Genomic DNA, 60,948 nt, shown 5'->3' on the forward strand with positions numbered 1-60,948 from the left:
TCGGCCATTCAGCCCATCGAGTCTGCTCCACCATTTTATCATGAGCTGATCCATTCTCCCATTTAGTTCCACTCCCCCGCCTTCTCACCATAACCTGTATTGCCCTGGCTACTCAGATACCTATCAATCTCTGCCTTAAATACACCCAATGACTTGGCCTCCACTGCTGCCCGTGGCAACAAATTCCATAGATTCACCACCCCCTGACTAAAAAAATTTCTTTGGGTTTCTGTTCTGAATGGGCACCCTTCAATCCTTAAGTCATGCCCTCTCGTACTAGACTCCCCCATCATGGGAAACAACTTTGCCACATCCACTCTGTCCATGCCTTTCAACATTCGAAATGTTTCTATGAGATCTCCCCTCATTCTTCTAAACTCCAAGGAATACAGTCCAAGAGCGGACAAACGTGCCTCATATGTTAACCCTCTCATTCCTGGAATCATTCTAGTGAATCTTCTCTGTATCCTCTCCAATGTCAGCACATCCTTCCTTAAATAAGGAGACCAAAACTGCCCACGGTACTCCAAGTGAGGTCTCACCAGTGCCTTATAGAGCCTCAACATCACATGTTCCTATACTCTATTCCTCCAGAAATGAATGCCAACATTGCATTCGCCTTCTTCACTACCGACTCAACCTAGAGGTTAACCTTAAGGGTATCCTTTCCGAGGACTCCCAAGTCCCGTTGCCTCTCAGAACTTTGAATTATATCCCCATTTAAATAATAGTCTGCCCGTTTATTTCTTCTGCCAAAGTGCATAACCATACACTTTCCAACATTGTATTTCATTGGCCACTTCTTTGCCCATTCTTCCAATCTATCCAAATCTCTCAGCAGACTCTCTTTTTCCTCAGCACTACCAGCCCCTCCACCTATTTTCATATCGTCAGCAAACTTAGCCACAAAGCCTTCTATTCCATAATCCAAATCGTTGATGTACAATGTAAAAAGAAGCGGCCCCAACACCGAACCCTGTGGAACACCACTGGTAACCGGCAGCCAACCAGAATAGGATCCCTTTATTCCCACTTTCTGTTTCCTGCCAATCAGCCAATGCTCTATCCACGTATGTAACTTTCCCGTAATTCCATGGGCTCTTATCTTGTTAAGTAGCCTCATGTGTGGCACCTTGTCAAAGGCCTTCTGAAAATCCAAATATACAACATCCACTGCATCTCCCTTGTCTAGCCTACTTGTAATTTCCTGAAAAAATTGTAATAGGTTTGTCAGGCAGGATTTTCCTTTAAGGAATCCATGCTGAGTTCTGCCTATCTTGTCATATGCCTCCAGGTACTCTGTAAGCTCATCCTTGACAATCGACTCCAACAACTTCCCAACCACCGATGTCAAGCTAACAGGTCTATAATTTCCTTTTTGCTTCCTTGCCTTGGAAACTTGGAATCAAATATTCAAATTGGTCAACGTTTCATTGTTATGTGCATGCCACTCTCTCCTACAATTTAAAGTGGTCCTTAGGGCCCATATGACTAAGGATAGGTTGTTTCATTTTTATTTAGATATATCTCCGCATTGTGATAAATGCAATAGTAGAGAAGCTTCACTCATTCGTATGTTTTGGACATGTCCGAGTCTTTGAAAATATTGGCGAGACCTGACGCAGACTGGGAGATCGTTTCACTGAACACCTACACTCTGTCCGCCAGAGAAAGTAGGATCTCCGAGTGGCCACACATTTTAATTCCATGTCCCATTCCCATTCTGATATGCCTATCCACAGTCTCCTCTACTGTCAAGATGAAGCCACACTCAGGTTGGAGGAACAGCACCTTATATTCCCTCTGGGTAGCCTCCAACCTGATGGTATGAACTTCTCAAACTTACGCTAATGCCCCACCTCCCCCTTGTACCCCATCCGTTATTTATTTATATACACACATTCTTTTACTCTCTCTTCTTTTTCTCCCTCTGTCCCCCTCACTATACCCCTTGCCCATCCTCTGGGATTTTTCCCACCCCTCCTTGTCTTTTTCCCTAGGCCTCCTGTCCCATGATCCTCTCATATCCCTTTTGTCAATCAACTGTCCAGCTCTTGGCTCCATCCCTCCCCGTCCTGTCTTCTCCTATCATTTTGGATCTCCCCTCCCCCTCCCACTTTCAAATCTCTTACTAGATCTTCTTTCAGTTAGTCCTGACAAAGGGTCTTGGCCCGAAACATTGACTGTACCTCTTCTTAGAGATGCTGCCTGGCCTGCTGCATTCACCAGCAACTTTTATGTGTATTGCTTGAAATTCCAGCATCTGCAGATTTTCTCGTGTTTGAGGAGTCTTTATATGCGATTTAGTTGAATGTACTGACATATATTTTTCCCTGTACTCTGTATTCTTATATATATAAATTAATAAAAATATTGGACAGAAAAACTGTTTAGTCTAAGCAAGGTGTAGCATCCAACAGCCACATACATGTGTGGAACTAAAGCTAGTTAACTTGTTCAACAACAATCTCCTTCCCCAGTTAAGCAGCATGGTGTCCCAAGTAAAGGAAGGGAATCCTGACAGTTCCTCTATGAGGATTTGTTCTTTAAGCATTATCCCAAATAACTGATTGACCTGATTAACCACTGGCCCAAATAACCAGAATCCACAGTATCTGTATTCCAGAAATGATCAGCAAGAAAATCACAGCTTCTTTCCTCCTTCACTTGATTGACAACTGTAAGAAGAAACTTTCAGCAAGAGCTGTAATTTGCTGTGTTCAAAGTTCAAACTTCAAAATAAAGTTATTATCAGAGTTTTGATAGGTTACCATATACAACTATTCTGTCGGTCAGCTCTGAAGCCAATGTGTTTAGTTTCAGGGAAATACTATGCGGCACAGCATCAGTCCCTTCAGCCCACTGTGTCCATTCCAGTCAGCAAGTACTCATCTAGAATAATCCCTTTTCCAGCACATGGTCAGAAATACAATGACAGCAAAGAAGAGCTTTGACCAATGATCAATTGGCATTTTGGAATGATTAGCAAATTAATGGAAGTCAGGGCCAAATGCAGCAGCCGTCGTCTGAGTGAACATTGTCAGAGTCACGATCTTGAAGATTCGATGAAGAGAGTCTTCAGTCAGAGAAAGCTGAGGAACAAAAGCTCAAGTTATTTTGTTCTCTTCAATATATCTGCTCAGTTAGGACAGTATGGATGATAGGCAGAATAGTGGAATGTATCTCTTAAGGATGTGGGAAGGAAGGGCGATGTCCAGGTCCCTGACAACTACAACTGCGAGAAATACATTCAGCTACAGATTCTAACAAACCATGTTTATGGAGTTGGAGCTGGAACTGGTTAAACTCCACATCATTTCAGAGACTGACAGGGTGATAGATAGGACATACAGAGAGATAGTTACACCCAAGGTGCAAGACACAGAAAACTGGGAGATAGTCAGCAAGGGGAAAGGAATTAAAGAGCCAGAGGCTATCTCCCTCAACAATATGAATATCACTGCATATTGTTCGGGGAATGACATAGCAGAGGAAAGTCACAGCAGTTGGGTCTCTGGCATGGAGTCTGCCTCTGTGACTCAGAAGGGAAGTGGGGGGAAGATGTATGCTGGGATGATAGGAGATTCACTAGTTAGAAGTACAGGCAGGATGGTCTGTAAGCGAGAACGAGATTCCAGGATGGTATGTTGCCTCCTGGGTGCCAGAGTCCGGGATATCTCGGATCGAGTCCTCAGCATTCTTACATGGGAGGGTGAACAACCAGATGTTATGGTCCATATACTGTAGGTACCAATGAACTGGGTAGGGCAAGTGATAAGGTTCTGCACAGGGAGTTCAAAGAGTAAGTGCAAAGTTAAAGGGTGGGATCTCTGGGGTTTTTTGATCTCAGGATTGCTACCAGTGCTACGTACTAGTGATGCTAGAACTAGGAAGATTATACAGCTGAAAACATGGCAAAGGAGTTGGTGTAGGAGGGAGGGCATAAGATTTTTGGATCATTAGGCTCTCTTACGGGGAAGGTGGGATTTGTACAGAAGGGACAGCATGCACATGAACTGGAGGGGGACTAATATCCTAGAGGTAATGTTTGGTAGTGCTGCACGGTGGGGTTTAAACTGGAGAAGCAGTGGGATGAGAACCAGAGTGCTGGAACAGTTAGTGGCGAGGTTGTGGAGACAGATGTTGGTAAGACCTCAGACAAATTTAGGAAGCAAAAGGTTACGCATGGTGTGATTAGTGTCCTGAACTGCATATATTTCAATATGAGATGCATTGTAGGAAAGGTGGATAATGGTGCTGAAGATGAGTGAGCTGGTTTACAAACAGAGGGAATGTGTAGTGAGGAGAGGCTGTTGAATCAGACAAAATTGCAGGCAACAAGATGAGTTGCAATGTAAAAGGTGGACAAAATAGAAAAAAGGGTGAATACAGGACTGAAGGTGTTGTATTTGAATGTGCGCAGTATATGAAATTGCAGTGCAGTTACAGATTGGCAGGTATAATGCTGCAGGCATCAATGAATCGTGGCTGAAAGAAGATTACAGCTGGAAACTTAATGTCCAAGGATACACATTGTTTTGAAAGGACAGTCAGGAAGGTGGGGGAGGGTGTCAGGGTGGGTGGCATGCTGTTGGTAAAAAATGAAAACAAATCATTAGAAAGAGGTGACATAGCGCCAGAAGGTGTTGAATCATTGTGGATAGAGCTAAGGAGCTGCAAGGGTAGAAAGACCCTGATGGGCATTATAGACAGACCCCAAAACAGTAGTAAGGATGTGGCCTACAACTTAAAACAGGAGGCAGAAAATGCATGCCAAAAGGGCAATATTATAATAGTCATGGGGTATTTCAATATGCAGGTAAATTGGGAAAATCAGGTTGATGCTGGACTCCAAGAGGGTGGATTTCTTGAGTGCCTACAAGATGGCTTTTAAGAGCAGCTCATGGTTGAGCCCACTAGAGGATCAGCTATTTTGGCCAGGGTGTTCTGCAATGAACCAGAATTGATTTGAGATCTTAAGGTAAAAGAACCTTTAGAAGAAAGTGATTATATAATATGATCGAATTCACCCTGAAATTTGAGAAGGAGAGCTAAAGTCAGATTATCAGTATTACAGTGGCCGAAAGAGAATTACAGAGACATGAGAGAGAAGTTGGTTAGAATTGACTGGAAAAGAACACTGGCAGGGATAAACAGCAGAGTAGCAATGTCTGCAATTTCTGGAAGCAATTTGCAAAGCACATACCAAAGAGGAAGAAGTACGCTAAAGGAAATATGACACATCATGGCTAACAAGAGACGTCAATGCAAGCATAAAAGTGAAAGGACGGCATGTAGTAGAGCAAATATTAGTTGGAAGTGTTACGAGAATACACATAAAATTAAGATGTTTGCTGGCCTGGGCTAGCATCAGTGGCATCAGCAGTTGGTCTGCCACCTGCCCTCAGGGGAAGGAGAGATAAGGAACAATGGAGCAGCGTCTGGAGATGTGTAATGAAGGGATGTGGGAGGAAGAGCTGTCTGGAGCGGCTCCCCCCTTTGAACCCTGAACTGTTTGAAGTGATGGACAGGCGATACCCCAGCAGGGGGATAAAAAGGGACAGGTTCGCTAAGACACACACACACGCCACCCGAGGTAACGAGACCCTGGAAGCGGTGCGCTTCTCACGAGTGGGTGAGAAGTCCCAGACAACGACAAGGGTGGAAAGGTACGATCAGCGGGAACCCGGTGTGTGTCCGCCCTTGCCTGGGTGCCGGGTTCACTGCAGAGGATCGACCGCATCTGGAGGAGGGGTCACAGTCGGTGACCTCAGGTGACATCACCAAGGACCTGCCCAAAAGCTGTTTGTGAGCCATCCCGCTGGTCTGTGAGTGAAGCCGTTCTGAATGATCAGTTGTTCCTATTCTATGTCTCTCTTCCCCCACGTTGTCCACCGCCATGGCAACGATTACTGCGAACTGAACTACTAAACTGGACTGAACTTTGAGTCATTTTGAAATTGGTCATTTACCCCTAGACAACGATAGAGCTTGATTGATGCTGTTATCTTAATTCTGTGCACATGTGTGGTTATCATTGTTGAATTGTTGCATTTATTATCCTTTCGATTACTGTGTTGCTTGTTTCTTTAATAAAACTTTCTTAGTTCTAGTACTCCAGACTCCAACTGAGTGATCCATTTCTGCTGGTTTGGCAACCCAGTTACGGGGTACGTAACATAAGTGGGGTTCTCGTCCGCGATTTTGAACGCTAAATTTGGGACGGAGTAAATTGATTGGGTTAAAATTCCCGAAAGAAAGAAAAGACAAACAGCAGAAATGGAGGTTGAGGAATTTATAAAGGCGCCGACCTTGGAGGCATTAGAGGATGCCAGGAAATCGGAATTGATAGCTGTGGCAAAACGGGTGAATCTTGCTAAGGTGAAGTCGACAATGAGGAGAGAGGAGATACACAGAGCTATTGTAGAGCACTATGTATCTAAAGGTGTGTTTCCCCAAGGTGAGCTGGGGGAGGTGTCTATTGAAAAACCTGCTGGAGACGCAGTACAGGTACAGCTTGAAAAACTGAGACTCGAGCACGAGTTCCGGGTACGGCAGTTAGAACACGAAGAGAAGCAGTTAGAAAGGCAGGAGAGAGAGGTAGAAAGGCAAGAGAGAGAGAGGGACAGACAGTTGGAGAGAGAGGAGAAACAGAGGGAAAGGGAATTTGAGCTGGAGAAGTTAAAGATAAGGGCCGAGCAGGGGCTCGTGCCGAACCAAGGTGGAGGGTTCCGGGCGACCCAGGAGGTTAGGCTGGTTCCCCCATTTGACGATACCGATGTGGATCGGTACTTTCTCCACTTCGAAAAGGTAGCTATAAGTCAGGAATGGCCGAGGGATAAGTGGGTTGTCTTACTTCAGAGTGTACTGAAAGGGAAGGCCCAACAAGCTTACTCAGCTTTATCCGCGGAAGATGCCCAGAGGTATGAGGTGGTGAAAGAGGCCATCCTCAGGATTTATGAGTTGGTCCCGGAGGCATACCGGCAGAGGTTCCGGAATGCGAGGAAGCAGTGGGACCGCACGTATTTGGAGTTTGCTCGTGAGATGCAAACATATTGTGAGCGTTGGTGCGCCTCGAAAGGGGTAGAGGGGGATTACGACAGACTGCTGCAACTGATTCTGATTGAGCAGTTTAAAGGTTGTGTCCCTGAGGGTATGAGACCCTACCTCGATGAGAAAGAGGCAGCCACGTTAGCCGCAACTGCTAAGTTAGCGGATGAGTATGCGTTGACGCATAAAATGAAGGTTGCCCCGAGTAAAGGCTACCAGAAGGGTAGTCAGGACGGCGGGGAGAGTCCGCCGGAAAAGTCAGAAAGTAAGCCGGGGACTAGTGAAAAGGATAAGGTAGACCGGGAGCAGCCTGGTAGGAAGTCTCCTGGGGTCGTCTGTTATAATTGTGGGAAAGTCGGACACTTTGCGTCCAGGTGCTTTGCCCCAAGGAAGGAGACGGGGAAAGGAAAAGCGGAAATTTGGAATGGCTGTATTGAGCTGTTAAGCGAACCGCTAGGGAAGGACAGGTCTGAAAAAGTCCAGGAAGGGCGCGAGAGGTTTATCTCGGCCGGACTGGTGTCAGTGAAAAAGAGGTTAAAACCAGTTCCAGTGCGGATCTGGAGAGACACGGGAGCGTGTCAGTCACTAATACTGAAGAGTGTATTAGAGTTTAGCTCAGAGACCCAGACTGGGGAGGTAGAGGTCAAAGGTGTTGGGGAAGGGACAGAGTCAGTCCCTTTGCACCAGATACATTTACAGAGCAACCTGGTCTCTGGACTAGTCACGATCGGGGTGAGGTCCGAATTACCGATGAAAGACGTGGAAGTCTTGCTCGGTAATGACATCGCCGGAGGAATCGTGTTCCCAGTCGTGAGATTGACGGGTCAGCCTGCCAGCATGGAGGCCCCGCCCGCGATGGTGAATTTGGCTGAAACATTTCTGCCAACCTTGTATGAGACAGGGTGTAGTGAGATAAGAGGTAGTGAGGGAGCTGGGACGGACGTAGCAGTAGCCAGGAAAGAATTTGTGCAGACGCAGGAGCGAGACGAGGGGCTGATGGTTTTGGCCGAGACAGCTCTCTCTGACACAGCCTTGACAAGGGAACTAGTAGGCTATTGTGCGGATGAGGAAGTGCTAAGGAAGAAAGGGAAATCAAGTACAGCATCCGCAGATGAGGAGTGGGGGGTGGTGCAAAAGAGTTATGGGGATGAGGTTTTTAACATGGCCCACGAGGTACCCCCCGGTGGACATTTTGCGGTGCTGGAGGAAACAGTTGGTGGAATCATGAAAGAGAGTTACCGGCTGCCCAGGGGGAAAAATGTTATTGATCATGACCGACGCGAACTGAGACGGTCACCGGCTTTTGATATGCTAACAAACCTAGTCGGTGTTAGCGCGGAAATCAATGAAGCTAGGGGCCCCTTGATAAGAGGAAAAAACCATTTTGAAAAGATTAGGATGGGATCGGTCAGATGGGAGAAGGCTATTGTTTTGGCCAGGTCTACTGATAAGGTCTCTCCCTTAATCCCCGAAGGAGTAATTAAACGACTCGCACCCATGTGTTTGATTGTCCCGAGGAAATGCAAAGAACTGGGACGTTGGGTTATGTCGGTTACAATAGGGCGGCCAAGTAAACAACACCCATATTTTTTGAGTAATTCAGTGACTAAAGGGCTGATGAACACAGAGGTGTGTATTGGCAATTTAACACGGCTGTCTGAAGCCAGCTTGATAGTGAACCTTGGAAAAAATGAATTCGGCCACACGAATGTCACTTACCTGGGAATTGTGGTGACACAGGGGCAGCTGGCAGTGATGCAAGCTACAGTGCAGGCTATCGCTGACCTCCCAACCCCGACAGACAAGAGGGCCCTCAGAAGGCTTTTGGAGATGGTGGGGTACTGCAGGAAGTTTTGCAATAACTCTGCGGTCAATACCCGTCCCCCTCCTACTAAGCCCTTGCGAGAGAAAATTGGGTCGGAATGGGACGACCCTTGTTATTGTGGTCCGGGACAAAACCAAATGAGAGGTTACATTGGTCGCAATTCATCAGTGTTTTTGGCCACTATGAAGTTTGCTGAGTTGGAGCCTGGTCTAAGGGATTATTAATAACACGTGTAAAAGGAACAGAAAATGTGATGACTGTCTGTCAAGGTATTGACAGCTTCAAATTCTCTGTATTAGCTAAATAACTGTTAAAGATGTATATTGTGTATGTATCAGATAATGTAGTCATGTTTGTAATTTTTACCTCCCGGTAAAAATCCTTAAAGGGGGGAAGTGTTACGAGAATACACATAAAATTAAGATGTTTGCTGGCCTGGGCTAGCATCAGTGGCATCAGCAGTTGGTCTGCCACCTGCCCTCAGGGGAAGGAGAGATAAGGAACAATGGAGCAGCGTCTGGAGATGTGTAATGAAGGGATGTGGGAGGAAGAGCTGTCTGGAGCGGCTCCCCCCTTTGAACCCTGAACTGTTTGAAGTGATGGACAGGCGATACCCCAGCAGGGGGATAAAAAGGGACAGGTTCGCTAAGACACACACACGCCACCCGAGGTAACGAGACCCTGGAAGCGGTGCGCTTCTCACGAGTGGGTGAGAAGTCCCAGACAACGACAAGGGTGGAAAGGTACGATCAGCGGGAACCCGGTGTGTGTCCGCCCTTGCCTGGGTGCCGGGTTCACTGCAGAGGATCGACCGCATCTGGAGGAGGGGTCACAGTCGGTGACCTCAGGTGACATCACCAAGGACCTGCCCAAAAGCTGTTTGTGAGCCATCCCGCTGGACTGTGAGTGAAGCAGTGTTCTGAATGATCAGTTGTTCCTATTCTATGTCTCTCTTCCCCCACGTTGTCCACCGCCATGGCAACGATTACTGCGAACTGAACTACTAAACTGGACTGAACTTTGAGTCATTTTGAAATTGGTCATTTACCCCTAGACAACGATAGAGCTTGATTGATGCTGTTATCTTAATTCTGTGCACGTGTGTGGTTATCATTGTTGAATTGTTGCATTTATTATCCTTTCGATTACTGTGTTGCTTGTTTCTTTAATAAAACTTTCTTAGTTCTAGTACTCCAGACTCCAACTGAGTGATCCATTTCTGCTGGTTTGGCAACCCAGTTACGGGGTACGTAACATAAGTTAGAGGATTGGGAAGCTTTTAAAAACCAAGAGCAGGCAACTAAAAAGGCCATTAGAAGGTAAAGATGGTTACAAAAGTAAGTTAGACAATAATATTAAAGAGGATAAGAAAAGTTTCTCCAGATATATAAGGTGTAAAAGAGGCGAGAGTGGATCTCAGACTGCTGGAAATCAATGCTGGAGAGATAGTAATGCGGAACAATGAAATGGTGAATAAGTATTTTGCAGCAGTCTTCGTGATGGAAGACACCAGTAGTATGGTGGAAGTTCCATATGTCAGGCATCACGAAGTGTGTGGAGTTACTGTAACTGGAGAGAAGGTTCTCAGGAAAATGAATGGTCTGAAGGTAAATAAGTCACCTGGACCAGATGGTATACACCCCAGAGTTCTGAAAGAAGTGTCTGAAGAGATCATGGTGGCCATAGTAATGATCTTTCAAGAATCATTAGATCCTGGAATGGCTCCAGAATACTGGAAATTTGCTAATGTCACAAAACTGTTCAAGAAGCGAGAGAGGTAGAAAAAAGGAAACTATAGGTCAGTTAGTCTGACCTCACAGGTTGGGTAGATGTTGGAGTTAATTATTAAGGATGAGATCCCAGGATACTTGGAGAAACATGCTAAAATAGGTTGTAGTTAGCATGGTTCCCTCAAGGGAATATCTTGCCCAACAGATCTGCTGGAATTCTTTGAAAAAATAACAAGCAGGAGAGACAAAGGAGAGTTGGCTGATGTTGTATACTTGGATTTTCAGAAGGCCTTTGACAAGGTGCCACACATGAAGCTGTTTAAATAGATATGAGCCCATGGTATTTCAGGAAAGATTCCAGCATCAGAAAAGCAAGCAGTGGCTGATTGGCAGGAAGCAAAGAGAGGGAATAAAGGGAGCCTTTTCTGGTTTGTTGCTGCTGGATAGTGGTGCTCCACAGGAGTCTGTTGGGACCGCTTCTTTTTACGTTCCATGTCAATGATTTGGATGATGGATTTGATGGTTTTGTTGCAAAGTCCTGCAGATGATATGAAGGTAGATGGAAGGGCAAGTAGTTTTGAGGAAGTGGAAAGACTACAGAACAACTTGGAAGCTTACTAGAATGGACAAATAAGTGGCAGATGGAATACACTGTCAGGAAGTGTATGGTCATGCACTTTAGTGGAAGAAACAAAAGGGTAACTATTTTCTAAATGGAGAGAAAATACAAAAAGTTGAGGAGCAAAGTGACTAGAGAGTCCTTGTGCGTGATTCCCTAAAGATTAATTTGCAGGTTGAGTCTGTGGTGAGGAAGGCAAATGAAATGTTAGAATTCATTTCAAGAGGACTCGAACATAAAAGCAAGGAGGTAAATTTGAGATTGATAAAGCACTGGTGAGGCCTCACTTGGATGATTGTGAACAGTTTTGGGCCCCTTATCTTAGAAAGGATGTGCTGAAAGTGGAGAGGGTTCAAAGGGAGTTCATGAAAATGATTTCAGGATGGAATGGTTTGTCATATGAAGAGTGTTTGATGGCTCTGGGCCTGGATTCACAGGAAATCAGAAAAATGAGGGGTGACCTCATTGAAACATATCGAATGGATAAAGCACTTGATAGAGTAGATGAGGAGAGGATGATTCTTCTTGTTGGAGTGTTTAAGATACAGCCACAATACATAGGGGTGTCCTTTTAGAATGGAGATAATGAGATACAGCCACAGTACATAGGGGTGTCATTTCAGAACGGAGATGAGGAGGAATTTCTTTAGCCAGAGAGTGGTGAACTGGTGCAATTCTTTGCCACAGGCAGCTGTGGAAGGCAACTCTTTATGTATATTTAAGGCAGAGGTTGATAGATTCTTGATTGGCCGGGGCATGAAGTGATACGGAGAGAAGGCAGCAGATTGAGGATGAGAATTCTATCTTATGGTCTTATCAGCTCTTTGCAGGTCCTCCTTCAGATAGTTATTTTGATTGTTTTGCGAATCTCTGCCTCCAATACCCTTCAGAGAGTGCGTCCTTCATTTCAGCTACTCTTGACTAGAGCAGGGATTCTCAACCGGGGTTCCGCGAGAGTACGAGATTAAAGAAATAAATATCGGCTTTTGAACTTCCTGCGACGCCAGAGCTCGCAGTGGAGCGCAAAGACCGAGCACCCCAGTGCGCAATTTGGTCAGAGGTCTCTGAACCCAATAGGCAGTGCGCAGTAGGACCGTGTTTATTTGGTTCGGTCCATTCTCGGTTTGTGACGCGAGATAGGAGAGGCCATTGATAATTGGTGAGTGCAGTATTGCACGCAGGGGATGACGGTGGGCTGATGAGGAGCATGAAGTGCGTTTTTCGAGTATTGAGTGGATTGCCCGATATTAGGCTGTGACGTCAGCCTTTCCCTCTCAAATTATCTACCACAATTTCCCCTTACGTACCGCCGACTGATTTATGGCAGCGAACAAACTCGAACGGTGCCATAGACAATTGGATTGAATTTTTTTGTTCTAAACACGGTCGAATGTGGCGACTTTTGAAGAGGGGGGGGTGAGATGGCAGAGAACAACTATCATTAGGTTAATGCTGAAGAATTACAATCTGCTGAGTCACTTTACTGCCGGAGTGCAACAATGGGCACAATAAAATCCGTCCTTACAATGAAAGCTAATTATCAATGAGGTTTACATAAATTGGTGATCCGAGTTGTCCAATTCAATTGTGCCAGGTCTACGGCAAACTGTAAGCACAGGTGTTTTTTTTTCCAAAACTGTAAACATTTATTTACAACAGATACGCAAGGTACAGGCATTCAATATTTACAAGACAGTGAGTACACTCAGAATAAAATATGGTAACTACCGTCTGTAAATCAGTCAATACCCCGGGGGAGGGGAGTACACCGCTCCCGGAAGTCCCCCGCTGTACCCATTGCAACCGCCCCAAGGACAGCTGGGCACGAACCTATCCTCGGCAAAGGGGCAGGCAGTCAGCCTGGGCAACGCCCTCCACTTTCCGCAGTGTAGGCCCGTGAATGGCATCGGTTTCACATGCTAGGTCAATATGTGAGCCCGATCATGCTGCTTAGCAAGAAAATGTTTTCTCAAAATCTTGCAAAAATTGTGTCTTTCGTTACATTTTTATTCATATTTCTTTGTCTTTTTAGTCACTTTACTATTCAACGTTGTCAATAAATTTTCATGTTGTAAATACCATTAAGTAAAATCAGTTTACAATCGATATTTAAATTAAACCAACCGAGACTACGTTTAGAAAAATTGTCACATTTTGACTTAAACAGTTATTTAACAGAAATTTATTATGTTTGCCTTCTGAGTTTTTAAAATTTATGAAAGGGAAAGAAGGGAAAGAAAGGTAAGCTAAGCGAAACTACCTGTTGCCCCCCCCCCCCCCGGAGAATTGGCTAAAGATATAATTCTCTCCTAAAAAAAAGTATTGACAATTATTTTAGATTATTATATCTAAAACTTACTGATCACGCTAACGTACTGTGAGCTGTAGATTATTTCATCCAGGGCAAAATGTTGAACAGGACTGATGCAGAGGATTTGTTTTCCTCCGAGTCCCTCTAAACATCTCACCCTTCAATCCGTGGCCTTTTACTTCACAGGTTTCCGTTATGGGGCAACGTCTGCCCGCATCTAATATCGTTCAAATATCCCCTCACCTTTAAAAGAAATAAATATTTAAAATTCTAGCGCCCATACAATGTCGTCCTCTCGCTCACGGATGCGCATCACCTCCGAAAACTAGGGCGCACTTACAAAAGCGGGAGGCTTCTTGGCTCGGCCGTCAACACGCTCCCCGCAAACCCGCAGGTTTGAGTTAATCTACTTTTACCCAGTGTTCAGCAGGCTTGTGCCTGATCCAGCATTGAAAATAATCAGACGGACTGAGAAAGCGAATGGAAGCACGAACGGTAACATGTTTATCTTATTCGCTTCGACCTGTTTCGCACAAGTTCCCGTATTGAGTGCAAAACTTCTGGCTTCTCTGAATGTTGCTTTATACAATGCGCGCAAACAATCCACCTTGATTTTATTTTCATTAATTTCGGGCAACTTCATTCCTGATGTGCAAGTTTAGTTTCACATTTACTCCACCCCACACACACCCCTCTGTAAACTCTGTAAACAGCGATAGAGATGTCAAGCGTGCCGACAGACTATGGGTGGACACTCTGCTCCAGAGAGAGAAATGCTGGGAACTACACAACAGAGAGGCCCGGGCTCGGGTGGTCAGTATCAACGTGAGAACTGAGCGGCGACAGTTTCACAGCCCTGTGAACTATCCCACTGTTCCAGAAGGCACAACGAAGTCAAAGTAAAACTTGCCATCAAAGTATGTCTTTGTTACCATATACTGCACAACCTTGTGATACGTTTTTGCAGTAATTTACAGGAAAACAAAGACATCCAGTTGAATTTATGGAAACATACTCTACATATACAAAGATGGATAGACAAGCTTTGTGCTAAAGAAGACAAATTGTGCTAACAAAAAATAATGATGGAGGAAGGTTGGTCTAACTCTAGAGGATTTGATTTCCTCCCAACATCTTACCCTTAAACCTGTGCGCTTTGAATTCACAGGTCTCCGTTATATAAACATAGAAACATAGAAAATAGGTGCAGGAGTAGGCCATTCGGCCCTACGAGCCTGCACCACCATTTATTATGATCATGGCTGATCATCCAACTCAGAAACCCGCCCCAGCCTTCCCTCCATACCCCCTGACCCCCGTAGCCACAAGGGCCATATCTAACTCCCTCTTAAATATAGCCAATGAACTGGCCTCAACCGTTTCCTGTGGCAGAGAATTCCACAGATTCACCACTCTCTGTGCGAAGAAGTTTTTCCTAATCTCGGTCCTATAAGGCTTCCCCTCTATCCTCAGACTGTGGCCCCTCGTTCTGGACTTCCCCAACATCAGGAACAATCTTCCTACATCTAGCCTGTCCAATCCCTTTAGGATCTTATACCTTTCAATCAGATCCCCCCTCAATCTTCTAAATTCCAACGAGTACAAGCCCAGTTCATCCAGTCTTTCTTCATATGAAAGTCTTGCCATCCCAGGAATCAATCTGGTGAACCTTCTTTGTACTCCCTCTATGGCAAGGATGTCTTTCCTCAGATTAGGGGACCAAAACTGCACACAATACTCCAGGTGTGGTCTTACCAAGGCCTTGTACAACTGCAGTAGTACCTCCCTCCTCCTGTACTCAAATCCTCTCGCTATAAATGCCAGCATACCATTCGCCTTTTTCACCGCCTGCTGTACCTGCATGCCCACTTTCAATGACTGGTGTATAATGACACCCAGGTCTCATTGCACCTCCCCTTTTCCTAATCGGCCACCATTCAGATAATAATCTGTTTTCCTATTTTTGCCACCAAAGTGGATAACTTCACATTTATCCACATTAAATAGCATCTGCCATGAATTTGCCCACTCACCCAACCTATCCAAGTCACCCTGCAACCTCTTAGCATTCTCCTCACAGCTAACACTGCCACCCAGCTTCATGTCATCCGCAAACTTGGAGATGATGCATTTAATTCCCTCATCCAAGTCATTACTATATATTGTAAACAACTGGGGTCCCAGCACTGAGCCTTGCAGTACCCCACGAGTCACCGCCTGCCATTCTGAAAAGGTCCCGTTTATTCCCACTCTTTGCTTCCTGTCTGCTAACCAATTCTCCACCCACACCAATACCTTACCCCCAATACCGTGTGCTTTAAGTTTGCACACTAATCTCCTGTGTGGGACCTTGTCAAAAGCCTTTCGAAAATCCAAATATACCACATCCACTGGTTCTCCCCTATCCACTCTACTAGTTACATCCTCAAAAAATTCTATGCGATTCGTCAGACATGATTTTCCTTTCACAAATCCATGCTGACTTTGTCCGATCATTTCACCACTTTCCAAATATGCTGTTATCACATCCTTGATAACTGACTCCAGCAGTTTTCCCACCACCGACGTTAGGCTAACTGGTCTATAATTCCCCAGTTTCTCTCTCCCTCCTTTTTTAAAAAGTGGAGTTACATTAGCCACCCTCCAATCCTCAGGAACTAGTCCAGAATCTAACGAGTTTTGAAAAATTATCACTAATGCATCCACTATTTCTTGGGCTACTTCCTTAAGCACTCTAGGATGCAGACCATCTGGCCCTGGGGATTTATCTGCCTTCAATCCCTTCAATTTACCTAACACTACTTCCCTACTAACATGTATTTCGCTCAGTTCCTCCATCTCACTGGACCCTCTGTCCCCTACTATTTCCGGAAGATTATTTATGTCCTCCTTAGTGAAGACAGAACCAAAGTAATTATTCAATTGGTCTGCCATGTCCTTGTTCCCCATAATCAATTCACCTGTTTCTGTCTGCAGGGGACCTACATTTGTCTTTACCAGTCTTTTCCTTTTTACATATCTATAAAAGCTTTTACAGTCCGTTTTTATGTTCCCCGCCAGTTTTCTCTCATAATCTTTTTTCCCCTTCCTAATTAAGCCCTTTGTCCTCCTCTGCTGAACTCTGAATTTCTCCCAGTCCTCAGGTGAGCCACTTTCTCTGGCTAATTTGTATGCTTCTTCTTTGGAATTGATACTATCCCTAATTTCCCTTGTCAGCCACGGGTGCACTACCTGCCTTGATTTATTCTTTTGCCAAACTGGGATGAACAATTGTTGTAGTTCATCCATGCAACCTTTAAATGCTTGCCATTGCATATCCACCGTCAATCCTTTAAGTGTCATTTGCCAGTCTATCTTAGCTAATTCACGTCTCATACCTTCAAAGTTACCCCTCTTTAAGTTCAGAACCTTTGTTTCTGAATTAACTATGTCACTCTCCATCTTAATGAAGAAATCCACCATATTATGGTCACTCTTACCCAAGGGGCCTCTCATGACAAGATCGCTAATTAACCCTTCCTCATTGCTCAAAACCCAGTCCAGAATAGCCTGCTCTCTAGTTGGTTCGTCGACATGTTGGTTCAAAAAACCATCCTGCATACATTCCAGGAAATCCTCTTCCTCAGCACCTTTACCAATTTGGTTCACCCAATCTACATGTAGATTGAAGTCACCCATTATAACTGCTGTTCCTTTATTGCACACATTTCTAATTTCCTGTTTAATACCATCTCCGACCTCACTACTACTGTTAGGTGGCCTGCACACAACTCCCACCAGCGTCTTCTGCCCCTTAGTGTTACACAGCTCTACCCATATTGATTCCACATCTTCCCGGCTTATGTCCTTCCTTTCTATTGCGTTAATCTCTTCTTTAACCAGCAACGCCACCCCACCTCCTCTTTCTTCATGTCTATCCCTCCTGAATATTGAACGTTATGGGACAACGTTTCCCCGTATCTAATGCCGTTTAAACTTACCTATGAAATAATTGTTTAAAATGCTAGCACCCACAAAATGTCGTCCTCTCTCTCTCTCTCTCTCATGGATGCGCACCACCTTCAATACCAGGGCGACCTTGGAAGAGCGGAATGCTTCTTGGCTCGGTCGCAACACACTTCTCGCGATCCCTGAGGTTTGATTTTATTTACTATTACCCAGTATTCGACGGTCTTGTGGTGACAAGATCGTGTTGTCTCATTCAGCGCTTAGAATAATCAGATGGACTGAGCGAATGTAGGTGGATTAGTAACTTGTTTATCTTACTCGTTTTGATCTGTATCGCCCAAGCTCCCGTGCTGCGTGCAAAACTTCCAGCTTCTCTGAACTTTGCACCAACTCCAATACTCGGAAACTCTCTATCTTGATTTTATTTTGATTAGTTTCGGGGAATCACTTTGCTGATGTGAAAGTTTAGTTTCGCATTCACTCGACCCCGCACAGATCCCTCTGTAAACTCTGTAAACAGCGAAAAAGAGGCGAAGTGCGCTGACAGACTATGGCAGGACACTCTGCTGCAGAGAGAGAAATGCTGGGAACTACATAAGAGTGAAGCCCAGGCTTGAAATGGCAGGAATCGACTCCTTATCCGTATCAACGTGACAAAATAGCTGCGACAGTTTTACAGTCCTGTGAACTATCCCACTGTTCCAGAAGGAATAACAAAGTCAAAGTAAAACTTATGATCAAATACAGTATTACCATATACTGCACTACCTTGAGGTAAGTTTTTGCAGTGATTTACAGGAAAATAAACCCATACAATTGAATATATGGAAACATGTACTGTACATACACAGAGATGGACAAACAAGTTATGTGCAAAGGAAGACAAATTGTGTATATACAAAATAATACCGTGAGCCTAAGTTCTGGGGTCCTTGAAAGTGAAACTATACAATCAGTTCAGAGCTGGTGTGTCATTGTCCCGTCCGTGAGGTCCACATTCCGGTTCACGGTCCAGTCCATTGTTCCTTATTCCAGGTTTTCCGGTTTTCTCTTATTCTGTTGGGTGCTCTACTTGAGGCACCTGATTCTCATTTTGGGTTGGCTACATAAATAGCTCCTGGTTTCAGCTTCATTTGCTGAACTGTTCCCTTCACCTTCCTCCTGTAGCCTTGCCTGCAACCTATGCCAGAAGCCTTTGCCTGCAACCTCGCCTGCGTCCTTGTCTGTATCGCTGTCAGGTTCTAGTGTCAGAGCAAGACTGGAGCCTTGCTGTGTCTAGATAAGGAACTGTCTATCGTTTTTGGAACTGTCTTTGTGTCCATGCCTTCACTAGGTAGGTCTGGCCATTTGCCGCTACCTTGAGTTAGGAACTATCTCTGTGCCCACGCCTTCACTAGGTAGGTCCGGCTGTTTGCCACTACCTTGTGTTGGAAACCATCTCTTTGTGCCCTCGCCTCCACTCGGTAGGTCCTGTCAGAGTGGGGGGGTGCTGGTAGTGGACCCAAATGCAAGACACATCTTGTGAGGTTAACTTAAATTAAGTTTATTGCTCGTTACAAGGAGAGCAAAGCGGAAGCAGGAATAGAATACTGGACAAGGACTCAGGCCTTGGACTAGGCTGGGACTAAGGGTCTGGGCTAGGACTCAGAATCACGGACCTCCAGGGCCAGGACTTGATACTTGAAGCCTCCAGAGCCAGGAACTCTTCTTATTCATGGGACAGACTCAGACAGAGTACATGAAACATAGAGCCGGGAATCCTCCTTAGACACAGGACGGAGTCGGGACTCTTCTTGACACGGGGTCAGAACCCTGCCAGGGTACAGGGCCGGGAACCCTTTTAGTTGCAAGACATGGATACGGAGACCACACAATGATTGACAGACAGGTCCGGCCATTTGCCGCTACCTTGAGTGGAGATCTGTCTCTCAGTGTTCTGTGTATGAGTCCTGGCCCTGCGTCCTACTCCCTAGCAGGGGTCCTGACTCTGTGTAGAGCCCTGGCCCCAAGTCCTGTTCCCAGGGAGGGGTTCCGCCTCTGTGTTCCATGTTCCTGTCCTCCCAAGACCAAGTCCCTGTGTCCCTGTCCTCCCAAGACAAAGTCCCTGTGTTCCTGTCCTCCCAAGACCAAGTCCCTGTGTTCCTGTCCTCCCAAGACCAATTCCCTGTGTTCGTGTCCTCCCAAGACCAAGTCCCTGTGTTCCTGTCCTCCCAAGACCAATTCCCTGTGTTCGTGTCCTCCCAAGACCAAGTCCCTGTGTTCCTGTTCTCCCAAGAGCAAGTCAAGGCTTCGGGTTCTCATCCTGTCCATGTGTCTCATCCTGCACAGGAGTCTCTCATACAGTCCTATAGCCACGCCATGTCCTGTAGCCACGTCTTGTCCTTGCCTAGATCTGGAGTCCAAGCCAGAGTCAAGACCCACGTTCCGGGTCCCTGTCCAGTCTCTGGCTCGGAGTCCTTGTCCAGATTCCAAGTTCCTAGCTCCTCGTCCAGGTCCCGCTTTCCTAGTCTAGTCCTAGCCCAGGCTCTGTATCCTAGTCTCATTCAGGGCCTGTGTCTGGTCCAGTGTCGTTTCTTCCCACTTCCCTTGCTTTCTTAACTCACCTAGTCCTGTTCCTAGTACTTCAGTGTCTGAATCCTGCATTTGGGTCCGCCACCAGCGTTCCCCTTATGATATTGTGGTGAGCGAAGTTATCCATGTCATTATAGGAACCTCATGCCTTTAGGGTAATAACTGTTTCCGAATCTGATTCTGTGGGACCTATGACTCCTGCTCCCTCTACCTGATGGTAGTCGTGAGAGGAGAGAATAGCCTTCATTGTGGGGTCCTTGGTGATCGATGCTGCTTCCTGCGGCTGCGCTCCATGTCAGTATTCTCAATGGTGGCGTGCAGTTGACATGTGATTGACTGGGTTGTTTCCACCTCTTTCTGTGGAACAGTGTTTCCCACCGGGGGCAGTTTCGTGTTCTCAATGTGCTGTTATGAAATTGAAATCGTTGGGCATCGTTCAAGGAAATTATGGTAGGGTACAGGATCTGTGGTGTGCAAAGGCTGTAGTAAATCTAGTCAAGAAGAAAATAAAAGCTTACAAAAGGTTCAGAGTGCTAGGTAATGTTAGAGATCCAGAAGATTATATGGCTAACAATATATAAGTTTGCTGATGACACAACAATTGTAGGCTGTATCTCGGGTAATGATGAGTTTGGGTACAGAGAAGAAATTAAGAACCTGGTGGCATGGTGCGAAGACAATAACGCATTGTCTCAGCAAGACGAAGGACTTGGTTGTTGACTTCAGAAGGAGTAGCGAACCGCACGACCCAATTTACATCGGTGGTGCGCAAGTGGAACAGGTCAAAAACTTTAAGTTCCTCAGGGTCAATATCACAAATGACCTGACTTGGTCCAACCAAGCAGAGTCCACTGCCAAGAAGGCCCACCAGTGCCTTTACTTCCCGAGAAAACTAAAGAAATTCGTCCTGTCCCCTAAAACCTTCACTAATTTTTATAGATGCACCATAGAAAGCATTCTTCCAGGATGCATCACAACCTGGTATGGAAGTTGTCCAGTCCAAGACCGAAAGAAGTTGCAGAAGATCATGAACACGGTGCAGCATGTCACACAAACCAATCTTCTGTCCTTGAAATCACTTTACACCGCATGCTGTCGGACCAGTACTGCCAGGATAATCAAGGACAGGACCCACCCAGCCAACACACTCTTCGTCCCACTTCCCTCTGGGAGAAGGCTCAGAAGCTTGAAGACTCATATGGCCAGATTTGGGAACAGCTTCTTTCCATCTGTGATAAAACTGCTGAATGGATCCTGACCCGCATCTGGGCCATACCCTCCAAATATCCGGATCTGCCTCTCGTTTTTTTTTTGCACTACTTTACTTTCCATTTTCTATTTTCTATTTATGTTTTATAATTTAAATTTTTAATATTATCTATTTGTAATTCAGGGAGCGGGAAGGGCAGAATCAAATATCGTTGTGATGATTGTATGTTCTAGTATCAATTGTTTGGCAACAAAAAAGTATAAAGTATAACAGGAAGGAGCTTAATAAGGAAATTAGGAGAGCCAGAAGGGGCCATAACAAGGGCTTGGTGGGCAGGATTAAGGAAAACCCCAAGGCATTCTACAAGTATGTGAAGAGCAAGAGGATAAGACGTGAACAAATAGAATCTATCAAGTGTGACAGTGGGAACGTATGTATGAAACCGGAGGAAATAGCAGATGTACTTAATGAATACTTTACTTCAGTATTCACTAGAGAAAAGGACCTTGGTGATTGTAGTGATGATTTGCAGCAGACTGAAAAGCTTAAGCATGTAAATATTAAGAAAGAGGATGTGCTGGAGCTTTTGGAAAGCATCAAGTTGGAAAAGTCGCCGGTACCAGATGAGATGTACCCCAAGTGACTGTGAGAGGCGAGGGAGGAGAATGCTGAGCCTCTGGTGATGATTTTTGCATCATCAATGGGGACGGGATAGGTTCCAGAGGATTGCAGATACTGTTCCCTTATTCAAGAAAGGGAGTAGAGATAGCCCAGGAAATTATAAACCAGTGAGTCTTACCCCAGTGGTTGGTAAGTTGATGGAGAAGATCCTGAGAGGCAGGATTTATGAACATTTGGAGAGGTATAATATGATTAGGAATAGTCAGCATGGCTTTGTCAAGGGCAGGTCGTGCCTTATGAGCCTGATTGAATTTTTTGAGGATGTGACTGAACACATTGATGAAGGAAGAGCAGTAGATGTAGTGTATATGGATTTCAGCAAGGCATTTGATAAGGTACCCCATGCAAGGATTATTGAGAAAGTAAGGAGGCATGGGATCCAAGGGGACATTGCTTTGTGGAAACAGAACTGGCTTGCTCACAGAAGGCAAGGTGTGGTTGTAGACGGGTCATATTCTGCATGGTGTTCGGTGACCAGTGGTGTGCCTTAGGGATCTGTTCTGGGACCCTTACTCTTCGTGATTTTTTTAAATTACCTGGATGAGGAAGTGGAGGGATGGGTTAGTAATTTTGCTGATGACACAAAGGTTGGGGGTGTTGTAGATAGTGTAGATGGCTGTCAGAGGTTGCAGCGGGATATTGTTAGGATGTAAAACTGGGCTGAGAAGTGGCAAATGAAGTTCAACCCGAATAAATGTGAAGTGGTTCATTTTGGTAGGTCAAATATAATGGCAGAATGTAGTATTAATGGTAAGACTCTTGCAGTGTGGTGGATCAGAGGGATCTTGGGGTCTGAGTCCAAAGGACGCTCAAAGCAGTTGCGCAGGTTGACGCTGTGGTTAAGAAAGCATACGGTGTATTAGCCTTCAGCAATCGTGGAATTGAATTTGGGAGCCAAGAGGTAATGTTGCAGCTGTATAGGACCCTGGTCAGACCCCACTTGGAGTACTGTGCTCATTTCTGGTCGCCTCACTACAGGAAGGATGTGGAAACCATGGAAATGGTGTAGAGGAGACTGATAATGATGTTGCTTGGATTGGGGAGCATGCCTTATGAAAGTAGGTTGAGTGAAATGGCCTTTTCCCCTTGGAGCGACGAAGGATGAGAGGTGACCTGATAGAGGTGTATAAGGTGATGAGAGGCATTGATCTTATGGATAGTCAGATGCTTTTTCCCAGGGCTGAAATGGCTGCCACAAGAGGGCATAGGTTTAAGGTGCTTGGGAGTAGGTACAGAGGAGATGTCGGGTAGGTTTTTTACGCAGAGAGTGGTGAGTGCGTGGAATGGGCTGCCAGCAACAGTGATGGAGGCGGATACGATAGGGTCTTTTAAGAGACTTTTAGATAGGTACATGGAGTTTAGAAAAATAGAGGGCTCTGGATAATCCTACTAATTTCTAAGGTAGGGACATGTTCGGCTCAACTTTGTGGGTCAAAAGGCCTGTATTGTGCTGTATGTTTTCTATGTTTCTAAGATGTTGGGGGGGGGGGTGGTGGTTGGGATTAGCGGCACCGCCACTTGAAGCACGAAACCCAACCGACCTTTAGTAGAGCTGGCACTTTCAGACAAAAACATGAGACACTGGAACAGAGGAAGATATCTGCCTCTGTAGGACGTGAGCACTCGTCATCACAATGAGTCTGAAAGTCGGCAACCTCATCCGACTTTACAAAACAAACACATATTATTAGGGTTGCATTAATTAGCAAGCAGGTTGCCAAACAGTTCTCCTTGACTCGGGGCACAGAACGAGTTTATGCATTTTAACAGTTGGTATGTCAAATACACCCTCTCAAATTTCTCCACAGATCTACGGAAAATAGTTGGTGCAACCATACAGAACTGGCCGGAAACAAACGATGAAATAGAGCCAATCAGTGAATGTGCCGACCCCGAGGATTACTCTTGAGTTGTTCAAAGCGACCTCGGCTTCGTATGTGCTGTCAAGAACGATCTTTGTGGATTATGAGACCGCCTTACGAGATTGGTCAATCGTGCTCACTGTAATAGTATAAAGGGTGTTGGCCGAGCACTAGCTCTATCCCAACTAGCATGCAGATTCCAATCTGAATCCTCGTTAGCATAATTTTCGCTGTTGTGATAATCTTTCTCTTCACCGTGCCCTTCCTTTGCGTGCCGCTACCATCATTCCACCTGTGTCAACTCATTACCGTCATCAAGTTCAGATAAGCATGCAAACACGAGGAATTCTGCAGATGCTGGAAATTCAAGCAACACAAATCGAAGTTGCTGGTGAATGCAGCAGGCCAGGCAGCATCTTTAGGAAGAGGTACAGTCGACTTTTCAGGCCGAGACCCTTCCTGACTGTACCTCTTCCTAGAGATGCTGCCTGGCCTGCTGCGTTCACCAGCAACTTTGTGTGTTGGTTGATCAGATAAGCATTCCCAGTTTGTGTTTTGTTACTTTAATGTAGCCCTGTTAATGATGGGCATCAGTGTGAAGGCGTGAAGCCTTGAATTCTAATCCTACCAAGACACAGAAATGACAGAAAGTGCGTGAATAAATGTTACACACCTGGCGTGTGGTTTTATTCCGTTCCCAGTAGATCAGCGACACCCCATGCTTCTTATTTGTAATACAGTACTGTCTAATGACACCATGAAACCTTCAAGATTGCAAGAACACTTCCTTAAGATATACCCAGAAAGGCTACTCATGGTATTACTCATTTCCATTTGAAAAGTGTTGCACACTCGAGTAGTTTGTCAATAATACTAAAATAACCTTGATAGTCGTCTCATTTCTTGTAATAACATTTCCAAAATGATAACAAAGTGTGGAAAATCTCATTCAATTGGTGAAAAATAAGTAACTCCTGCTGTATCAGAAGTAATCACCCCGTTCTGAAAATAAAGATATGTATTTTAAAATCAATTCCTCCGAGTAATAACTCCGCAGCTCATCGTACTGATGAAATGAGTGAAGACTATGCACAGAGTTACAAAAAACCTCAACAGAATTTGGGATACAACTGAATGAATCAACTGTACGTGACAATAAGGCATTGTTGATAGCATATGTACGGTTTACTAAAAATGGAAGAGTGTATGAAAAGATTTTCTTTTGTAAAAAGTAAAAAGCAAATATCAATGGAGAATCAATCTAGGACAAGGAGAAATGTATATTGTGGATAAAAGTATGCCAATTAGGAACATGGTTTCTTGTGAAGCAGATGGAGCATCAAGTATGACAGGTCCCCATGCTGGTTTAGTGGCATTTGTGAAGAAAGGAATTCCAAGTCTGTTTGCAATCCATTGTGTAATTCATCGACAACATCTTACAGCCAAAAACCTCAGCCAGCAACATTTTTCGAATATGACTCTAGTAATATCTGCTATAAACAAAATTAAAGCTCATCCATTAAACAGAAGAATATTTCACCAGTTTTGCCTGTATAACGATGAAGAGGTTGAACGGTTGCTTCTTCACAATAAAGTGCATTGTTGTCAATACGCTGTTGCTTAAACAGTCTCTTTGAACTTTTTGACACTGGTTGAATTTTGCTCAAAGTCGACAAGAACTTGGGAAACAAGATTGAACTTCTACGGGGAGATGTGGCATACCTAGCCGATCTGTATGCCAAAATGAACCTGCAAGGTGACAATTTCAATTCAATCCTGCCAGAAAGTGCAGTGTCCACTCTTATCAGAAAATTGGAAATACATAAGCAAATCATTGGGAGAAGAATATTCTCACAGTTCCCGTGTGGAAAATATGGCACTCCCTTTCACAGATGGTGATTTGCAAGAGTACTGCTTACACCTACAGTCACCAAAATAAGGATTTTCTGAATTGATTCAAGGATTTGATTTATCTGGAAATTCCAGACCGGGTAACCAATCCATTTCTTTGCAGGGTCGAAGAACAGAAAGAGAGCTTGCAAGAAGAAAATATCAAAATCCTGAATGATGAAGAATCAAACATGCTTTTTCAAAAATTTCTGCTTCTGTGGTATTTGGCTACACTGTCAAACAAGGTTTCTAGGTACTTGAAGAAGAGCCAAACTGCTCTTCGTTGCATTTCCATATTCTTCCCTTGTTCAAAGAGGCTTCCGTGCAGTGAACTACATACTCACAAAAAACAGAATTTGCTTGGACAGTGTTACATGTGGGGATTTCAGGCTTTTGCTGTCACAAATTGAACCAGTTTTTTCAAATCTTGTTAAAGCCATCAAGCTCAAGGATACATTGATGTCGAAGCTGCTGTACAGTGCACAGGTACTGGATAAGCTAGTTTTCAAGACAAATAAAAATTTAAAGCACAATCATTTTTCTCATGTTAGTATATGGTAGACAAGTTTTTATACTGAAAATTATACTGTATTGTGCCTAAGAGTGGCGTTGGCAAGTCTGAAGGTGGTTTATGGAGGCATTGGGCCAAAAAAGATTGGGAAACACAGTTGCAGACTTTTCCATACCCAGCAATGATTCAACCAGTTAGGATTCTCTCCATTGGGCATCTATTGAAGTTTGAAAAGTTTTTGGTAGCATGCCAAATCTATGCAAACTCCGAGGAAAGTTTAACAAGTAGCTAAGGTGATATGAAAATGGACATCCTGTGAAATGGCCAGACAGATAAATTGAAAAAGCATAAACAAGCACACCGGATAATTAAGTTACAGATGGTTGAAGTAACTGTGAAATAGCCCTTGCTGGAATGTTGTATGGATAAAGACTGGACTGGGTCAATATGCTGGAAATCCCTTCCTCACAGCATGTGGATATACCCACACTTCAAGGACTGCAGTATTTCAAGAAGGTAGCTGATAAGCAATTTATTCACATCCTGTCAGCTGAGACTTCACTTGTGGTGCAGAAAAGACTTAAAGATCTGTCAGAACACAATAAGCTTGTGTGTCCAGCAGAGCCTGGACAGCATTGCATCAGGCTTACAAGCTTACAGAGGCAAGTTAATACTTCATTCCAGTTAACATAACCTTTCCAACTGCAATGTTACTTTTCTCTCAATAGCTTTGACTGTCACTATTTGCATGTTTGCAGAGCTACCTGCAGTCAGCTGATTCCAGTTTAGTTTGGTAGGTCTTTTCCTGTGATATTGAAATTGACCACCCTGTCAAAAAATAAAATTGATCCTCATGGTGACAAGGTTGTAAAGGATCGTGTAAAGCAAATTTAATAATAAGAAGGGAAATCGGTTTCCAATATCCTCTCTCTCCATCTTCTGCTTGTAGGTGAGGGTAATGATGATCTGGCTTGCAGATTCTGATATATTATTTGATAAAGGCATAGCGTTGTAGACTTTTAGCAAGTCTAGCACAATCTTGTTTCTGTGGAAGGATTTTGGAGACCATTAGTCACAAACGCAACACTCCATCATCACGTGTATGATTGCTATCACCAAGCCAATATAGAATCTAATGTAAACACAAGCAAATCTACAGATACTGGAAATCTAAAGCAACATGCACAAAATGCTTCAGGAACTCAGGTGGCCAGGCAGCATAGAAACATAGAAAACCTACAGCACAATACAGGCCCTTCACCCCACAAAGCTATGCCGAACATGTCCCTACCTTAGAACTACCTAAGGTTTACCCATAGCCTCTATTTTTCTAAGCATCTATGGATCTAATGTACCAACTTCTCCAGAATCCTTTAAGATCAAAAATTTTTGACCAGTACCCCATATGGGAACTTGTTAAAAGTCTTTCACTGACTTACAAGCCTGTAATTACTACTTTATTCGAGAAGGGGTAGTATACTTGCTGCTTTCCAATTATAATAGGCAGAACTCTCTGCCAGAAACCTTGTAATTTTGTTCCTATCATGGCCTGGAGTACTTCACATCTGAGAACTAGAAGCTCACAGTGAACATAGAACTTAGCACAGGAACAGGCCATTTGGCCCACAATGTCATGCAAACCCAGCTAAAAAGGAAACCAAAAAGAGCCAAACACAAATCACTCTCACCAACACAATGTCTATTACCCTCCATCTTCCTCACACTCATCTGGTATCTACATGCGTCTTAAGTGCCTCTTGTGTATTTGCCTCTACCGCTATACCAGGCAGCACATTCCAGGCATCCACCACTCTCTGAGTAATGAGCTTACCCCTCACATCCAATTGAACCGATCCCTCTTACCTTCAATGCATGTCTTCTGGTAATACATATTTTAACCCTGGGAAACAGATACTCCCTGTATCTCTGCCTCCAATAGTTGTATAAACCTCAATCAGATTCCTGCCTTAGCTTCCACCATACCATAGAAAACAACCCAAGTTTATCCAGCCTCTCATGATAGCATAGTGTATGCTCTCTAAAGCAGACATCATTCTGGAAAGCCCGTCCTGCATCCTCTCCAAAGCCTCAACATCCTTCCTATAGTGGGGTGACCAGAATTGTATGCAACACCCCAGATGTGTCCTAACTTGAGTTTCATAAAGTTGAGACATAACCTCTTGACTTTTGATCTCAATGCCTCGACTAATAAAAACAAGCATTCCATAAGTGTTCTTAACCACCTATTGACCTGTGTAACCACTTCCAAGGAGATGTGAACATCAATCCAAAGGTTATTCTGTTCAGGATCTTCCCCTTAACAGTGTACTGTCTCCTTGCATTTGCCCCACCAAGGTGCAATATCTCACGTTTTTCCGGGTTAAACTCCATCTGCCATTTCTCTGCCCATATCTGCAGCTGATCTATAAATTTTCCTGTGTTCTTTGCCAGTCTTCTGCACTATCCACAACTCCACGAATCTTGGTATCATCTGTAAACTTACTAACCCACTTATCTAGGTTTTCATCTAGGTTATTTCTATATAAATCACAAACAGCAGAGTTCCCAGCTCAGATTCCTGTAGAACACCACCAGTTACAGACTTCCACCTCGAATAAGTCCCTTTAATCACTACCCTCTGTCTTCTATGCACAAACTAATTCTGAATCCATTCATTGTAGGTCCCATGCAGTTTAATCTTCTGGATTAGCATCCCATGAGGGACATTGTCAAACGACTTACTAAAACCTACGCTTATCAATCTCTCTCGTCACCTTGTCAAAAAACTCAATCAATTTGGTAAGGCATGACCTGCCTCGCACAAAGCCATGCTGGCTCTCCCTGATTAGGCCATGGCTTTCCATATGCTCATAAATTCTATCCCTAAGAATTCTTTCCAGCAATTTCCCTAGAACTGATGTGAGACTCACCAGTCAGTAGTTTCCAGCATTTTCCCTTTTCCCTTCTCAAACAGAGGTACAATATGAGCCGTTTGCCAGTCCTTCGGGACATCACCTGTGGCTAGAGAGGACACAATGAACCTGGTCAAGACCCCAGCAATCTTTTCTCCTGCTTCCTTCAATAACTGGGCTAAATCACTTTAGTGCTGGAGACTTATCCACCCTAATACTCATTTGGAGGCCCAACACTTCCTCCTCCTTGACCTCTAAATACCCTAGCCTAGCTATACATTCACTTCTGGTTCTCCATATCCCTTTCTTCATTAATCACAGAAGCAGATTTCTCATTAAGTACCTCACTCACATTCCCTGCATTCAAGAAAATGTTATCCTCTTTATCCTTGAGAGGATCCACAGTCTCCCTAGCTTTCCTCTTGCTCTGTGTGTATATGCAGCATGCTTTGGGCTGCACATTAATTCCACTTGCCAAGGACTTTTTATGTCCCCTCCTGGCTTTCCTAATTCCATTCTTTAGTTTTGTTCCAGCTTCTTTGTTATCATCATGTGCTCCGCTTTATCCTAACTTCCAGAGCTTCATATACATTTCTTTTTTCCTCTTGACTAAATTCATCACCTCTCTGGACATCCAAGGTTTTGTTATTTTCCATCCCCATTCTTCCTTCTAATAGAAACATATCTTTCTGTACTCTGTGCAATTGATCTTTAAATATCCTTCACATTTCTGATGTGAATTTCCCAGATAAAAAGGTGTTCCCAATTGATACTTCTTAATGCCCTCGTAATTGCCTAATGCCCTCGTAATTTGCCCTAATCCAGTTGAGGACTTCCACAAGGAGCATACCTTGTGTATCTTAACAATCCTAAAAGTATAAGAGTTGTGCTTACTGTTCCCTAATTGCTCACCCAAGGTCAGTCACCTGGCCAGGCTCATCACACAACACCAGGTCTTGTAGAGCCTCTTCTCTCATTGAACAGTCCACATATTCAGTTAAAAAACCTTCCTGGATACACATAACAAATTCTGCCCCATCTAAACTCCTTGCAATAACAAAGTCCCAGTTTATACTTGGGAAATTAAAATCCCCCATGACAACAACCCTTATATTTTACTCATTTCCTTAATCTGATTACAGATCTGTTCCTCGGTGTCCCGATGGCTATTAGGGGTCTGTCCTACAATCCCATCAGTGAGATTGCTCCCATCCTGTACCTGAGTTCCACCCAAATGGTCTCAGTGCCTGGCCACCATTATGTCTCCCCTGAGCGCAGCTGTGATATTGTCATTGATTAGTAGTGCAACTCACCCCGCCCCCAATATCCTTTAATTCCTTCTCTATCTTTCCTAAAACTTCGAAAACCTGGGATATTATTTGAACTTTCCTGCCCCTCTCTCAACCAAGTTTCAGTAGTTTCACTTTCAATCGAGCATTTTCACTGAAGATTATAGCAGTTCTTCATTGAATCGCTCTGATCACAAGGATCCACATTCCAACCCATCCAGATCCACAGAAGCAAGTGAGATGCGATCGCCCCACACAATAACGTGAGCGTCTCGCTCTCCCTGCCCGCTTCACTGGTCCCGTAAGGATCTGTCGGCTCACAGCCTGAGTCCTGTTGAATTCTGATTGTTCAGTGATAATGTGATGTGCTGACAGCAGCTCAGTGTGTGTGTGGTTCACAGCCCGTGGACAGCAGGGACCCGAAGGGAGAATCAGCAGCTTGGGACGAGTGATGGCCCGAAAGGAGCTGTCTGGGTTTTCAGATGTTGGCGGTATTCGTGACTAGTTGAGACGGGGAATGAAGGTTTGGAATGTGCACTCTCGCCCCAGGAAGGAGTGTAAGCGGAACAGCAGCAAGAGCACAGCAACAAATTACAGTCAGCAATTACACGAAATGTCAGCTCAGAGAACACAGAAAGTACAAAGCAGTAACCCCGCTTTTTAAAAAAGGAGGGAGAGAGAAACTGGGGAATTATAGACCGGTAAGCCTGACATCGGTGGTGGGGAAACTGCTAGAGTCAGTTATCAAAGATGTGATAACAGCACATTTGCAAAGTGGTGAAATCATCGGACAATGTCAGCATGGATTTGTGAACGGAAAATCATGTCTGACGAATCTCATAGAATTTTTTGAGGATGTAACTAGTAGAGTGGATAGGGGAGAACCAGTGGATGTGGTATATTTGGATTTTCAAAAGGCTTTTGACAAGATCCCACACAGGAGATTAGTGTGCAAACTTAAAGCACACGGTATTGATGTGGATAGCGAATTGGTTGGCAGACAGGAGGCATAGTGTGGGAATAAACAGGACCTTTTCAGAATGGCAGGCAGTGACTAGTGGGGTACCGCAAGGCTCAGTGCTGGGACCCCAGTTGTTTACAATATATATTAATGACTTAGACGAGGGAATTAAATGCAGCATCTCCAAGTTTGCGGATGACACGAAGCTGGGTGGCAGTGTTAGCTGTGAGGAGGATGCTAAGAGGATGCAGGGTGACTTGGATAGTTTAGGTGAGTGGGCAAATTCATGGCAGATGCAATTTAATGTGGATAAATGTGAGGTTATCCATTTTGTTGGCAAGAACGGGAAAACAGATTATTATCTGAATGGTGGCCAATTAGAAAAAGAGGAGGTGCAACGAGACCTGGGTGCCATTGTACACCAGTCATTGAAAGTGGGCATGCAGGTACAGCAGGCAGTGAAAAAGGCGAATGGTATGCTGGCATCCATAGCAAGAGGATTTGAGTACAGGAGCAGGGAGGTACTACTGCAGGTGTACAAGGCTTTGTTGAGACCTGGAGTATTGTGTGCAGTTTTGGTCCCCTAATCTTAGGAAAGACATTCTTGCCATAGAGGGAGTACTAAGAAGGTTCACCAGATTGATTCCTGGGATGGCAGGATGTTCATATGATGAAAGACTGGATCGACTAGGCTTAAACTCTCTGGAATTTAGAAGATTGAGGGGGGATCTGATTGAAATGTATGAAATCCTAAAGGGATTGGACAGGCTAGATGCAGGAAGATTGTTCCCGATGTTGGGGTAGTCCAGAATGAGGGGTCAGAGTTTGAGGATAAGGGGGAAGCCTTTTAGGACCGAGATGAGGAAAAACTTCTTCACACAGAGAGTGGTGAATCTGTGGAATTCTCTGCTACAGAAAACAGTTGAGGCCAGTTCATTGGCTATATTTAAGAGGGAGTTAGATAAGGCCCTTGTGGCTACAGGGATCGGGGGTATGGAGAGAAAGCAGGTACAGGGTTCTGAGTTGGCTGATCAGCCATGATCGTACTGAATGGCAGTGCAGGCTCGATGGGCCAAATGGCCTACTCCTGCACCTATTTTCTATGTTTCTATGTTTCTGGAACACGCGTGGCAGACATAAAGTTATTGACTGCTGTCCGGAGATCTGAGCGGTGAATCTGGGAAATGCCAATTTTCAAATCCAACGCCACCTATGGGAAATTTTAAGCTATCAAAGTAAATAAATCAAGCAGCTTTAGCAGCGTGGTCTGTGGAACTGTTGGATGCTGTAAAACCCCTCGAGCTCACTGAGGCCACTGCCGTGCTCTCTCCAAATGCGCCTCCCTCCAGTCCCGGAGCAATGTGGGTAACTTTTGGCTGTCCTTCGTTCTGACCCAGCAAGACGCACAGACCAGTCGGCAAATAGAGAAAGATAGCGGGAATGGTTAGGGTTCTGCATTCGCGAAGAATGGATTCACACTGCAATGGAGCGAGTGACTAATTTCAGACCCGGGGCGGACCCTTTCTGAATGGGGAAAATGGGAAAGACCCGTTTCAGGGCTCCGTGAGAATGAAATTCACAATTCGTGACCAAAGGAGCCAAAAAGTGATGGGGGGGTGGGGTTGTGTAATAACCAGGAAATGAGGGGTTGAGTAAACAAGCTGGTTAAACCTTCGGAAGAGCGGACCAAGTAATTAAGTACTGTAATTATAAATCTGTATTCCCAGATGCCTCTGCTCTACCGCAGTCCTCAGTTGTCCAACCACTCACTGAGTTAGCCATAACCTGGTCTGTCCTCCCATTCTTCTGAATTCTAGGGAATAGAAACAGAAATCTACAGCACATTACAGGCCCTTCAGCCCACAATGTTGTGCTAACCATGCAACCTTCTCTGGAAACTGCCTAGAATTTCCCCACTGCATAGCCTTCTAGTTTTCTAAGCTCAAAGTACTTATCTAAGTCTCTCTTAAAAGATTCGATTGTATCCACCTATACCACCATCACTGGTAGTGCATTCCACGCATCCACCACTGTGTGTGAAAAACTTTCCTCTGACATCCCCCTTGTGGCTACTTCCAAGCACGTTAAAACTATGCCCGCGATGTTAGCCATTTCAGCCCTGGGAAAAAGCCTCTGGCTATCCACATGATCAATGCCTCTCATCATCTTATACACCTCTGTCAGGTCACCTCCCATCCTCCATCGCTCCAAGGAGAAAAGGACAGGTTCACTCAACCTATTCTTATAAGGCATGCTTTCCAATCCAGGCAACATCCTTGTAAATCATCTCTGCACTCTCTCTCTATAGTATCCACATCCTTCCTGTAATGAGGTGACCAGAACTAAACACAATACTCCAAATGGGATCCAACTGAAGCATTACACAGTTGTAACATTACCTCACAATTCTTGAACTCCATCCACACGGTTGATGAAGGCCCACACACCATGCGCCTTCTTAACAACATTGTCAACCTGCGCAGCAGTTTTGAATGTCCTGTGGAGAATTCTGTGCTGGAGACGAAGGCTGAGTAAGGTGGTAGGTGAGGACAAGAGGAACCCCATCCATGGTAGGGTGGTGGGAGGATGGGGCAAGAGCAGACGTGTGTGAAATGGAAGAGACGCAGTTGAGGGCAGTGTTGATGGTGGAGGAAGGGAAGCCCCTTTCTTTGCAAAAACAGGACATCTTCTTCGTTCTAGAATGAAAAACCTCATCCTGAGAATAAATGCAGTGGAGACAGAGGAATTGAGAGAAGGGGACAGCGTTTTTACAAGTAGCAGGGTGGGATGAGATATAGTCCAGTTAGCTGTGAGAGTCTGGGTTTGTAATAGACATTGGTGGATAAACTGTCTCTGGAGATAGAGACAGTTAAATTTGAAATAGGAAAGGGAAGTGTCAGAAATGGTGAATGTGAGGGCAGTATGAAATTTGAAGGCAAAGTGGATGAAGTCAACAAGTTCAGCACAGGTGCAGGAAGAAGCAATCGTCAATGTAACTTAGGAAAGGTGCAGGATAGACACCACTGTAGGCTTGGAATTAAAATTATGCCTGATTATATTAGCCATTTCCACCACGGAAATAAGTCCATCTAGCCAGTCTATTTCGGCCTCCTATCATCTTGTGCACCTGTGTCAAGTTACATCTCATCCTCCTTCACTCCGAAGAGAAAAGCCTTCTCTTGCTCAACATATCTTTTCTAAGACACACCTGCTAGTCCAGACAGCATCCTGACAAATCTTCTCTGTACCTTAGACCACAAGACCATAAGACCTAAGAGCAGAATTAGGCCATTGTCAGCCACGGTAGTGTCCTTCTTCGATTTGAAAATTTCTTCTTATTTGGAATATATCTGTCTTGCACTTTCCTCATTTTTCACAGAAACTCCAGCCATTGCTGCTCTGCTGTCCTTCCTGCTAGTGTCCCTTTCCATTCAACTTTGGCCAGTTGCCCTCTCATGCCATTGTAATTTCCTTTAATGCACTGAAATACTGACACATTGGAATTTAGTTTCTCTTTCTCAAATTTCAAAGTCAACGCGGTCATATTGTTATCACTGTTCCGATCATTGCACAACACACAATTCAGCACAGCCGATCCCCTCGAGGGCTCAAGAACAAGCTGTTCTAAGAAACCATCCTGTAGACTTTCTACAAATTCTATCTCTTGATGTCCAGTACGGGCCTGGTTTTCCCAATCCACTTTAGTGTTAAAATCCCGAACGATTATCATGACATTGCCCTTCTGACTCGTCCTTTCTATCTCCAGCTGTAATTTGTAATCCACATCCGGGCTGCTGTTTGGAGGGCTGTATACAACTGCCATTAGGGTCCTTTTATCCTTGCCATTCCTTAACTCAACCCATAGATACTATACACCTTCCGATCCTATGTCACCCCTTTCTAATGATTTAATATTATTTCTTATACACAGGGCTACAACACCCCCTCTGCCTATTAACCTATCTTTCTGATACACTGTACATCCTTGGATGTTCAGCTCCCAATGACAGCCATCCTTTAGCCAATTTTCAGAGATGGCCACAATGTCATACTTGCCAAACTGTAGCTGAATTTCAAGATCGTCCATTTTGTTTCTTATGCTGCCTGCATTCAAATATGGTACTTTCAGTCCAGTATTTTTTGCTTTCTGTTTTAGCTGCACTACACATCCTTCTCATCCCACTGGCTTTGATTAAGCCTCATCTCCTGCCTGTCTTTTCTATCATCTTTGTTGCACGTTATCTTTAATTTATTTCTGTTTTCCCCTTCCTCAGACCTATCACTCCGGTTCCCATCCCCTTGCCAAATTAGTTTAAACCCTCCCTAACAGCTCTATTAATACTGCCTGCTTGGATATTGGACCCCTTTGGGTTCAGGTGTAACCCATCCTTTTTGTACAGGTCATACCTCCCCCAGAAGAGGCCACAATGATCCAGGAACCTGAAACCCTGCCTCCTACACCAGTCTGTCAGCCACGAGTTAATATGCCTGATCATGCTATTCTTTCACTGGTTAGCACATGGCACAGGCAGCAACCCTGAGATTTCTGCCCTGGAGGTCCTGCTTTTCAGCTTCTTACCCAACTCCCTGAATTCTCTCTTGAGGATCTCCACCCTTTTTAGAAACATAGAAAGCTTACAGCACAATACAGGCCCTTCGGCCCACAATGCTATGCCGAACATGTACGCACTTTAGAAATTACCTGGGGATATCCATAGTTCTCTATTTTTCTAAGCTCCATGGAGACGTACAATACGATTAGGAATAGTCAGCATGGCTTTGCCAAAGGCAGGTTGTACCTTATGAACCTGACTGAATTTTTTGAAGATGTGACTAAACACATTGATGAAGGCAGGGCAGTTGATGAAGTGTATAAGGATTTCAGCAAGGCATTTGATAAGGTACCCCATGCAAGGCTTATTGAGAAAGGAAGGAGGCATGGGATCGAGAACTGGCTTGCCCACAGAGGTCAAAGACTGATTGTAGATGGGTCAATTCTAAATGGAGGTTGGTAACTGGTGGTGTGCCTCAGGGATTTGTTCTGGGACCCCTACTCTTCGTAATTTTTATAAATAACCTGGATAAGGAAGTGAAGGGTTAGTAAATTTGCTGACAAAAATGTTGGAGGTGTTGTGGATAGTGTGGAGGGCTGTCAGAGGTTACAGTGGGACATGGATAGGATACAAAACTGGGCTGAAAAATGGCAGATGCAGTTCAACCCAGATAAGTGTGAAGAGGTTCATTTTGCTAGGATGGCAGAATATAGTATTAATGGTAAGACTCTTAGCAGTCTGGAGGATCAGAAGGATCTTGAGTTCGGAGTCCATAGGACACTCAAAGCTGCTGTGCAGGTGGACGCTGTGGTTAATAAGGCATATGGTGCATTGACCTTGATCAATCATGGGATTGAGTTTAACAGCTATATAGGACCCTGGTCAGACCCCACTTGGAGGTTGTGCTCAGTTCAGGTTGCTTCACTACAGGAAGGATGTGGAAATCATAGAAACGGTGCAGAAGGAGATTTACAACAATGTTACCTGGTTTGGAGGGCATGCCTTATGAGAACAGGTTGAGTGAATGGGGCCTTTTCTCCTTGCAGCGACAGAGGATGAAAGGTGACCTGACAGAGTTGTACAAGATAAGGAAAGGCATTGATTGTGTGGATAGTCAGAGGCTTTTTTTCCCAGGGCTGAAATGGCTAGCACGCGAGGGCATAGTTTAAGGCTGCTTGGAAGTAGGCACAGAGGAGATGTCAGGGGTAAGTTTTTTTTTATTGATGTAGAGAGTGGTGAGTGCGTGGAATGGGCTGCCGGCGACGGTGGTGGAGGGAGAAACAATAGGGTTGTTTAAGAGACTCCTGGATAGGTACATGGAGCTTAGAAAAATAGAGGGCTATGTGTAACCCTAGGTAATTTCTAAGGTAAGGACATGTCCGACACGGCTTTGTGGGCCGAAGGGCCTGTATTGTGCTGTAGGATTTCTATCTTTCTATATTTCTATGATTTGAAAAGAAAAAGCTGTAAAACATTTACGTCTGGGATAAACAAAGACTAGTAACATGTTTGTAACAAATGTCCCAGGCTGTGACCATCTCCAAACAATGATAGTCTGACCACCTACTCTTCACACCAATACCACACAGACTTGTCACTGTGTGCCACATACACATCCCCTACACTGTTTCTTCTTGGCTACTCTGACAACAACTCACAACCCCCTGATCTCCACTAATAAAACAGGGCACTACTAATCAGGGACAATATCACAGCTGCTCTCAGAGGGAGTGGATAATGGACAGATTATCCACTGAGCCCATAAGGGTAAAACTCAAGGTGCAGTTACTCTGATCGGATTATGTTATAGAGACCTCAGTTACAACTGAGTGCTTATTGTAAGCATTCAACAATGGGAAAGTCATGGGGAACAGTGTGAGCAGTGTAGAGCATGTTAATATGCTGGGGCATATTAAGATAAAGGAAAAGGTGATGTTGGATCTGTTGAAGAATGTTAAAGTGAAGTGGGTAGTGATGGCAATAGATATGATTGAGGAGCTTAAGAGGTTCTTTGATAAGCACGTGTAATTGCAGAGAAAGAAGAGATCTTGACCATGCGCAGGCAGAGTAATTGGTTCAGTGAGACATCATCAGTTTAAATGGTGCAGCATATTATGATGAGCTGAAGGGCCTGTTCCCATGCTGAGACTTTCTGTGTTCCATGACAAGGAATTTGATGCAAGGGAACACCATCACCTGCAGCTTCCCCTCCATCATACACTGATATCATTGCTCAACATGGTCACGGGGTCTACACTCAGGAATTCCAGATCCAACCCCACAATGGGATCAGATTTATCAGGATGGCAGCTGATCAACAAAGCAGATCCCATGCACCAGTGAGAATGCTGAGCACTCAGTGTGCAGTGCACTGGCAGGAGTTGCTGAGGTAGGGTTCATTGAAGAGACACACAGTGTGGTGTGTTCTGACCTACCTGGAGTTGCTCCTTCTGTTCTTGGCAGCTGTTTCTTGCAGCGTGTCCTGTGTGACAATCCAGTAATCCCAGCACCAAATGTGCAGAGTGGTTTGGGGCTTGGGTCTCCTCTTTGTCTTCGTGTAGGTTATCTCCTTGAAGGAAGTAAAAGGAGTGACTGATGGTTCGCTGACTATCGCGATTATTTAAGAATGCTCAGCAAATCACCTTTAATCACTGGAGAATAATGCAAGAAACCAGTGCATAGAACAGTAACACATAGAAACAGGGATCTTGGCTCATATTGTTCTTGCTGACCATGATGTCAAAATAAACTCATCCCATCGACCTGCACAAGATACATATCTCTGCATTCCCTGCATGTTCACGTGTCTGTCTAAATGTCTCTTAAATGCTCCTGTTGTGTCTGCTTCCACCAGCATCTCTGGCAGAAAGCTCCAGGCACTACCAGTCTCTGAGTAAAAACATCACCTTTAAACATGCCCTCTCACCCCACCTCTGCCCCTGGTATTTCATATTTCGACCTGAGAAAAGAACTCCAACACTCAACACTTCAACACTCCAGGAAAAAAAAACCCTGGTTTGTTCCAACTTTCCTCACAGCATATGGCTTTCCATCCAGGTAACATCCCAGTAAACCTCTTCTACGTTTTCCTCAAAGGCTCCATATGCAGTCAGAGTGTTTAAACACTGGAGACTGGCGTGGTCGGCTGTGCACCGTAACAGTATCAGACACCATTCACAAATCAATTATCATCCCCAGCAAAGGAATATCTGAAAGCCGACTCTCTCTCTCTTTCACTGACAGGCATCATGACCAGTGGCAAGACCCTCACCATCGGTGTGAGCAGGACTAGAAATCAGACTGGTTGTTACAGAAGTTCAGCAGCCGTGTGAGCAGCTCAGATGGTAAATCACACAAAAGGGGAAGGACAACCAGCAGGGACTCATCACCATTTACAAATCTCCCTGTGTGACACCGGTCTTGATTGAGACCAGTCAGCAAAACAGTTCGGAATTGTCTTACTGCATATTTTTCACCAACTATCAGTGACACAAATCACTGCTTTTCAACACAAACAAACATATCTGATGTTATCTTCAAACATGCTCAGTTTAAACAGAGTGTAACGTCCAGCAGTCATATAACTGTGTGTGACTGAAGCTAGTTCAAACCTGTTTGACAAGTCTCCTGTTCACAGTGTCAGTGATAAAGGAAGATAATTCAGGAAATTTTTGTGATTGGTGTCTGTTCTTTAAGTGTTGTCTAAAATAAGTGGCTGACCTGATTATCTGATGGCCCAGTTCACAGGAATCCACTTTATCTGAATGTCAGGTGAACAACAAGACAGTCTCAGCTTCTTTCCTCCTTCATTTGATTGACAACTATATGAGGAACCGCGAAGCAAGAGCTCTGATTTGCTTTGTTCAAAGTTCAAACTTCAAAATAATGTTATTATCAAACTATGCATATGTTACCATATTCAACTATTCTAATGGTCAGATCTCAAGCCAAGGCAGCACAGAAATAAACCCTCCACCCCACCGTGGCCATTCAAATCATCAAGTACTCATCTAGGGGCATTTCACCAGGAAATCCAATGCCTTTTTGAAGATACTCCTTCACGTAGTTATTTTAGATTTTCCACAAATCTCTGCCCCTCTACACCCCTCAGGTATTGTGTTCCCCATTGCAACCACTGTCTTGTCCGGAGAATTTCTTTTTCTCGGATTCTCTTTGAGCATTTTACCCTTAAACCAAAGCCTTTTCAATTCACTGGTCTCCGCTGTGGGGCAATGTTTCCCGATACCTATGTTGTTCAAAGTTCCCCTCAGTTTTTTCATTTCATCAATAGTTAAAGTGCTAACGGCCATAGAATGTCACAATCTCTCCCATGGATGCACACCACCTCCTAGGCTAAGGCACCCTTCAAATACCAGATGGCTTCTCGGCTGGGCTAGCCACACAATCCCCGTAAACCCAGAGGTATGTGTTAATCTTCTTGGACAAAGATACTAGTTATGGTCCCAGCAATTTTGTCTCTTGCCTCCCCCAGTAGCCTGGGGTAAATCACATCAGGCTCTGGGGACTTATCCACATTATTACTCATTAGGAGGCCCAACATTTCCTCCTCCTTGACCCCAGAATACCCATATATATTTATCCACTCAGCACTGATCTCCTGGTCTTCCATATCCATTTCCTTGGTAAATACTGAAGCAAACACTCATTCAGTACCTCACTCACACTTTCTGCATCCAAGCAAATGTTCCCTCCTTTACCCTTCAGTGGTCTCACCATCCCCCTCCTCCTCCTTGACCTTTCAACACCCTAGTGTATTTATAATCAGCACTGATCTCCTGGTCCTCCATATCCTTTCCCTTGGTCAATACCGAAGCAAAGTCCTCATTAAGTACCTCAGTCTGTTGCAAGGTGGGTGTTGATGGCAGACCCAAATGCAAGACACAGACACTTGGAAGTACTCGGAACAGGACTAGGTTTACCAAGAAAGCAAGGGGAGTCAGGAAGAAACGACGCTGGACATTGACACAGGCCATGGACAAGACTAGGATTTAGGGCCTGGGCTAGGACTTGGACTAGAAATACTGGACCCAGACGGGGAACTAGGAACGAGGAGCCTGGACTAGGAACACGGAACTCTGGAACCAGAGCCTGGACAAGGACCCAGAAACTGGGTCTTGGTTGGGACTCGGAACCTGGGTCTTCACTCGGAACCAGAACTCGGGTCTAGGTTAGGACTCGGGACTAGGATCTTGGCAAGGACAGGACGAGGCTACAGGACAGGATGAGGTACGCCAGCACAGGACAAGGCTCTTGGAGTAGATTTGGCTCGGCTCTTTGACTCAGCTTGGTTAGGCTTTTGGGTAAGGAGCCAGGACTCCTGCTTGGAATGCAGGGCTGGGACCCTTTCTAGGACGTAAGGCCGGGGTGACTGCCAAGTTAAGCTGCCGAGGATTCAGACGGGGTCGATACAGCACAGGGCGAGGAATCGCCAGCACTAGGCTGGAAGAGGACACGAAGCTCAGACTTGGACAGGGCTGGAACATGGTGCCTGGACTTGGTCCTGGAAAACAGGAACACAGAGCCTTGGACTTGAGCTCCAGAACACAAAACACAGAGTCAGGAACCTTCCTTGGGAACAGGATCTAGGGCTGGGACTCTTCTTTGACACAGACACTAAACACGGGGACACAGAGATAGTTCCAAACTCAACGATAGATAGTTCCTTATCTTGGCCTGGCAAGGCTCCGGTCTCACTCCGGCGGTTGAACTAGACAGCGATACAGGCGAGGACACAGTCAAGGTAGCAGGTGAAGGTAACAGACAAAGGTTCATGCCAAAGTAACTATTGAGATAAACTGCCCAAGTAACTGCCAGGGATTCAGATGCGGAGGGGAAGGGAACAGTCCAGCAGGGAATCTTCTTCGTCTTCTTTGAGTTTTTACGGCAGTTGGCATCCACACTGTTGCATTACTGCCATCTTCAGGATTTATTGTCCCTCATTGTCCATTCACTTTAAAGCAGCCTTTCCAGTCCCATTGCCCTTAAAAAACTAAACAACCATTTCCTCCCCGATCACTCTCCCCACATTCCAATAAACCTTTAACACTGTTCTCTACCAGTCCTATTTTGCGTAATTGTTGTAACATATGTTGCCTTTCCTGTGCAAATTTCCGGCATGAAATAAGGATATGCTCTACTGTTTCAGTCTCCTGACGTGGATCGCAAAAACCTGTTGGATGCTTATTTATGATGGCCAGAGTGCCATTAAGGTTCTTGTGCCCAATTCTCAGTCTACTTATAATTACTTGCTCATTCTGCTTTACTCCCCTACTTCTTCCCAATATCTACTCTGTTCTGAATTAAATGTAAATGTCTTCCTTTTATTGCTCTATCCCAATGCTGCTGCCACTGTTGATTTATCCTTCTCTACACTATGCTCTTCCCCTCTGATTTTGATAGTTTAATATTGACCTCTATAGATTCTTTTTTGACTGCTGCTTTTGCCAGCCTATCTGCTGCCTCATTTCCCATAATACCCGAATGTGCTGGAACCCACATGAATACAATATTTTTGCCTTGTCTACCCAGTCTTGAATTTGCAAACAGGATCTCATAAAGCAGATCCTGGTGACCTCTAGCTGTACCTGCCTTAATGCTTTCAAGGGCCGATACAGAATCGCTACATATCACAATATTATTGCAATCAACCTGCTCACTCCATTCTAGTGCTAACAATATGGCAAACATTTCAACTGCATATACACTCAAGCAATCAGGTGTTCTCTTGCTAATTTCCACTTGGTAACTTGGCACAATTGCAGACCCTGTTGCACCTATTTCTGGATCCTTTGATCCATCTGTAAAAATCTGTATGCCTTTATATTTACATTCCCTATAACTAAGATATTCACTGAGTATATCAGCTGTCTTATTACTGTGTTTAATCTTAAGCAATTGCAAATCTACAGAGGGATTTTCTAACACCCAGAAAGGTCTGACAGGCCACACCACACTTGGACAAAATTCTTTATTGTATACACCCATATCTTTTGCTGTTTGCTCTCCTGTCCAGCCATAACTTTCTTATTGTATCTTCTCCTTCTCTCAGCAGGTCTGCAACACCCTTTTTGTAGGATGGCTATCACCATGCCCCCTTAAATTAATCCAGTAATTGGCCTCCATCTGTTTACGCCGCAACCCCAATGGCATTTCATTTGCTTCAACTTGGAGTGCACACACTGGGGAAGTTCTAACCGCTCCCAAGCACACCCTTAGAGCCCGAGCTTGCACGATATCCAGTTCTGCTAGCTCAGATTTTGCTGCTGACCCATATACTATACTTCCATAGTCTAATCTTGATCTTATTAATGCCACATAAATATACTTCAGTGATACAAAATCAGCACCCCATTCCAATCCAGCAAGACACCTCATGACATTTATCACATTTTTACAATTAGTAACTACATATCTAACATGTTCTGTCCATGCTAATCTCAAGTCAAAGTGCACTCCCAAAAACCGAAAACTTTCAACTCTCTCCAGGTTACTTCCGTACAGATTCAAACTTTTTTCCTTGTAAAGAACATGGCTCTTGTCTTCTCCACCGAAAATTTAACAGCCCACTTTGTCCCCCACTCTTCCACTTGATTAATTCCACCTTGCATTTTCGTAACTATATGTTCAACATTTCTCCTTCTTTTCCACAAAGCCCTGTCATCTGCAAACAATGGCCTCCCCACTTCCGTTGGAATATTTACGAATATATCATTTATCAAAATGGAGCATAAAGTTGGACTCACTACGCTCCCCTGAGGCATCCCGTTTTCTACAACATACTGGCTTGATAGCTCTGATCCTATCTTCACCTGAATAGTTCTCCCATTTAAAAAGTCCTTAACCCCACTGAACATCGCCCCCACCCCAGTTCCCATTAAATGTAGCTTGATTAGAAGCCCCTCTTTCCTTAAGATATCATAAGCTCTCTCAACATCAAAAAACTGCAAACACTGTCTCTTTATTTACTTGAGCTTTTCTTATTTCATCCTCTAGACACAACTCTGGATCCATAGTATTCCTTCCTTTCCTGAACCCGCTTTGATACGTAGCCACCATACCTCTACTTTCCAAGAAGTACACTAACCTCTCATTTATCATACGATCCATAAGTTTACATACATGTGACGTCAAGGCAATTGGCCTGTAGTTTTCTGCCCTGCGGGCATCTTTCCCAAGTTTCCTTACTGGAATAATTATTGCCTCTTTCCAGCTCCCTGGTATTCTCCCTTCATCCCAGACTTTGTATACAGAAGCAGTAGTTTCTCCAGACTTCCTTCACTCAAGTGTTTTATCATACTATAACATATTTCATTTTTACATGGCACAGTCTTTCCTATTTTATCTAGAGCCTTTCTTAGTTCTCCCATGCTGAAAGGGACATCTTGCACACCGTCAAGGTTAATTTTCCTACATAAAGCCTCCATATTTTCAGCTTTTGTTCTCTCTCTACCTCTTCTTCCCTTCTCAGACAAATTATCGGAACTAAGTACCATAACAAAAGTGTTTGCCAACAACTCTGCCTTTTCCTTATTTGTTACTGCAGTCACATTTCCATCAACCAGAACTGGGTACCACCACTCTCTCCTGTCCCCTCCCATCCTTTTTATCATCCCCCACACTTCTCCTATTTGAGTTGTGTTTCCGATTGAATCACAATACTTTCTCCAGTGCGTCCTTTTAGCATGTCTTATTGTCCTCCTTACTACTGCCTGAGCTTGTTTGTACTGAATCATATGTTGGAAGTTATGAGTTCTTTTAACCAGTTTAAATGCCTTATTTCTATTTCTCACAGCTGCCTTACAATTATCATCCCACCATGGTATTATTCTCTTCTTTATTCTTCCTTTACTTTTAGGAATGGATTCTAACGCAGCTGATATTATACCTTGTTTTAATATGCTGTCAAGTATTTCTATGTCCATTCCATCACTGACCTGACTTAGATATCTATCACATTTTTCCAGAAATTCTTCCCAATTGGCTTTCTCAAGGATCCATTTCCCACCTGCATTCTCTGTGACCAATGAGGCAGAAATATTTATCTTGTACCAGATTGGGTAATGATCACTCCCTACAGTTCCTTCTTGGTGAACTAACCAATCACACACTGATGCAATGGAGTTTGATACTAATGCAAGATCAAGCACAGATTCTTTACCTGTATTAACATCAATTCTAGTACTACTGCCATCATTTAGGCACACTGAATACTTCTCATCTAGCAACTCCTCTATTACCTGACCATTGATGTCTGTTCTGTCACTCCCCCATAATACATTATGTCCGTTAAAATCACCACACCAAACAATGTTACTACTATTCTGCCCTTCTATCTCCTCAAGTTTGTTTAACTCTAGTCTTTTGCACGGATTATAATAATTCACAATCACCAACACTTCCTTTCAGCCCATACTTTTACTACCACATACTCTGGTTCACTTCCTATACCTAGTATTCTATAAGGAATACATTGCTTTAAAAAAGTTGCACATCCTCCTCCTCCCCCTCTCTCCTGTCTCGCCTTTCTGCTACATAACCATATAAAACAAAATCTAAATTAGGTTTTAACCAGGTCTCCTGGATACACACAACATCTGGCTTTTCTCTCCTACTAGCTATAAACTGGTTGAAATCTTGTCCATTGGCAATCAGGCTTCTTGCATTCCATTGAAGAAGTAGCATTATTAGTAATATCAACCCACACATACTGTCTCTTGACTTGACTGTACCCTGAGTTCATCGTTTACTTCTTCCCATTTTAATCCTATCATACCCAAATGGTGCTCTGCAGCTTTCACAATAATCTGAATCCTTTCAGTTTGAGATTTGATCTCATAAGTTGCGTTTACCACTCCTGCTATAAAGGTCACCAATTTCTTCTTCTCTATCCATGCATTCTTCTTATCTTGCCTTTCTTTAGCTGCCACTTGCTCTTTGCTACATCCTCCCTCATTCATTTTCTTCTGTCCTGCCAACTTGACTGCCTCAGCATATGAGTCTTTTTCCTTCACCCTTATCTGCTGCATCTCCATCTCTTTTTTCAACACTTCACATCCCCAATACGCTACACTATGCTTACCTCCACAATTACAGCACGTTAGTCTCACTCCCTCTCCACATTTTCCGTATTCATGTTTCCCACCACACCTTTCACATCTTCTCTTTCCTTTGCACAACTTTGGCCACATGACCAAACTCCTGGCAATTTAAACACTTCATAGGTTTTGATATATATTGTCTTACCTTGTATCTTAGAAATCAAAAATATAACTCCTTTGGAGGCACCTTATCCTCAAACTCTACCAGAACGGTTTCAATCTCCTTTTTCTCTGCTCCCCTTGTCATTCTTTTTACACTCTTCACTGAACTATTCCTCACCCTCAAGTTCCCCACTAGCTCCTTCATATTAACACTGAGGGGGGAACCCTGGAGATCACCCCCTTGCAACCATTGACCCTTTGTGCTCCAACTCTTACAACCCTGGACACTTTGACTTTCCCAACATTAGTTACCTTCATTGCCTTCTCCATCTGCTCTTCAGTTTTACATCCTATCAGCAGGTTTCCATCTCCTAAAATTCTTGCATGGCTCACTTCCCCTATTTGTCCTCTGATGATTTATGTTAGCTTAAGCAGATCAATTTTCTTTACTCCCCCTTCCCCCTCAAATCTTTCCACTACATTTAGCAATTTTGCCCTCGGGCCCTTCTCCACAACCTCTCTTCTCTCACTTTCAAATCCACCAACACTAGACCCACCTCCTTTCTTTCTCTTCCAACCCATCACCTTCCTGTTCTTAGTCCCTCTCCCCAACTCTTCCCAATCAAACTCCGTGCTGTTGCTGTCACCATCAGTCTCCCTCCCTGCCGTCCTGTCAGAATTTGCAAGGAATCATGTAAGAATATCATTCCAGACCTATACAGGCCGTCAGTCAATATTCCCACAGAATGTCCCCCAGAACACCCCAGCGGTCGCTGTCGCGGTCACGGCCCCGGCAGCAGGGAATCCTTGGTTTGAGGGGTATTTATGTGTCAGCCCAAAACTAGAATAAGATGCTCAATTAAGGCACCCAATGGGACAAGGGAAAACAGGAAAATCCAGAATAAGGAATCGGCAGACCGGATCGTGAACTGGAATGTGGACTTCATGGACTGGACCATGACACAGTCACATCCAAGAAAATGTTCCCCCCTTTGTGCCTGAGTGGTGTCATCCTCTTCTGAGTGATACTCCTGCTCTTGATGTACATATAGAATGCCTTGGGATTCACCTTAACCCGACTGGCCAAGGACTTTTCATGGCTCCACCTGCCTTTCCTAATGCCCTTCCTTCATTCTTTTCTGGCTTCTTTATACTCCTCATGTGTTTCATTTCATCTCAAGTTCTGAAGCTTTTTCTTCTTGACTAAATTCATCACCTCTCTGGACATCCTAGGTTCTCTTATCTTTCCATCCCTGACCTCCCTTCTAACAGGAACATACCTTTCCTGTACTCTATACAATTGATCTTTAAACACCTTCCACATGTCTGATGTGGACTTGCTAGACAAAAGGCATTGCCAATTAATGCTTCTTAGTTTCTGCCTAATGCCCTCGTAATTTGCCTTACTCCAATTTTAAAACAACCCAGCAAGGACCATACCTATCCTTATCTATACACTGTAACTATCCTGATGTTAAAGAGTTGTGGTCACAGTTCCCAAAAGGTCAGATATCTGTCCAGGTTCATTACCCCACACCAGGTCCAGTACAGCCACTCCTCGCACTGGACCATCCACATAGTGATTTAAGAAACCTTCCTGGATACACTTAACAAATGTTGCCTTATCTAGACACATTTTTGCTAAGAAGGTCCCAGTTTATATTTGTCCCAGGCTTTGATGCAAAGTTTGCAGATGATATGAAGATCGGTTGAGGGGCAGATCGTTTTGAGGAAGTAGAGAGACTACAAAAGGACTTAGATTAGGCAAATGGGCAAAGAAATGCAAGAAGGAATATAGTGTCAGGAAGCATATTGCTGTGCATTTTGATAGAAGAAATAAAAGATAGATAGATATACTTTATTAATCCCGAGGGAAATTTGGTTTTGTTACAGCCGCACCAACCAAGAATAGAGTGTAAATATAGCAATACAAAAAAAAAACCCAACAATCTAACACCAAAATGCAAAGGATGCCAGATAGAAAATAAATCCAGGGCAGACTATTTTCTAAATGAAGGGAAAATACAAAATTTTGTGCAAAGGGACTTGTGTGTCCTTGTGCAGGATTCCTTAAAGGTTAATTTGCAGATACAAAGGTTTCAAAGGTACATTTAATGTCAGAGGAATGTATACAATATACATCCTGAAATGCTTTTTCTTCGCAACCATCCATGAAAACAGAAGAGTGCCCCCAAGAATGAATGACAATTAAATATTTGAACCCTACAGTGCCCCCAGCTCCCCCCCCACCCGTAAGCAGCAGAAAAGCAACAACACCCCCTCCCCTACAGCAAAAAAATGCGTCAGCATCCACCACTGAGCACTGAAGCGTGCAGCAAAGCAACAACAAAGACATAGACTTGCAGCACTCCAAAGACGACTCGTTCACCCAGTATTCGACATACCACAGGCTCTCTCGCTCCCTAATAAGGGAGAAAGAGGTGTCTCCGTTTGAGTCTGTGGTGAGGAGGGCAACTGCAATGTTAGCATTCATTTCAAGAGGACGCGAATAGAAAAGCAAGGATGTAATGTTGAAACTTTATAAATAACTGGTGATGCCTCACTCTAAGTACTGTGAGCAGGTTTGGGACCCTTATCTTAGAAAAGATGTAGTGAAGCAGGAGAAGGTTCAAAGGAGCTTCATGAAAATGATTCCAGGATTGAATGGCTTGTCATGTAAGAGTGTTCGGTGACTCTGGGCCTGTATTTACTAGAGTTCAGAAGAATGAGGGGTGACCTAATTGAAACCTATTAAATAGTGAAAGTCCTTGATAGAGTGGATGTGGAAAGGATGTTTCCTATGGTGGGAGAGTTTAAGACCAAAGGACACATCCCCAGAACAGACGGGCTTGCTTTTAGAGCAGAAATGAGGAGGAATTTCTTGAGCCAGAGAGTGGTAAATCTGTGGAAATATTTTCCGCAGGCAGCTGTGGAAGCCAAATCTTTATGTATATTTAAGGCAGAGGTTGATAGATTCTTGATTAGTCACGGAATGAAGGGATACAGGGGAAGGCAGGAGATTGGTGCTGAAAGGAAAATTGTACCAGCCATGACAAAATGCTGGAGAGGACATGATGGGCCAAACAGCCTAATTCTGCTCCTATGTCTTATGGTCTATATTAGGCAAGTTCAAACCCCCATGATAACAACACTATCGATTTTACACGTTTCCTTCATCTGATCAGATATTTGTTCCTCAATATCCTGATGGCTATTTGGGAGGGGGGAGGCAGACAATCCCATCAGTGCAATTGCACCCTTCCTATTCCTGAATTTTACCCAAATAGACTCGGTGTCTGACCCCTCCATTTTATCACCCGAGTGCAGCTGTGATATTGTCTCTGAATAGTTATACAACTCATCCCCTCCCAACATGCACGTGTACATTCACACACTTTCTACTTCCTTCTCTATCTTTACAAAAACTTCGAAAACCTGGTACATTAATCACCCATTGAAGTCCCTCTCTCAACCAAGTTTCAGTAGTGGCCTCAACATCGTAGTTCCATGTACCGATCCATGCTTAAGTTCGTCAGCCTTACCCAGAATACTCCTAGCATTAAAATATACACACTTCAAACTATCCGATCCATCATACCTGTTATTTTAATTTTGCCTTTCAATACTTCTGTGCTCAGAGAATTGGGTTATGTGAAATCTGTTGTTCTGTTGTATTGGCTTTGACTTCAGCTCCGGTAATAAAGTGCTACAGTCCTCATCCTCGTCCCACCCCATTCTCGGAAAGGGTGTAGCTTCACTTCCAAGCAGAGTGAGTTGAGAGAAGTTCCACACATTGACGTGTGTCTCAGTCTCCCCGTCCGCTTCACTGGTCGAGCCCGAGTGCTGTGGAATTCTGATTGTTCAGTGATAATGTGATGGTGCTGAGAGTGTGCGCGGTTCACAGTCCGTGAACGGCAGGGTCCCGAAGGGAGACTGAGCAGTTTGGGATTAGTGATAGTCTGAAAGGAGCTGTCTATGTTTTCAGATGTTGGCGGTATTCATGACCAGTTGGGACGGGGAATCAAAGCCATTAGTTCAGGTTTAAAGATGTGCCCCCCCCCCCGCCCCCAGGAAGTAGTGTAAATTGTACAGCAGCAAGGGTACTTCAACAAGGGATGTAAACAGTTACAAGGGTAGCAGTCATGAAGTTATTGACTGCTGTCCGGAGATCTGAGCGGTAAATCTCGGACACAAGGCCATCTGTGGGAAATTTAAAAATATCAAAATAAATAAATCAAGCAGCGTGGTCTGTGGAACCGTTGGATGCTGTAAAAACCCTTCTAGCTCACCGAGGCCACTCAGAATCAGATCCGAATCAGATTTCTTATCACCAGCATGTGTCATGAAATTTGTTAACTCAGCAGCAGCAGTTCAATGCAGTTCAGTTCATAATATAGAAAAATTATGATAAATAAATTAATAATTTACAGTATATGTATATGATGCAAAAATCATGAAAAACAGAAATAATTATCTTTAAAATGTGATGTTGTGTTCACGGGTTCAATGTCCATTTAGGAATCGGATGGCAGCGGGGAAGAAGCTGTTCCTGAATCACTGAGTGTGCGCCTTCAGGCTTCCCAAATGTAACATCTGTGTAGCACCAGTCTTATCACGTGTGACGTGTCACCGCACTCTGAGAAAATCAAATCACACTAGGTGTTAGTTGGCCATCAGAAAAATCCAGGTATCGGAAGGAGGCGGTGAACAGAAGCCACACACTTCTGGAAATAAGGCTTTGAAGCTCAGCAATTTGTTTAATCAGCTGAGAAGTAATTGATATTAGCTGAACTACATCATCTTCTTGACCTGTCGTTTGGCTGAATCCAAAATGCTGTTTCATGCGTGCGGTTTGAGAAGCATGCTTTGTCTTCTTCGGTACATAGAAATGTCAACAGTTCTGTAAATGATGGTGGGTTTTGTTTTTTCAGTTCCAGTTGCAGCTCTAACTTTGGGGAGTGGTCCCAACATCCCCTACAAAACTGCTTTAAGAGATGCTAGTTTCTGCAACTCCGCCTCACTTTTCAGACAGTATCAACGCTACTAGTAGCCGCTGTAGGTAGGCGGATGGTTTTTCTCTGGTGTTCTCCACCGTGTTCATGATTTTGGTGAATAATTCATGGTGGCATGGTGGCAAAAGCTGAATCTAGGAGTTGTAAGTGTTACGTACCCCGTAACTGGATTGCCAAACCAGCAGAAATGGATCACTCAGTTGGAGTCTGGATTACTAGAACTAAGAAAATTTTATTAAAGAAACAAGCAACACAGTACTCTAATCAAAAGGATAATAAATGCAACAGTTCAGCAATGATAAACATACATGTACACAGAATTAGGATAACAGGATCAATCAAACTCTATTGTCGTCTAGGGGTAAATGACCAGTTTCAAAGTGACGCAAAGTTCAGTTCAGTTCACCGTAATCACTGCTGTGGGAGATGGACAGTGGGGGGAGGGAAAGAGAGCACAAAACGAGTGAATATTCAAACGGCTTCCACACAGACCTTCGATATTCTTTGCAGTCAGCTTTCTGGTGAGACCTTTTTGATGTCTTCTGAGGTCACCGACCGTGACCCCTCCGTTTCCAGATACGATCGTTTCTCTGCGGTGAACCTGGCACCCAGGCAAGGGCGGACACACACCAGGTTCCCGCTGATCGTGCCTTTCCACCCTGTGTGTCTATGGCTTGGTCCTGCGTCCAGCCCTCCAAAACTTCCCACCGACTTGTGGGAGACGCACCGCTTCCAGGGTCTCGTTACTTCGGGGTGTCGTGTGTGTCTTGCCTTAGCGAACCTGTCCCTTTTTATGCCCCTGCTGGGGTATCGCCTGTCCATCACTTCAAACAGTTCAGGGTTCAAAGGGGGAGCCGATCTTGACAGCTCTCCTTCTGTTAAACTCTCCCGTCCCTTCATTAACATCTCCGAATGCTGCTCCATTGTTTTCCTTATCTCTCTTTCTCCTGAAGACAGGTGGCAGACCAACTGCTGATCCCACTGGTGCCAGCCCAGGCCAGCTAACATCTTAATCTATGTGCATTCTCGTCACATAAGTAATTAGCGGGTGAAGCTCCAGGACTTATTGACTTGATGATGTCAGAAGCTGGTGGAAGAGCACTTACACATATTTTCTATGTTCTATGATAATCAGACACACTTCCGTCTTGCAAAGGCAGTTCAACACTAGCATGCCAAATCTCATAACCTGCCTCATTTGGTGGACGAGGGGTTCGACCAGCAAAAGTTTGGAACCTTACTAGTAGATTGCCATGAGCCATCAAGTCATTACCGTGCACAATGTGCTACACCACAACACTTTGAACACCTGGAGGGTTTAGATCACTGCGAGTGAGGGATGGCTTCTCTGCAACTCCATTAGTTTGGATTTCAGGATTTGAGTTATTCTGAAAAGCAGGTAGAGCTGTTTCAGTCTGGTTAGCATCACAGGAGACTGCTCTGAATTGAGGAGTTCTGGTCTTATTATTCTGCACCAGGGCCAGTTAGATGAATAACTCTGGCAAATGAACTATAGTCTTTTAGAATGTTCAGTATTTCCTCATCTTGTTCTGTTGCTGTTATGCCATTGATTAAAACAGCATTTGGGATTTCCACCCTTTTCCTCTATGACTTCCATTTGCTTTTCACTGTTGCTCTTAATTAAACAAGTGAGTGTGAACAATAAGATTCTTCTAATGCTTTGTATACTAATCGATATGCTACTGGTTATCTAATACTCCTGGTTGGCTCGCCAATTTTATGTAACACCTGTATAGCACCAGTCTTATCGTGTGTGACTAGTCATAGCCTCCTTTAGAGAAAATCAAATTACACTATCTGCTAGTCGGCCATCAGAAGAATCCAGGTAACGGAAGGAGGCGGTGAATAGAAACCACACACTTCTGGAAATAAGGTTGTGTTTATAAGAAAAATCAATATGTACAAAATATTTACATGATCAAGAACAATTCAAAATTCACACATTCTTTTTAGGTTCCAGATCTTAGATATCAAACCACAACAAATTCCTTTTCAATTAGAATCAGTAATATTCCTTAGAATAACCTTTGTTACTCCAATTTCTCTAACTAATTAGATCAAGTGTTTTCCCTATTTAAAAGTTTACGGACTAAACTTCCCTTTCTTATCCCTAGTGAGTTAGAAAACCAAATATAATTCCTATTCTCAAGTATTATAGTTAACTTTAGTTTCAGTTTCAGGCAGTACATCTACAAGTTTAAATTCAAATTCAAAAATTATATATGCACAGTTTAACTGCTTTCACAGCAATTCTCCAACATCACAACTCTTAAAGTAAATCACATTCAGTAACATATCAAAGTCTTTGCAAAAATAATCATTTCCTGCAGAAAATCAAATTCAGATCCTTCGAATAAAATAAACTTATACATCCAACCGTATTAAATCCTCTGCATCATTACACATTTCGTTCCCGCACTGGTTCTTCATCTTGGGTGGCTCGTCATCTTGTTTCTTGGTTCATTGGAATGAAATAGTTTATCATCCACAGAAAGTCAATTCACAAATGTACAAAAAGTTGACCAAATGCCTTGGTATAATTTTGCAGAACTAATTCCTGACCACACGGTAGGGATTTTGGACAATTGTCTCTGCCGATATTGTCTCGTTATAGCTGCAGCTTCAATAAGTTTTTTATCGCTATTGTCTCTCCTTCAGGGGTTTCACCCTGAGGGTTTCAAGTTAGTAGGGGAAAGGTACTCACTACTAATTCCCCTCTTAACAGTTCATGTCTTCAGCTTGCTGCGTTTCTCTCTTTGTCTGTGTTGTGTCCAGAATTCTTTTCAAATTCTCTTTTTTTTAATCGGTAAACCTCGTTTTTATCCCTCCGAAGATAGAACTTTCTAACATTACAATTTTGAGTTTAATTAACCTGGGTTGTACGGTGCTACACAGGTGTTGCACCTGTCTCATTAACCGTCCAGATTTTAACACCCCTCTCTTCAACTCCAACTTCACTCCTTCCGAACCCTCTGCTCTCCACTCCCTCCGCACTAATCCTAACCTCACCATCAAACCCGCATATAAGGGAGGTGCTGTAGTACTCTGGTGAACTGACGTCTACCTTGCTGAGGCCCAGCGTCAACTCTCAGACTTACCCCTCGAACACAACCCCACTAAGAAACACCAGGCCATTATCTTCCACACCATCACCAACCTTATTGACTCTGGGGATCTCCCATCCAGTGCAACCAACCTCATAGTTCTCTCACCATGCACCTCCCATGCACCCAAAATCCACAAACCTGCTTGTGCTGGTAGACCCATTGTTGAAGCTTGTTCCTGCCCCACTGAACTCATTCTGCATACCTCCACTGTTTTATCCTCCCCCACCCCCCACCCCAGTTCAGTCCCTTCCTATCTACATCCGTGACACCTCACACGCTCTTGATATTTTCAAGGATTTCAGGTTCCCTGGCCCACATCATCTTATTTTTACTATGGATGTCCAGTCCCTATACACCTCCATCCTCCACCAAAAAGGGCTCAAAATTCTCCTTTTCTTTATGGACACCAGACCCAACCAGTTCCCCTCCACCAGCCCTCTCGTCCGTCTAGTGGAACTTGTCCTTATTCTTAATAATTTCTCCTTTGGCTCCTCCCACTTCCTTCAAACGGAAGGGGTAGCCATGGGTACTCGCATGGGTCCCAGCTATGGCAGCCTGTTTGTTGGCTATGTTGACCAGTCTGTGTTGCAAGCCTACACTGGTGACCGTCCCACAATTTTCCTATGCTACTTTGATGACTGCATTGGTGCTGCTTCCTACACCCAAGCTGAACTCATCAATTCCATCCACTTGGCCTTCAACTTCCACCTGGCCGTCAAGTTCACCTGGTCCTTTCCAACACTTCCCTTCCCTTTCCTGATCTCACTGTCTCTATCTCCAGAGACAGCATATCCACCAACATCTATCAGAAACCAATGGACTCTCACAGCTACCTGGACTACTCGTCCCACCCTGTTACTTGTAAAAACACCATCCACTTCTCTCAATTCCTCCATCTCCGCTGCATCTTCTCTCAGGATGAGGCTTTTTATTCCAGAATGATGTCCTCCTTTTTCAAAGAAAGGGGCTTCCCTTCCTCCACCATCAACACTGCCCTCAACAGCATCTCTTCTATTTCACGCACCTCTGCTCTTACCCCATCCTCCTGCCACGCTACCAGGGATAGGGTTCCTCTGGTCCTCACCTACCACCCCACCAGCTTCCGCATCCAGCGCATCATTCTCCAAAACCTCCGCTACCTCCAGTTGGATCCCACCACCAAACACATCTTTTAACCCTCCCCTCAGATTCTGCTTTCTGCAGGGATCGTTCCCCATGCGACTCCCTTGTCCATTTGTCTCTCCCCACTGATCTCCCTCCTGGCACTTAATGTTGTAAGTGGAACAAGTGCTTCACCTGCCCCTACACCTCCTCTCTCACTATCATTCAGGGCCCCAAATAGTCCTTCCAGGTGAGGTGACGCTTCACCTATAAGTCTTTTGGGGTCATATACTGCGGCCACCTGCATATCAGTGAGACTGATGTAGACTGGGAGACTGCTTTGCCAAGCATCTATGCTCCGTCCACCAGAACAATCCGAATTTCCCAGTGGCCATCCATTTTAATTCCACTTCCCATTCCCATTCTGATATGCCCATCTATGGCCTCCTCCATTGTCGGGATAAGTTCACACTTATGTTGTTGGAGGAACAATACCTTATATTCCCTTTGGGTAGGCTCCAACCTGATGACATGAACAACAACTTCTCAAACTTCCAGTAATGCCTCCACCTTCCTCCCTTCTCCATTTCCCTTCCCCTTGTCCCTCTCTCATGTTATCTCCTTGCCAGCTCATCGCCTTCCTCTGGTGCTCACTTCCCCACCCCCAGCTTTCGTCTTTCTTCTATGACTTTCAGTCTCTTTCAACAATAAAATTCCTCGCTCTTTGCTTCATCTCTCCCCCTCCAAGCTTCACCTATCGCCTGGCGTTTCTCTCTCCCCTCCCGTCACCTTTCAAATCTAATCCTCAGCTTTATTTCTCCAGTCCTGCCTAGAGGGTTCACCGTGAAACCTCAACTGTACTTTTTTCCATAGATGCCACCTGGCCTGCTGATCCTCCAGCAGTTTGTGTGTGTTGCTCACCTCTTTCTAAAGATGTAATATCAATTTTTACCAGAAAAGCCAATCCTCCTCTTCTGCCTACTTTTCAATAGATTGTATATCCTTGGATATTAAGCTCCTAACTGCAATCGTCTTGCAACCATGACTCCGGTATACCCACATAAGGCCTGCCAATCTCTAACTGTGCTACAAGATCATCTACTTTATTCCACGTATTGTGTGTATTCAGATATAACACCTTCAGTCCTGTATTTGTCTTCCTTTTCAATTTTTCCCCCTTTTACACTGCAACACATACCACTGTCTGCAGTGTTGCCCTATCATCTGCCCGTCCTTTCTTACAGACTCACCAAACATTACTTCTGCTTGTTAAACAACAACCCTATCCTCAGCGCTATTACCCCAGTTGTTATTCCCCTACCAATTTAGTTGTAACCCTCCCCAACCCCCTCCGGTTCAGGTGTAGCCCGTCCACTTTGTACAGATCATACCTTCCCCAAAAGAGATATCAATGATCGCGAAATCTGAAACCTTGCCCCCAGCACCAGTTTCTCAGCCACGCATTCAACAGCCAAATCATCCTGTTCTTGCCGTCAATGATGCACGGTACAGGCAGCAATCCACAGGTTGTTAGCCTGGTGGTCCTACTTTTCAGCTTTCCATCTAGCTCTCTAAATTTTTTCTTTAGGACCTCCTCGCTTTTCATTCCGATGTCATTGATACCAGTTTGTATCAGTACATCTGACTGTTCACCCTCCCCCTTTAATATGTCATGATCCGAGGCATCCCTGAAACTGGCAGCTGGGAGGCAACATACCATCTGAGACACTCTATCACATCCACAGACTCGCCTCTCACTGTGGAATCTCCTATTCCGACTAGAGTCTTTCTTTGTCCGCTTCCCTGATTTCTTATTATACAACATTGAATGACAATGGATTTAATTTGACTTTTTTGACACAATCAACAAAAAAGTCAACTTCATGTTAAAGTTAAACAAATCTTTACAAAGTGATCTAAATAAATTTCAAATAAAAAAAAATTGATTGCATGAGTATTCACCCCATTGAAGTCAATATTTATTAGATACATCTTTGGCAACAATTACAGCGTTGAATCTTCGTGGGTCGGTCTCTATCAGCTTTGCACATCTGGACCTGCAATTTTTCACCATTCTTCTTTACAGAACTGCTCAAGATCTGTCAGATTGCATGGGATCTTGAATGAACAGCTCCTTTCATGTACAGCCACAAATTCTTGGTTGGATTGAGGTCTGGACTCTGATTTGCCCACTCCAGGACATTACCTTTGTTGATTTAAGCCATTCCTGTGTAGCTTTGGCTTTATGATTAGGGTCATTTTCCTGATAGAAAACAAATCTTCTCCAAAGTTGCAGTCCTCTTGGTTTTACTCCAGGATTTCCCTGTATTTTGCTGCATTCATTTTACCCTCTACCTTCCCAAGCCTTCCAGGGCCTGCTGCAGTGAAACATTCCCACAGCACGATGCAGCCGCCACCATGCTTCACAATAGGGATGGGGTGTTTTTGATGATGTGCAGTGTTTGGCCTACACCAAAAATAGTGTTTAGTCTGATGGCCAAAAGCTCAATTTTTGTTACATCAGACCATAGAACCTTCTTCCAGCTGACTTCAGAATCTCCCTCATGTCTTTTGCAAACACTATTTGAGATTTCATGTCAGTTTTTTTTTCACAGGTGCTTTCTATTTGCCATTCTCCCATAAAGCTGTGACTGATGAAGCACCCGGGAAACAGTCATTGTATGTGCAATGTCCCCATCTCAGCTCTGAAGCTTGTAACCCCTCCAGTGTTGCCATAGGTGTCTTGGTGGCCTCCCCCAGTAGTCCTCTTCCTGCATAGTTGCTGAGTTTTTAAGGATGGCCAGTTCAAGGCAGATTTATAGTTGTGCCATATTCTTTCCATTTCTTGATGATTGACTGTACTCCAAGGGATAATCAGTGACTTGGAAATTTTCTTGAATCCGCTTCTGTCATGGTCCGGTCCGTGAAGTCCGCATTCCGGTCCACGGTCTGGTCCATGGACTCAGGACTCCGGGTCTTCCAGCTGTCCTTTGTTTGAGTTAATCATAGGCACTTGATTCCCATCTAGTAGCTTGGAATATAAGTAGCCTTGGGGTTGAGTGTGAGTGGCTGGTTTGTTTTGTCAAGATCCCCTGGGAGCAACCTGCTGGTGGAAGGCTAGAGCAGCCAATTGCTATCTTTAGGCTGTGTTGTGGAACCATCCCCTCATGGAACCTTGCTATCAGTAGTCGGAGCTGTCTTTGTGGTATGGATTTGGCTGTTTCCGTAGCCAGCTGAGGTTGCTGGCCGAACTGAGACTCTGAGCTACCCCAGAGCATAGATGGAACTGTCTGTCTTTCTTTGGTGTTGTCTCATCTTGTCCTCACCTCCGTGGGGTAAGCCAGGCTGTTTTTCTGTTGCCCTGCGGGGTGATCTGTCTTGTCTTGTCCTTGCCTCTGTGGAGTAAGTCAGACTGTTCTGCCGTTGCCCTGTAGGGGGTTTTGTCTTGTCTTGTCCTCACCTCTGTGGGGTAAGTCAGGCTGTTCTGCCATTGCCCTGCAGGGGGTCTTGTCTTGTCCTTGCCTCCATGGGGTAAGTCAGGCCATTTTGCCGTTGCCCTGCAGGGGACCTTTCTTGTCTTGACTTTGCCTCTGTTGGGTAAGTCTGGCTGTTCTGCCATTACCCGACTGATGGTCCTGTCCCACCTTGGTTTGGAGAAGTTGAGTCCTGGCTTGCCGAAGTATTAGTCCTGGCTATATGTCTATGTACTGTCCTGTCTCATGTTGATGTTGTGTTAAAAATGAGTCCTGGCTTTTCAAAGGATAAGTCCTGGCTCTATGTTCATGTGCAGTTCCCAGTCTGTCTCCGAGTTCCAGCCTCCGTGTTATCAGCCTCCGCAAGCTCATGATTGCAGACCCCAGCTGGCAGCCAAGTTCCAAAAACCCAAACCAGTCTCCAAGAACCCAAGCTTCGAGGGTCCCAAGCCAAGCTCCAAGAACCCAAGCTTCGAGGGTCCCAAGCCAAGCTCCAAGAACCCAAGCTTCGAGGGTCCCAAGCCAAGCTCCAAGAACCCAAGCTTCGAGGGTCCCAAGCCAAGCTCCAAGAACCCAAGCCCCGAGGGTCCCAAGCCAAGCTCCAAGAACATTAGCCTTGAGGATCCCAAGTCAAGCACCAAGAACACAAGCCTGAAGTCCCCAGTTTCCAAGCTCATGACACAAGGCCCCATCCTGCAGCCAAGCTCAAGACCGAAGACTCCAGCCTCAAGAGCAAAGACCCCAGCCTGTATCCAAGCTCAGGCCTCTAGACCCCAGCCACATCCTGTCCTGAAGCCATGTCATGTTCTTGCCTGGTTCTGGGGTCCGAGCCCAAGGCAAGACCTAGGTTCTGGGTCCTTGTCCAGTCTTGGGTTTGGAGTTGAAGCCTTATCTCAAGTCTATGGTTTCTAGTCCTGGTCCTGCTTTCCCTAGCCCAAGTCTGCGTTCTTGTCCCTGCCCCTGGTCTGAATCCTGTCACGTCCCTACTCTAGTCAAGTCCTGTTCCTTGTACTTCAGTGTCTGTGTCTCACATGTGGGTCTGTTACCAGTGCCCCCATTGTGACAGCCTCCTGACTTGAGCTTTTCAATAACCTTTTTGCAGAGTTGCTTGGAATATTCTTTTGTGTTCATGGTGTAGCTTTTGCCAGGATACTGACTCACCAGCCTTTGGGCCTTCCAGATACAGTCGTATTTTTACTACAATCAATTGAAACACCTTGACTGTATGCGGGTATCCAGAAGCAGATCTCCATTTAACTAATTAGGTGACTTCTAATTGGCTGCAGCAGTGATGTTTGGGTGTGTCACTTTAAAAGGGGGTGAATACTTATGCAATCAAATATTTTGTGCTTTATATTGCTAATTAATTTAGATCATTTTGTAGCGATCTGTTTTCAATTTGACACAAGCCTTTTTTTCTCTTAGTCAGTGACAAGAGCCAAATTAAATCAATGTTAATCAATGTTGTAAAAGAATAAAACATGAACATTTCCATGGGGACTGTGAATAGATTTAATAGGCATTGTAAACCCATATTTCCTTCTACACTTTTTAAAAAATCTTCTCCCATTTTCTTTATCGATTAACAATCACAGGCAATCGTCTGTAGTTTCAGTCCAACATCAAGTGCTACAATCAATAAACAGGAAAGTGATGACATCATAATAGCTCAGGCAGATCCTGATTCTCTTCCTGAAGGTACATGAAGTGTGGCGGTGATATCTTGGTTGGGCTCTGGGGTATTGAAGTATGGTCAAGTCCACAAAAGGGCAGGTTCTGAAATTTAACCCATTAAATACTGAACCCTAATTCACTGCATAATTCGAGTCTGGGAATCATCCTGCCTAACACTGTCCTACAGTAGTGAAAGACAATATTGCACAGGCCAGGCAGAGAAATAATATGATTTCTTCAGTACACATTTCTCAGAATATGCCAAAAACAGAAATGTCACATTACGTTGCATTATAATCAACTTCGAGTAAAGTCTGAGAGAACCGGGCGTTAGCAAGAGATGTGGTGATTATGTGATCATTGTAAAAAATATAAAGTTTAAAGTGCATTTATTATCAAAGTATGTATAGATTATAC

At 44.3% G+C, this 60,948-nt stretch overlaps 1 long non-coding RNA gene across 1 annotated transcript; it reads right to left on the reverse strand.

The window, feature by feature from the left end:
- Window positions 1–27,144: 27,144 nt before the first annotated feature.
- LOC134353312 (uncharacterized) lies at window positions 27,145–49,852 on the reverse strand. Its single transcript, XR_010019576.1, has 4 exons — window positions 49,742–49,852; window positions 38,359–38,492; window positions 29,139–29,229; window positions 27,145–27,253 (listed from the first exon to the last, which is right to left on the reverse strand). It is a non-coding gene; the product is annotated as an uncharacterized LOC134353312 (long non-coding RNA).
- Window positions 49,853–60,948: the final 11,096 nt, after the last annotated feature.

This window comes from Mobula hypostoma, chromosome 10 (genome assembly GCF_963921235.1).
Source record: "Mobula hypostoma chromosome 10, sMobHyp1.1, whole genome shotgun sequence".
Taxonomy (NCBI): Eukaryota; Metazoa; Chordata; class Chondrichthyes; order Myliobatiformes; family Myliobatidae; genus Mobula; species Mobula hypostoma.